Source organism: Lycium barbarum, chromosome 6, assembly GCF_019175385.1.
Source record: "Lycium barbarum isolate Lr01 chromosome 6, ASM1917538v2, whole genome shotgun sequence".
In the NCBI taxonomy this organism is placed as follows: domain Eukaryota; kingdom Viridiplantae; phylum Streptophyta; class Magnoliopsida; order Solanales; family Solanaceae; genus Lycium; species Lycium barbarum.
In genome coordinates this window covers 119,341,473-119,392,963 of record NC_083342.1, presented here as the reverse complement: position 1 = coordinate 119,392,963, position 51,491 = coordinate 119,341,473, and the positions used below count along the sequence as shown (strand labels likewise).

At 36.3% G+C, this 51,491-nt stretch overlaps 5 protein-coding genes across 7 annotated transcripts; 2 read left to right on the top strand and 3 right to left on the bottom strand.

The window, feature by feature from the left end:
* Positions 1 to 5,075: 5,075 nt before the first annotated feature.
* On the bottom strand, positions 5,076 to 7,913 carry LOC132645883 (coleoptile phototropism protein 1-like). The gene is made up of 4 exons (XM_060363129.1): positions 7,407 to 7,913; positions 7,241 to 7,310; positions 5,954 to 7,051; positions 5,076 to 5,854 (listed from the first exon to the last, which is right to left on the bottom strand). The coding sequence occupies exons 1-4, from the start codon at positions 7,529 to 7,531 to the stop codon at positions 5,480 to 5,482; spliced, it is 1,668 nt and encodes a 555-aa protein (XP_060219112.1). The 5' UTR covers positions 7,532 to 7,913; the 3' UTR covers positions 5,076 to 5,479.
* Positions 7,914 to 9,906: 1,993 nt separating this feature from the next.
* On the bottom strand, positions 9,907 to 15,332 carry LOC132645882 (alpha-crystallin domain-containing protein 22.3). Its single transcript, XM_060363128.1, has 4 exons — positions 15,110 to 15,332; positions 12,915 to 13,330; positions 10,527 to 10,799; positions 9,907 to 10,221 (listed from the first exon to the last, which is right to left on the bottom strand). Exons 1-3 carry the CDS (start codon positions 15,127 to 15,129, stop codon positions 10,555 to 10,557), a joined length of 681 nt encoding a protein of 226 aa, XP_060219111.1. The 5' UTR covers positions 15,130 to 15,332; the 3' UTR covers positions 9,907 to 10,221; positions 10,527 to 10,554.
* An 11,376-nt stretch (positions 15,333 to 26,708) lies between these two features.
* LOC132645880 (cation/calcium exchanger 5) lies at positions 26,709 to 31,774 on the top strand. The gene is made up of 2 exons (XM_060363124.1): positions 26,709 to 27,751; positions 30,558 to 31,774. Exons 1-2 carry the CDS (start codon positions 26,873 to 26,875, stop codon positions 31,320 to 31,322), a joined length of 1,644 nt encoding a protein of 547 aa, XP_060219107.1. The 5' UTR covers positions 26,709 to 26,872; the 3' UTR covers positions 31,323 to 31,774.
* A 148-nt stretch (positions 31,775 to 31,922) lies between these two features.
* Positions 31,923 to 35,663, bottom strand: LOC132645881 (increased DNA methylation 2). Of its 3 annotated transcripts, none has more exons than XM_060363126.1 (3): positions 34,800 to 35,663; positions 32,532 to 33,776; positions 31,923 to 32,281 (listed from the first exon to the last, which is right to left on the bottom strand). In XM_060363126.1, exons 2-3 carry the CDS (start codon positions 33,724 to 33,726, stop codon positions 32,016 to 32,018), a joined length of 1,461 nt encoding a protein of 486 aa, XP_060219109.1. In that variant the 5' UTR covers positions 33,727 to 33,776; positions 34,800 to 35,663; the 3' UTR covers positions 31,923 to 32,015. The 3 variants fall into 3 exon arrangements, with proteins under 3 accessions (XP_060219109.1, XP_060219110.1, XP_060219108.1); XM_060363127.1 differs by lacking the exon at positions 34,800 to 35,663 and adding an exon at positions 34,445 to 34,791; XM_060363125.1 differs by lacking the exon at positions 34,800 to 35,663 and having other exon boundaries at positions 32,532 to 34,433.
* A 206-nt stretch (positions 35,664 to 35,869) lies between these two features.
* LOC132645879 (signal peptidase complex subunit 3B) lies at positions 35,870 to 40,521 on the top strand. The gene is made up of 6 exons (XM_060363121.1): positions 35,870 to 36,069; positions 36,197 to 36,244; positions 38,540 to 38,602; positions 39,546 to 39,599; positions 40,056 to 40,142; positions 40,224 to 40,521. Exons 1-6 carry the CDS (start codon positions 35,944 to 35,946, stop codon positions 40,347 to 40,349), a joined length of 504 nt encoding a protein of 167 aa, XP_060219104.1. The 5' UTR covers positions 35,870 to 35,943; the 3' UTR covers positions 40,350 to 40,521.
* The last annotated feature ends 10,970 nt before the right edge of the window (positions 40,522 to 51,491 follow it).

The following is a 51,491-nucleotide window of genomic DNA, read 5'->3' as shown; positions in this document are numbered from 1 at the left end:
CAACAACCATCACAATAATCCTATTCCACACATGAGCAAGGATCAATATGCAGATCTGGTTCAGCAAGTGATTAAAGAAGTAAAGATGGGACAAACACGAAGTTCAAACAGTTCAAATGGTGGGTTCAATGCAGGAGCAATTGCTGGTACAATTCTAAAGTATTCAGGCACTTGCTTATCTGTTTTTAACACTTCCACCTGGATTATTGATTCGGGAGCATCAGAACACATGTGTTTTGATTCTAAATCCTTTATTTCTTTGTCTATCCTTCATGTTCCTATTAGTATCACATTACCTAATTCTTTTAGGATCATTGTTACTCATGCAGGAAATGTCTCTATTCTTCCTAAAATTACCTTAAAAAATGTCCTCCATGTCCCAGACTTCAAATATAACTTAATATCAGTTCATAAGTTATGCAATCAGTTTAGATGTGATATGTTGTTTACTCTTAGTGGCTGCATATTACAGGACCCTTTAATGAGGAACACTCAAGCTTTTTGTGAGGCAAAAGAAGGACTCTACTTGTTGCAGCCTATTCCTAAGTCTAAGTCTATTTCATATGACAGTGTAGTTTCATATCAAGAAGTAAGCAATTTCATTCCTCAGTCTAAGTCATTTTCTCTTCCAGTTTCAGCAAATATAGTTCCTAGCATAAATCTATGGCATGTAAGATTGGGACATGTCCCTTATTCAGTAATGAGAAAGTTTCCTTTTATCAATTTTCCTTCAAATTTCCAACATATTTGTGATGTGTGTCCTAAAGCCAGGCAGACTAGGCTACCCTTTCCCCTAGGTCAAATCCAGTCTAAAAGACACTTTGATCTGATTCATATTGACACATGGGGACCATATAAGACATGTACTCACAATGGATACAAATACTTTCTCACTATAGTAGATGATTTCAGTAGGGGAACTTGGACTTTCTTATTGAGTTCTAAGTGTAATGCTTTTCCTATTTTAAAGGATTTTCTGATCATGGTTGAAAGGCAATTCAATGCTAAGGTAAAATTTATAAGATCTGATAATGCCCTAGAATTGGGTAAAGGAACACAGGAAGCCTTTTTTCTCAAATGTCAAGGGATAATACACCAAACATCATGTGTAGGGACTCCACAGCAGAATGGAGTAGTTGAAAGAAAACATAGACACCTCCTGGAAATTGCCAGGGGTCTGATGTTTCAGTCTCACTTACCTAGTTCCTTTTGGGGAGAGTGTATATTGACTGCAACACATCTTATCAATAGGTTTCCTTCCAGGGTGTTGAGAGGAAAGACACCATATGAGGTTTTATTTGGAATTAGACCACAGTATGATAGCTTGAGGTGTTTTGGTTGTTTGTGCTATGCCTCAACCTTAGCACAACACAGAACAAAGTTTGATCCTAGGGCAGTAGCTTGTGTTTTCTTGGGGTATCCACAAGGACAAAAGGGGTACAAAGTAATGGATTTATCCACCAAAAGGGTTTTTGTCTCCAGAGATGTTAATTTGTTTGAGCAACAATTCCCTTTTGCATCTAATTTGAATTCTCCATCTACCATTTTTTCTATGCCACAACCTACTCCATCAAATTCAGACTCACCTCAACCTAGTTTATTCCCTTCTCCTACTTTACCTACTAGTCATCATTCCACTACTATACAACACACCCCACCATCATGTTCTATTGATCAGCCCTCCAATTCCACTGATGACACAGCTACCAATTCCACTCCAATTTCCAACACTCCAACTTCTATTCCTACTCTCATTGTGTCTAACAACCCACAAAATGAAGTCATCACTAGAACATCAGGGAGAGTTAGTCAAAGACCAGCATATCTAGATGACTATGTTTGCAATCATGTCATTTTGACTGATCTAACTACTGCCTGTTTCATTCACCCCAATCCTCCTACTGTTTTTTCCTTTGGATCTCTATCACTACATAACCAATAAGTTTTCCTTTCTCTATCCACTATTACTGAACCAAACTCTTTTGCACAAGCTTCTCAACATCCAGGATGGAGCAAAGCTATGCAAGAAGAGCTAGATGCTCTCAAGGTCAATCATACATGGGATATTGTTGAATTGCCCCCAGGCAAGAAACCACTACCTTGTAAATGGGTTTACAAGGTTAAACACAGATCAGATGGAACAATAGAAAGGTTAAAGGCAAGGTTAGTAGTGAGGGGGGATATCCAGCAGGAAGGTGTGGATTATACAGAGACATTTTCCCCAGTGGTAAAAATGACCACAATCAGATGTCTCTTAACTGTTGTTGTGAAAAAGGGATGGCAAGTACACCAACTTGATGTAAGCAATGCCTTTCTACATGGGGACCTGCAGGAAGAGGTTTACATGAAGTTTCCTGCAGGTATGGACTGTCCTAATCCTAAATTGGTTTGTTTATTGAAGAAGTCATTGTATGGTTTAAAACAAGCATCCAGACAATGGTATGCTAAGTTGGCTGGTGCTTTAGCTTTTAAAGGGTATTCTAGTTCTCTTAATGATTACTCACTATTTTTCAAGAAAAATGCCAATCTTATCTTCATCATAGCAGTCTATGTGGATGACATCTTGATTACAGGTAATGATCTTGTTGAAATACGACACATCACTAATTTTTTACACACATCTTTCAAGGTCAAACATTTAGGTGATATTCATTATTTCCTGGGTATGGAAATCTTAAGAGAAAAACAGGGGTTCATCATAAATCAGAGAAAGTTCACTCTGGACCTTTTACAAGAATTTGATTGTTCAGGTGCTACAGTTTCCTCTCCTCTTGACCCCTATTCCAAACTAAATGCACACGATGGTCCTTTGATATCCAATCCCACTTTATACAGGCACCTAGTGGGAAAACTCAACTATTTGACCCATACTAGACCTGACCTTAGTTTTGCAGTTCTGAGTCTTAGTCAATACATGCAACAACCACGAGAATCACATTTATTAGCTGCTACTAGAGTTTTGAAGTACTTGAAAAATGATCCAGGTCAAGGGATCCTCCTCTCCTCCGATTCATCTTTCGAATTACTTGCTTTCTGCGATGCCGATTGGGCATCTTGTACTGACTCTCGACGGCCAGTCAGTGGTTTTTTCATCACCCTTGGTGGAGCACCCATTTCCTGGAAATCAAAGAAACAAATTTCAGTATCATTATCATCTGCGGAGGCTGAATACCGTTCAATGCGTAGAGTGACAGCAGAAATTACCTGGTTAGTGAGGCTTCTATCAGATCTTGCCGCTCCTCTTAGCTTGCCGGTCACTGTTCAATCCGATAGCCAAGCGACTATCCATATTGCGAAAAACCCGGTCTTCCACGAAAGGACGAAACATGTTGAACTGGATTGTCATTTTGTAAGACAACAGTTCGTCTCCGGTCTCATTACTTTGTCCTTCGTCCCTTCAAAGCAGCAGATTGCGGATCTATTCACAAAACCCCTATCTGGAGCATCTCACCGATTTTTGCTAGACAAATTGGGGGTTGTTTCACTACCCTCCAATTTGAGGGGGGATAATGAAGATCCAACCATATCGAGTTTGAATGATGCGTCCATGGTTACAAATGGAAATAATCAAACAAAGAAGAAGAAGAAGAATGGAAAAGAAAGAGAAAAGGAAAGAAAAAGAATTTCAGACAATGACTACATGTCTTCCACTTGAGAAAGGAAAAGAAAAAGATGCCCAGACAAAAGTAGCATGCCTTGGCTTCCACTTCAACGTGTTCTACAACTTTAGACAAAAGTAACATATCTCCCACTTCAATGTATTTTATGTTGACTAAAGCATTGGATGCCACATGAAGCAACCACAGCATGCCTTCCTTCACGTGCTAGTCATGTGAAGGAATATTTTCTATTATACCAATGTACAAATCATAAGTAGACAAGTGTATAGGATTTTAATTTTTAGTATTTTTTTCTGAGCCTATTTTATTTACAATAACATGTATATATAGGAATGAACAGATTAATGAATACAAGGAAAAAATCATTAAAATCAGTCTCTTCTTTTAGTTATTGAGACCAAGAGTAATATCATATACCTTGGCTAAGTGTCAAATATTCCTGCAATATATACCCATTTTTTCCAAAAAAAAAAAAAGGGGGGGGGGGGGGGGGGGTCTCATCTCTCTAATTTGTTAATCTCTTTCTGAACTAGCTAATTAACAGTAATAGAGGATACTTCAGCAAATGTGTCTGCATTATATTTAAACACGAAGATTGTCTCTTTACGTTCCAAGCACATTGTATCACACTCTATGGGGTGAAGATAAATGATCCTGGTCAGCTTACTGAGGACATGATCCTAAATAGGAATGTGTGGAGATCGAGGATTAACGGTAAAAGGTTAGTAGATAGAATGTGTGGAGATCGAGGATTAAGGGTAAAAGGTTAGTAGATAGTTGTGTGTTCTCCTTATTAGTAGTGTTAGTAGTAATCACGTAGTTTAATGTCTTCGATGTGTATTACTATTTGTTGCACCATTTGCTTTTAATCTTGATATTTTGTTGTCGTATTTATCTTGATATCATGCTTCAAATTCTTTTTCTTTTCTTTTGAGTCGAGGGTCTATCGAAAACCGCCTCTCTATCCCACAAAGGTAGGGGTAAGGTCTGCAAACATCCTACCAGTCTCCCCAGACCTTACTCGTGGGACTAAACTAGGTATGTTGTTATTGTTGTTGTTGTCATTTTGACAGTGACAACAAATTAAAATTTCTTGCTCTTTTGCTTGGAACCTTGTGAGACAGAGTCAAAGTCGACGTTCGTGAATAGACTGTTGTGAGATAAATCTCATTCCATTTAAATTCTCTCTCAAGAAAATACTGAAAAATAAGTTTCTCACTAATGAGAATATCATGAAGTTTGGGATTCCATTTCCATCAAATACACTGAAACTTATCGCGCTCATTGGAAGAATCAGGAATTTACTGAAACTTATGGATTAAGTTGAAGTTAGTGACTGCTATAGGGTCTCCAATAAAGCAACAAATGCAGTGGCCTTGAGTTTACATTTAGGCCAATTATCATTTTATTGGTGGATGATGTAGTTACCAAGCAGTAATGGAACACATCAGGATGGACATGTTAAAAAATCTTTTATTGAACGATGTTGATATATATCTCTAATCTTAACTATAAACTTTTTGTAAGCTTAACTAATGTTTATCCAAGCTTCTTAATAAAAAGGGGAGAGGTCTTCCCAATCATTGATTAAAAGTCATTGCATAACACACTAATTATACTAAGCAGGTTCATTGTTCATTTTGTAAAGGGTTGAGGCTGTTTAACCCTCATGTAGGATTTGAGGAGGTAAAGCTACTATTGTCCCCTTTTCTTTGTCTTCATTTTTGGTTATTAATATACAGGTTATACGGGGGGATTAACCAAAAACACTTCGAAATATTGTAGGCTTCATTATCAGTGAAGATCACAACAATTAGAACCAAGGAACCCGATCCCTAGCAAACATGAAACATAACGAACTAACAAAAGACAGATTTCTTCGTTTGCCTTTGAAGCTTCATCCTAAGTTGCTGCAATTCACCAACTTGAGCCTTTAACATATCAACCTCTTGTTTCATCGCTTTCATTTCATTCTGGGAGGAATTCATCCAACTCTTGTCCAGACCGTTGCTGATTTTCATTATGGTTTCTGACATAGTTCTCTGGTAACTTGAACCATCTGAAGTTAGTAACCTTGTCATATTGACTTGTTCAAGAAGTAAAAATTGTGTCCTGATGTTATCTGGCAGCCTATCATTCTTCAAGGCATGTGTTCGCGCTTCGTGTGATAGCTTATGGTACTCCATTTTTCTGCATATGCTGCTTCTTTCTTCTTCTATTAGGTCAGGATGTTCCTGCAATAAGCAATTTCATTTCAATTTCCAAATACTTGAATAAAATGCTGAATCATTTTTTTTGAGATTGAAGGAGAAGAGCAAATGCATTACGCATACCTTGAGGTACATGTCTATCGACCTATATAGGTTGTCATCACAAAATCTTGCTTCTTTTGGCAATGCATTTACAAGAGAGGAAAAGCTTCTTGCTACAAGGTTCTCGTCCCTCGCTATGAGGGAGAGGTAGTCATCCACTAGCCTCCCGACAACACACATTCTTGACTCGGGATTATTTGGTGCAAGAGAGACATAAGCTTCTACCACTTGAACAACAATGTCCAAGTCGAAAAGAGTTGTACTGTTCCTGACTAGAAGGTCTTTAGCACTACATTTTTCCAGCATGAGAGCTATTCTTGTCTTGAGCTGGTCTTTTAATTTGGGATCAATGTTCATAATTAGCCCAATCTTGAAAAGATGAAGCAGAAAATTGCTGGAAACTGAGTCTTCCTCAGCAGGAAGCACCCTTATCAGACATTCAGTTGTCACTCTGTGTAGTTGGATGGCCAATTCTTGATCTTTCGATTTCTCTTGTGGAACTGTGATTTGAGAAATCCACTTCTTTGTCCAGTGAGCTATACATGACCCCACAAGCTCTGGCTTAATCTTTCTCTTTTTGATCATTGAAATTACTTCGATAAAATGATCTATCCGGAGGGATGAAAAATCCTTGAAAAACCAATTGCCACACAACTTCACCAACTTGGTTGTATCATCTGCCATGACATTCACCAACACTTCATTGTCTTCTATACTACTCACTCCAGTCTCTGAACAAGCTTTCCAAGAAATGGCTTCCGTGCAACGTTTGACAATGTGCAAATCTTTAGACCAAGATGAAACTGATTCACAGCTTTTCAAGATCCTAAATGTGTCTTTCCATGAAGAAAGGATTACACAGCTTAGGAATGCCTCTGCTTTAGAAATAAGATTTCCTTGGTGAAGATCATCATTCATTTCCAAAAAATGAGCAGCACAATACAGTGGGGCAATATTTGAAGCTGTAGCTTTGATCTTCAGTCCATAACAAAATCTCACTACTAATTCGAAGATTTTAGGCCCACCGGGAACTGTATCAATCTGAACTCTAGTATAGTTGCTCCCGTTCCTTTCAACTACCAATCTGTTAAGATATCCACTTCTTGAAACCATGGAGAGCTGAAAGATGAAAAGAATAACTTAAAAAAGTTCCACAGAGAGCATACTTGAATTTCATACCACAAAATTAGTCAAAAAATGGGAAATATCAATTACATAAAGAGCAGAAAGTTAAAACATGGAGTGATTTTGAACTTTATGTATTTCAGATTTTCCTCTCAATTAGAGAAATGGACAGTGTAGCTGTACCTTATGCAAGTGGAAGCTTTTGTCTCTAATTTCTACTATCAAATCACTTGGTATTTTTGTTTGGACAAACCTGCACCCGTGTTGTTACATTCATTAGCCACTGCAGAGGATTAAAATTTAAATCAGTATCACTTAAACACAAACAAAAAGAGGGATTTAACTCCACCAGTGCTTGTTTCTTCTTTCCACAGACTCTGCTACCATACTGCCACTGGCTGGATAAATCACACAGTGATTTCTCTTCTCCACAAATATTGATCCACCGTTTAGTGGGTTACTTTCTTTCACCATATCTTCAGCACCTACACTAGCCCTCTAATAATTTCATGTATTCTGAACTATGCATTTTATTCTTCTGTGCAGTATTATATAGTTCCATCACCATAATGTCCCTTTCATGCATTGAATTTAAAAGAGTGCTAATTACTTTACGAAGTAGCTAGGAACCACTCTTATTTTTAGTCCGTTAGAAAACAATCATTTTCTTCCCAAAAGAATGTGACACAACTTGAGTCCAAACACAATTCTGCACAATAAACATAGTGTCTGCACTAACATGAGATGAACAGTAACTATCAATGTCGTTTTCTACTTCTCTAATGACCTTTTTCCACCTAAACTTAACTTCCATCTAATAGATTTCGTTGTTACATCTACCTGGAAGGATAGAAGATATAAAGTTCAATTGTTAGGTTTAAAGGTCCAAGAGTATTATATTCCACAACACTTTGTCCCAACACTCAAGAGTGGCAGTGATGTAACTCAGCAAGGGCGTGAACCAGTGGTCAATCAGACGAGAACCATGGAAGGCTCAAATTCTAGCTGAGACAAAACATTTGATGATTTCTTCCCATCTATTCAAGCTTTCGAAAATAAAGTTAGCCGGTATCTATGCTAGTGAGAGATAGCTTCAAGCGTTCGTAAATAAAGTTACCCGGCATCTATGCTAGTGGGACGTAGCACGTACCGGTGAAGTTAGTCCAGGCGCGACAGGTTGGCTCGGACACTATGGTTATAAAAAAATGAGTGGCGATGATGTAGAAAGGTGGTGAAGTGTCCACATGCAAGTGGATGAGCCTGAATTGAATCTTTCATGTGCCTTAAAGTGACTAAAGATAGCAAAGTACAACTACCCTTTTTAATGGTCCAACTACTACTAGTCCCCAAAATACTAACCAACCACAAAAAAAAAAAAGTGCAGGACACAGCAGTTATGACTACATATCTCACACAGTAGGACAGAAACTGCAATGTGGCATTTTGCTGAAAGCGTTAGTACTATATATCGGTTGGTTTATGATATAGCATTAATTCTGTTTACTGGAATCTAGATGTTGAATTTATACTAATTGTATATATGAATAAGAAGAAGAATACTACTCCAATAAAGAATCGAATTATCACATTCAAAGGCCTTGATTTTTTTATTTCTTCAATTCGGACAACGAATGAATCAGACTATTCCACGTGGTCAGTCAAGTTCTTTGTTCTCCTTCATTGATGAGGTTTGATATTTATGTTGATGAGCATTATGAGTCATCCATGTTCAAAGGTAGTAACACTTTCTTCTTTGTTGGAATGTCAAATATCAATATGGAATGTGGAGCCATTCTTTACGTGACACATTAGATTAGTGTTTAGTACTGCGACAAATGTCTTTTCAGAAGAAGTATTCTCGAAGTTTCTGATTTTATTAAAATTTATAAGTTGGTATGTTAAAAAAGCATTTCTATCAAAATGGAAAAAGTAGGATTACGTGTGAGCGCAAGTCATTTTATCTTTACAAATATCCTAAACTCATTCAAGCTCACTAGATAATCAACTTTTCACTTTGTTATCAACCTATAGTGCCAAATATATTAGAGACATCACCAACGAGCCGGGCAATTTGCACGATTGTCCTTATTCGTCTTTAATTTTTATCTTTTACTAAAAACCTCTTGTTTCAAATTAAAACCTCTGCTCGGTCAAAAATAAAAAATAAAATCACAAGATATAATTTGAATTCGCAAGATAGAGTTTGCCTCAAACTCTACCTGATCAAGCAGAATTTAACTGCAAACTCTACTTCGCCTTCAGGCGTAAGACAAGTTTTACCTTAAGATAGAGTTTTACTTCCAGGCTTGCAAAACTCTACCTTAAGGTAGAGACCAAAAAAAAAAAAAGATCTACTCAATTGAAATTTTACAAAACCCTACTTCAAAGCCTAACTTTTGTTCGAATAAACCTAATTTTGCTACGAAACTCTGCCTTAAAAAATTCTTTTTTTTTTTTTCTTTTTTGATTGAGCCAAGATTCAAACCTCAAATCTCATGATATTAGGCGAAAGACAAAAATTAAAGACCAGCAATCTGAAAGGCAAAAATTAAAGACCAGTGCCTTTGAAGGGCAATCCACACAAAAAAATGCAACAAGCTATTCAGCACTTCGCACAATTACGCTAAATCACTACTTTTATAACTAATTAAATATTGATCTCATAAAACAACGCATTTTTCAAAAAATATTTTCTTTCGGAAACCATTTTCCTCCGTAGCAAAAACCACTATTTGATAATTTTTCATGACATTTTTTTCTAATAGGTTGCTCCTGGTGAGCATTCCGATTTGGTGCAAGCTGCGGGATATAAGAGTACCATAGCAAGCTAATTAAACAACAGCACAAAATACTAAATACTTGTCTTAAAATACAAAGACGAAATCCTTTCGTTTAAACAGGCATATGGGCTAGAGTGCTGAGACAAAGGTGAAAACGCATAAATAGCCAGATTTTGGGGAGTTGGAACCCAATCTTTCCGTTCTGTGAAGGTGGCCCAGTTCAGTTAGTCATGCCCCAAGTAAGTCTTACAATGGAAACAACAAGAGACATACACACAAAAGAACTAAAGCATGATGCAAAATAAGGCTTAAAGCTACCCAGAGGTCCTGAAAACAGCTGCAGCATTGCTCCTAGTCTTCTAAATTTGGCTTCTCTTCTACCATCTACAAGTGAAACAGAGAATTAGATTCAAGAAAAGAGACATTTATAGATAGTGAATTAGTGATTAATAATGTGGAATAATTATTTCAATTACAAAGCAATATGAAGCACAACATGAAACAATATTTTCAAAGACCAAAAATTATGCAGAATGATTGTTTGTAGATCAGGTAGCTAATGGCAAATTACATAATCAATTCTGATATAATGGTCAATATGATTAGCATTTGACATATATATAGTGATCTCATAGACACAACTTTCACATGCAACTCCAAACAGACTACTGGACTGAAGAGGAACTTACCAAGCTGAAAGATTTTGATCTAGATATGTCACTGTTGTCTTTTTTTCTTAACAACTCCTTCAAAAATCCCGTCAGATCCAAAAACACATTTTAAGTGTTGATGATCAATTGGACCTGGTAGCTGGAATGAAACAGAAAATTCTCCTGGTGGGCATAGGTTGTGAGTTTGCATCTTAAAAACCATATTGTCCCTGCAAACCATGTTCTCTCCGGTCACGATCACTCCTTTTATGACAATTCTACCATTAGGTCCAACATCACAGCGAAAGACCTCTGTAACCACACAAATAGGAAGATCTCTTAATCATCAATTGCATTCATATGAATGCAGTTCGACATTCATTGACCACATAAAAAGAACAGATTCAATGATGGTCTAAAATCAGTTAGAGGAAACATAGAAAACTCTTCTGTGGAGCCAAAACAAGAGCATCTCAATGTTATAAACAAAAACATGCATGCATCAAAAGAAGCAAACATAATATTGATGTGAGATAAAAAGAAAATATTTTTTTTGAGCAAGTATTGATGTGAGATAATAAAAGTTTCATACATGGAATATAACACATCCACATTAAGCTAAAAATACTGATGTATCACAAGCGTATAGAGATCAAAGATATGACAAGCTGGAGAGAAAATAAATCCCCAAACTAATCTCATTAGCAGACCCTGTCAGTCCTATGGTACTGACAAACACTCCAGTAGGGAAGCATTTCAAGGAGAGAGCCAGTTTATCAAGGTAGGCAAACTGAATCATTTCTTGAAGCAGCAGAATGACAAAAAATACGGTTCTATAGCTCATTGCACAGCTATACGGTTCTATAGCTCATTGCACAGCTAAGCCTTTGACCTTTGTATTCATTTGCCAAATATTGTTCAGTTCCGCTCAAATTCGGTTTTGTAAAAACCTTCGTGGAAGAAGAAGAAACGAAACTCTTGATGCTGAGATCTATATGTGTTTTTTGGATACCACTCATTACTTCATATATAGATTTTATATTCAAGTTTCAGTATGAAATAAAGGTTGGCATTTTGAGAAAAAGTAGGGAAAAGGCATAAATGCCCCCTTGAACTATAGTTGGATTTTCAGTTATGCACTTTATCTTTGAATAGGTCCTGTTACCCCCCTTGAACAATTTTTGAATGGAATTAATTCCACCTCACTAACTGAGTTGTCAACGAAGTTAACTGCACATCCTTAAGGCATGTGAGAAGTGAATTTAGATCCCCAAAACTGCTTTTTGTTGGCCATGTGGAGTCAAAATGAGCTTATGTTTGACCCTCCTTGCATAAACTTCATCTTCTCCAACTGTTTAGCAGCCATTTTCAATACTTTGAAGCTGTAACTTCATAAAAGTGGTTCTGAAACTGAACTTTGTTTGAAGAGGTAATATCACTTTAGTGTAAATTGTAGTCTTTCGTATACTCTACCCTCCCCAGACCCCACTTGTGGGATTATACTAGGTACGTTGCTGTTGTTGTAAATTGTATTCTTCATTATATGGGTTTTACATTTTAAAGCTAGGCTTCTAATTTAATTTCTTTCCCAAATCTGTGTAGGGTAAAACGTGAAAATGGGAAGGGTTTCACCCGAGGAATTTTCCGGTGGTCTGAAGGTTTCTCGATGAGTGGTTAGAAGCTCAGGTTGTTCGACGGGTCTTGCTGGTTTAAGCAATTTTTCAGAAAAGATTTCTGGAAGACCAACTAGTGACTTAAGAGACAGAAAAGGAAGAGAGCATCATTGGAGGCATTTTCAGATAATCGTCGCTAGCTCTTGCCCAGTTCATTGCTCTTATTAATAGAAGAGCTTGTGTTTTTCTTTGGGTTTGAAATTCAATAGTGTCAGATGAAGAAATATCAATAAGATATTCCAGCGATGAAAAATATTGATGCAGGGACCTGTATCACCAAAAATGGTGAAAATTTTAAAAGCAGAAAGAGACTTAATGAGAAATGCTGGAAAATTTTCGAAGAGGGGAAAGAGACGAAGGACCTGTATTTATTTTTCCAGGTCATCGAGCGTGTGTGCAACAAATCACTAAATGGGTGGTATTAATTCCATTGCAAAATTGTTGAGGGGGGTAATAGGACCCCCTCAAAGCTAAAGCGTCTAACTGGAAATTCGACTATAATTCAGGGAGATATTTATGCATTTCGCAAAAAAGTAAACTACACTTTTTATCCAAGTAAGGTGGAAAATGACAGCATATTTGTCAGCACGGTATTTATGCAATGTATCAACCAGTTATATTCATATACAGAACATATGGCCACAGATAATAGGGACACTTGATGCATTAAAATAAAAAAGATGATCTGATAAGAGTTATAAAAAGATTTGGTAATTTGCTACTTAAGAAAATCTTACTCATGCACAGCACTTACTTTCGTCCCTTGCGACACCAGGGAGTGAAACACGAAATACATAGTCATCCTCAGATTCATGAATATCAACTGATCCAATAAGTTGTCCAAACTTTCCCAACAAAGCCGATCCAGTAAGAGCAACCCCACCCTTAGCACGATTTATGAGATTATCCCACTCCTCTTTGGCTGGACAAGCAGTGAAAAAAACCATCGCAGGCTGATGAGTGATGATATGCGTGGACGATGAAGCTGTATCGACTTCAACGGGAACTGAACCAGCATTAATATCTGGTGATGCTGAAGCAGGATAATTGTCCGGTAGAGGAGGGCCAGTGTATGGAACACAACTAATGGGGGTCGCCAAAAGCGGTTCAGGATGCAGCGGAATCGAACCATTATTTTCGCCATAATTCGGCAAGGGGGTGTGAGATGCTCTGGAATGCACGAGTAAAATGCAACATTAGTTTCAGTTACGATAATTACTAGTAATAAAGAAATACCCAACTTTCCATATAAAGATTTCTTTCTCCAGAAATACCCAACTTTCCATATGAAGATTTCTTTCTCCATAGGACCTAAAACCAATGTAATATAAGAGCTTCACTGGAGTAAGCAAGTACAGTTCACATATGCACAAGTAGGAAATGATTTCTTTAAATATTAAGAAAAACATCACTTCACAAGAAATCATAACCACGCATTAAATGGTCACCAAATCATTCATACATATTTTGCATAAGAAAAGCTTCATCATCCATAGAGTAAGAAGTTATTTTAATCTGGATGGAAAAAGGTGCCCAACAGTTTATCAGAGATTTACTTCACATGAAATTCTAATAACTTTGCTTTTCCTCGAAAGGGTGGCACCAGCCAGCTAGGACACTCCCTGTTTTCTCCTTTAAAGAGAAGTCAAGACACGGATGGGCATTAAAAACAGATATCGAATTGTGCATATTTGCAAATGAGAAGTAGCGTGACAATTAGGGATGACTCCTCACCATAACTGAAATTGCATGGAGGCTATGTTGCTCGGACTTGGGTGCGGGTACCCAATACGAATGTAGATCTAGAGGTCGGATTCTTCATGACATAAATTTTAGGATTCAGGGTTGTGGATCCGATGTGGATATGGGTGCTGGAATACGGCCAATAAATGTATATTACGACATATAAAGTAAATATTTCGATTAATTAAAGTTATTTAACTAAAACTAATAAAATTTAATTATTTGTAAAACTCTAATATTTTATTCATAAGATATCTCGCGTTATAGCAAAGCATTCTCATACTTTATATACACACACACACACACACACACAGAGACACACACTTCCCAGATAACCTATACTTCTCGGTCATAGATGTAGTCAAAACGCCCAAGGTAAGTTGACCAAATCCGGTGTGGATCCCAGACCCATGTCGTGTCGACACGGGTACGGCAGGAATTTTGAAGAGTCCGAGCAACTTAGCTTGGAGGTGAATGAAAATAAAAAAGAGACAAACTTCAATTATCTCCAACAATAGTTTTCTATATACACAAAGGCACTATCCAACGTCAAATCATGTTCTATTTAATAAAACGTCTGTTTTCGCGCCAGTGTCATCTAGGGTTAAGAAATTTATTTAGAAAATGTACCTTTCGTCCTAGGAAATTTCACTATGAACAACTGATTCTAGGCAAGCAGACAATTCATTTTGGTACTCTTTCCCAATGCAGTAAAATACACAGAACAAACCCCAGAAAGGACCAACAAACACTGAATCAGCCATACATGCTTCAATAGTTTTCACTAATAAAATGTCATCTCAAGAAAACTCTTCTATACATCTTAACAGCACAAATATTCCACCCATAGCACGCAACTATTGACAAGATTTCATCTTTCCAGCATTTCTTTTGTTATAAAAAAAAAAGGTTATCAAAAAAGATTTCATATTTCCAGCGTACCCTTTAATGAGCTTACAAAGATCAAAAAAGATTTCATCTTTCCAACTGTATTTACAAGATTTTAAGAAAAAAAGTTGGTTACTTTCTGCACTAGGAAAGTGCCCAGAAACCTCAAAAATATGAACATCAACACCTGAGTTTGGTCTATTCACAAAGCAACTAATTTGGGGTTTCTTTTTTCACCATCTTATGTAAAATAAAAGCTAAACTCAACAGTTTTGCTATATATGAATGAAAAAATGTAGATGTGATCGTTAAAAGTACCTCCAATGAGGATCCATCATAGAGCTGCCAGAAAAAAGATGGAAAATTCAACTGTAGAACTCTGAAAATCTTTGGGATATCAGGTAACAATGAGGGAGCGGCAAAACCCCAAAGATGGAAATTTATTTGAATTTGCTTTCTTGAAAGTGTTGAGTGTGCTTTGTGTGTTTTAGGGGTTTTTAAGTGTGTTGAAGACCCCTTGCTGACCTGGTTATTTCTTCAGGCGTTAGTTCTTAAAAGTTGCCTAGAAACGTCTCTATTATTTAGGATGTTTTGAATTTCTTTTTATATATTTCAACATTTAAAACTTTTTTTTTTTTAATCATTGAACTAGTGATCTTTCACTGTGTTCCAAGGATAAAACTAAATAATGTTTTGCTTATAAAATCTTTTTTCACGTGGTTCTGATCTTTTTTCGATTGCTTTACAAAGGGAAAGGTATAATGCACTCGGGCTAAGTTATGAAAAGGATTTCCTTACTTTTCATTCATAGTAGTCTTAAGCGTCTGTTCACGGAGGTTGTTGTAATTTTCGTAGTTGCAAGAATTTTGAACGATTGGGTTGGTGTTCAGTGTACCGATTGCCTAGCCTATGCTTTGCATGAACATCTCAATGTCCAAGATGAAAAGAACGAGGGGAAGATAAAAAGAACGAGGGGAAGAATCAACGAGGCGAGTGTTCTCGAAAAGAAAATCGTGATGATGATGAAAAAAGTGTGAGGAGAATTCGAAACTCGAGATGTTAGATGGTGCAAAATCAATGGGCATAGGAGCTGCTACAATTGCTTCAGGGGAACTGTTATCGGTATTGGAAACGTCCTTAGTTCCTCGATTCATTCTGTCAATTCAAACTTTTAACAAACAACAAAAGAAAAAAAAAAACTAAACAATAAGCAAATATACTAAGTTCTTGTTATTTTAGAATATTGCTTAATCCAGATTTATCTCTGTCAAGAATCCTGAAAAGTAAGTATTTTCAAACGTTTCTTTTTACATGCGGCAACAGCTTCATCGCCAATTTGGATTTGAAAAAGTATAGTTGGGGGTCGGAAATTGGTAGAATAATGATGGAGAGTTACTAATGGTGAGGAAGTTCATATTTGGAAAGACCCTTGGATCCCTAATTCCACTGGGTTTAAATCTCATAGAACTATTGCTCCTGAAATTTTAAATTTAAAAGTGCTTGATCTAATAAATGTAGAATTTCAAACTTGGGAGGTGAACGAATTGAATAGCCTTTTTTGTTTGAATGTTGTTAATGCTATTTTGATTATTCCTTTATCTATTACGGGCTTTAGGGATAAACTAATTTGACACTTTACGAAATCAGGTACTTTGACTTATGAGGTGTAAAAAATTAAGCAAGCAAGGGGATACTAGTGGTAATATTGTTCAACCTGGTCGTCATGTTTTTCTAAAGCCTTTCGGGATTTTCTTTAGTCAATGAAGAAAAATGAAAATACACATTTTTATGTAAGTGTGTGCTTAATACCTTATCGGTAAACAATATATTAGAAAAAGAATGTATCATGTGAGTAGTGTTTGTTGGAGACATGGTTTAGAAAATGAGACTGTGAAACACATGCTTTTAAGTGTCATGACTCTCAAATGATTTGGAAAATAAGTCTTATTAATTGAAACGTTCTTTACAATATTTATTGACTTCTCTTTTATGGTGGAATGACTCTTTATGATGGAATGTCAAGATTAATATGGCAAAAAATATTCTAATTTTACTGGTGTTCTGATTCTGACAGTAATGATAATGTGGCATATGTGGAAGTCTAGTAATGTTTGGTGTTTTAATAATGAATTAACTGATTCTCCAAATATAGTGATAAAAGCATTATTTCAGTATAATGAATTTCTTGAAATAATGCTTGTTGAGTCCTCAAATGATAGTTTACGAGAGAATTGTGAATATTAAGTAATAGTGGCCAAAGATGAGGCTTGTTTATTTGTTGATACATGGTTACAAGTTGAATCGAAGAGGGCAAGCATCGGTTTGATTGCTATGGATAGCAAGAGTTTTACTTCATGCCCATGGATCCCTGATTCAATTCGTTGGGAAGTCTATAACTGCTGAAGCATTTGTAATTAAAAAAGTTGTAGAAAAAGCGATATAAAAATAGATGGAGAAAACATTATATCCTCTCTGATGCGAAAGGTGTAGTGGATATATTGAAGAAAAATATGAAGGCTACTTGAGAAGTGAGTGTAGCTTTTGAAGATATTTGGAACATGTCAATATCTACATCATATTGTGCTTGTTCATATTCCTAGACGGTTTAATGTTATTGCTCATAACTTAGCCAAGTTTTCAATTTCTTTGTTGCATGGAATTTCTTGGAAAAAAATATTCTCTAGTTGGATTGTGAATGATGTTGTACGCAGTGGCGGAGCTAGGAATTTTTGTCAAGAGTATTCGAATTCATATAATCTATATATTAAGGGTGTTCAATATATAATACATGTCTGTAATACGTAATAATTGACATGTCTATTCGGTATAATTTTTCGGCGAAGGATGCTCGATTGAACACCCTTGCCGGGTTGTGGCTCTGCCATTGGTTGTACGCTTCTTTGGACATACCATGCCCTTAATGAATTAATAGATGAAGGTTTCTGCTTGAAAAAAAATAGTGTTCTTATTATGGTCTAGTCTCAATTTTGCCCCTTTTTTCCGATCTATATTGCCAATTCATGATTGATATGAACTAGTTAGGCTAAAGAAAAGTCTCTATTACAAAAAGTAAATATTCCTCTCTTAAAAGGTAATATTAACAATTTCATATTTATGGTGTGTCACACCCCATTTTAACCGGGTTGAAGCGGGAGTATGACGTATTGGTGATTCCTATTTGTTTGTTTTAAGGGAGTCGCCACCTAATTAATTTAATGGTGAATTAGGACACCTAGAGATTAACTAAGGTAAAGTTAAAACTAAACCTCCGTTAATAGTCTGCTTAACCAGTGTGATTCTAGGTAAGGGCTCAATATTATCCTAAAGGGAAGGGGTTAGGCATCCTTTAGAATCCGTTAACTTACGGTTATCCGACCAACTTAGGTTGATTAATTAAGGCTAGGGATGCAAATATAATATTTAAAGTTAAAGAAAATAGCTTATAAATACTACTGAAATTTTAAAAAAATATAAACTATTGCTTGATATAAGATTTAGAGAAAATATAATAATTTATATAAAGGAAGATTTCAAACGTCATTTTGAATAAAACTTATAAAATTGCTAAAAAGATTTAAATAATAATGCTTCTTAAAATAAGATTTGCATAGAATATACAAATAGAAGAAGACGTAGGTTTGTACAGTATTTTAATAAATATTTGAAACAAACCAAACGGAGAGATATTAATAATTCTTTTCTGTGATTTTAAGAGCATGAACAAATATAAAATAACTAATGTGAATCTTAAGTAAACTCATATTATATCAATACACTTATATTATATCAATACGGTGTTATAGAAATGCTTGGACTTATTTTTTCTTTAGAAGAAAATTATGATAAAAAAAAAGAACATAAATTTCCCTCCTTTTTATTAATTTTTTATTAATTCTGTTTAGCTAAAATGATGTGCGATTGATTCCAAATTTTGAAGAGTTATTTATAAACGTAATACTTGATTTTATATTTTTACATACTAATGACATTTTGAAGGTTTAGATAAGAAGAACATAATTTCTTTCATTTAAATATATATATATATATATATATATAATCATTTTTTATTTTTTTGCAAATAGATCTTTAAATAAATAAATATTAAACACTATAAATGGTTTTAACATGAAAAGAAAAAGAAAGAGTAAAATTTATAGAATTGTTTGTTTGTCTTTCTTGAACTAATTACCCTTTACTAAAACTAACCCGTTAAGTTATTAGAGTTCATCTAAGTTAAGAAAGCAAAACAAAGTAAAAGGGGTTAGTCGAATAATACAAACTAAATACATAAAGTAAAATAAGATAAAAAGGATGGAAATTAAATGGATCAGCCCGTTTTAGGGACTGCGGCGGCTGTTTTTCGTTTTTCGTTCGCTATTGGGCCTTGGCCCAAAAAGTCTTCTATTTTGTTGCGGGTTGGCTGGACACAAGAGACAGTCGTGTTGGGCTTTTAGCCCAACCAAATGTGGAGGAAAAGTGAGTCCCTCGAACTCGTATGTGATGATCATGCATAAGACGAAAGGAAAAGAATTAGTATGCAACCAACGAAATGGTGAAACATGTAAAAAATATACACCAAAAATAAGTCGGTTAGGTGATATATAATAGGCATATTTCATGTATACGCAATTCAGCCGCTACATATTTACGATATATAAACAGGGCAACAAACAAACTGAATCAAACTATATGGCACCTATTGTGCACCACATGTATGAGAGTTCGGATACGTGCGACAACTGATATATGTAGAGTGTTCAGAGTATACTTGGTATATCTGCAAGAGTATACGCTGATATGCGACCCTTGTATACACTTGGTGTACACCAAGGTTCATATATTATGTATACCTCGAGATATATTATACCACAAACAGAAAATCAGATTAGAGAGTATACGAAGATAAGTCAACGTGAGTGTTTGGAGCATCAGTATAACCAATCAGACAGCGGGCATCAAAGATTAATTTCTGATAACTAAATGAGTAGCCATTTATCAGGAATGCATATGAGATTTCAAACCAATTTTTCAGATAAGGGAGTTGAAAGCTGCAGACAAAACAAGCAGAAGCCAAACTGAACTCAAAATACCCTTTCACATTTTACCATTCTACAGACCATTAAAAGCCTCCGCAAATTAAGAAGTAAGTTTTAAAACTACAACTATAGTAAGGAATTAACTGGAAACTAATCTTTCCCTTTAAAGAAAACAGACTATAGGCCTGAGTGCAAATTCAACTTATTTCGAAGGAAAAGAAGAAAGAAAAGGAAACACAGAATCTATCTTTGATTCAAAAAGATATAAAATTGATTCTATACCCAAAAGAGAATAAACCAAATACGTAGTTGTCGTCTTCCTAAAGCAGTTTTAGAAGGCAAAAAGGCCTGTTTTCATCACTACCTATTTTCAATCCAATATACGAATTCAGGCAGCGTAGTACTTTGAATACACTGAGCTACTTTGGGCTCTTCCAAATAAATATTCAACCTCACGGCCACATTTCTTATCAACTATCTCGGGTAAACACACACATGGGCAGCTTCATTTCTTAATCAACAGGCAAATACAAGACAAAGAAACGTACATTCGTCTAATCCTAATATTTGATGTTCAATCCAAATGCATATTAACATCTGCCTTTGTCCAAAAAAAAGCTGACATTTGATCTTACTAAAACATGCTTTACACAATTTAACAGAGTACCTTACACATATGTGAACGACCTACAAACACATAAAGAATATAAACCAGCTTGAAACACATAAGGCAATGGCCACACACAGCCTTAAGATTGCTAATAATATTCAAACGATATACTGAGGATCAAATTACCCATCGGAGAGTGAAATGTACCAAACTCAAACTAAACAAAATAAAAACTGAACCAAACTAATCTAAGCAGAACTAGAATGACATCTATCAGTATTATCACATTGCCTCAACCCATGAAAATGTAAGCACATGAAAGCAGATGATACCAAACAGAGGCTGATATAAGCACAACATCGATCAAACATGATTATTCAACATACCGAATCTCTACTAAACAAGGCCTAGGCTACCAAATAAGCAGGAATTAAATACCCTCAGGCATGATTAAATTCGGCCAATAAGAAGAACACAACCAACTTTCACATATGCAATCCTAATTTAAACTACCGAACAACATAATTATACTAACAAACTTCGACATGCCCAAATCAAACACCTGACGATTCTTACTCCTTAACTAATACTGAAACTGAACAAATACATGACGACATGGGAAACTAACTCCTACAAATATCACATAAAAAAAATGAACTTCAAAGAAGAGGGGAAATTGCTGACCTTCTTCGGGTGCAACGAAGTGGGTGTGGGGTTTCGATATCACTCGAACACTACAAACTCCGATCTCGAATTTATTCGGGCTCGAAAACGGTTGCTGGAAATGAAAGAGGACCAGAATATTCCTCTATTTCGAATCCATATCAAAACAAGATTAAAACTTATGAAGACTTAGTAATTTTTAGACGGGAATTTGAAGCGATTAAAAGAAACTCAAAACTTTAGGGGATTTCTGCCGCTAAACAAAATTGTTCTTGGGGAATTTTATAAATCAAAGATCTCGTTCCTGGGAGGTTCTTCCCGATCCAAAAAAAATCCCCCCTTTTCGATTCAACCCTACCACCATTTATAGGTCTTTTGACCTTTGTATTGAAGAAAGAAAGAGGAAACGGGGACAGCGTCGAAGTGGGGGCAACAGTGGCGTGGGGAACAGGAAGGCGTGGGAGTAACGTGGTGAAGTGGAGTGACAGAAGGTAACGTGGGGGAGATGGGAGACGAAGGGAGCAGAGGGAAGTGGGGTGTCAGGGGTGTAGTGGAGGCGTGGGAGAGAGAGTGATGGGGTGGCGATGGGGAGGTGGAGAGGTATGGGTGCGAACAGTGAAGTGGGGTGACAGATGTGGTGGAGTTGGAGAAAGAAATAGCGGTATGGGTGTAGTGGGGTGTGATGGCGGTGATGGAAGAGCGGTGGAGAGGGGAAGCGGCGGTGGAGGAAGGGAGAGAGAGGAGGTGATGAGGCGGAAGAAGAAAAATGAGGGGAAACCCTAAAAGGTTCCCCTTATTTTGAGTAAAACGAGTCAGACCCGGTCCATTTGTGGACTGTGTCAATTTTTTAGACCGGGTATTAAGAGAATAGGCTAATAAATTAAAACACGAATTATTCTAAAAATTGAGATAAGAGATATGGACTAGTCCAAAAATATTTAGGAGTTAATCGGACTTTGATTTGGGGTCCGGTAAGTCAAAATACGGACTGAGTGCAAGAAATAGTTTGACTTCTAAATTTGAATAAGAGACCTATTTTAATAATGAATATACCGAGGGTGATAAAATATTACTTAATACCAAAAAATGTGTGATTATTAGACTCGGGTAATAAAATCATATGGTGTTATAATAGCCGTGTAATAATATATGTTATTTTTCTTTGAAAATCCGCACTAAATAAATACTATTATTTAATTATGCAAAGATAGATGCGTAAGCTGGTAAAATGCCGAAATGATAAGAATTGTGAATTATAATAATATTAATAAATAATAATAATAATAATAATTATTATTATTATTATAATAGAATAATAAAGTGTCGGTATTGATAAGAGGCTAATAATTATAGTAAACATAATGTATATTTTTTATTTTTCCCAAAAATATTAGAAGCTTAAAATAGGTATTTTGGCAGAGAGGCGGGACAAAATTGGGTGTCAACATGGTGAATAATAGATATTCTAGTTGGGTTACGTCTACTATTTTCATGTCTCAAGAATAAAAAGAAGCCTTAAAAATAAAGGGCAACTTATACAAATAACTACATTTTAAGAGTCCTTAACAAATAGTAGCTAACTTTTACTTATTTACATTTCGTAGCTACATTTAGGCAATTCGCGTGTATTTGAATACATTGTTTAGTTGTATCTAATCTTATCTAATGTCACGTGTATTTGACTGTATTTAAATATATGCAACCTTAATTTCTCTGAATATATGTATATTCAAAATGATTGTATTCCATTGCATGTAAATACACGACGGAGCTGTGTATTCTAGTGTAATATATATTGGTATATCCTTTTGTTTTGGTTGAATTTGAATGTACTCGAGCTCCGATCAGCAAGGTTGCCACAGGCGTCGCAAAGTTGAATATATTCGACTGTATTTGAATGTATTTACACTCAGAAACTCTTTTATTTGAATGTACTTACATTCAAATAAATGAAGAATACATTCAAATGCTTTTAAAAATACATTGTATTTACTAAAAAAAAATTAAGATACATTGTATTCATACCGATCTGTGACAACTTAACCGGAGATCATACAAATGCGACCTTGTTGAATAATGTATACATTAAGAAAATGAAGAATATACTCAAAGAATAAGTTTTATATAAATACACTGAAAATTTTGTGATTTCGTATATAAAGAATACTTTGTATTAAATCCCGTAATGGATTGATTGAAACTTCGTGATTTCAGATCTGGCGCGGTGAAGGGGGTAGTGGTTTGATACTAGGTGGTGATGGCACTGCTTTGACGGTGGTGATTTGCGAAGACGGGGGAGGGCGGTGATGTGTGGAGATGATAGAAGGGAAGAGAGAGAGAGAGAGAGAGAGAGAGAGAGAGAGAGAGAGAGAGAGAGAGAGAGAGAGAGAGAGAGGTGGCTATTTGGTCAGGCTCCGGTAGAGCTTCGCCTGAGAAGATGACCAGCGGCAACTTCTCTGCCTCTACTGCTCGCTTTTTCTTCTTCTGTTTTTGTTGTCTCCGTCCGTCTCTCTCTTCTGTGACAGCGAAGAACCAGAAGGAGGAGGGAAATGGAGTGGTTGATGGCGGCTAGCCGAGAGATAAGAAAGAGGGAAAATGAGAGAGAGACGGTTGAGGGAAAAGATTGATACAGTGTAATAATTCTATGTATTTGGTATAGATATGATGCGTAAGTTGAAAATTCATTATAGTTATTAAAAGTAACTAAATTAAAAGGTAATTATTATCCATAAATAATTCTAAGAGTTAGTTATGATTGGTAAATTTTTCAAAAATAAATGGTTGATTTGTTCGTGATAAAAAACGAATCTCTAATTAGTTTCTCAATTAATCAACACTACTTGAAGCAAAACTCTTTGATATTTCTCAAACTATTTATTTTTCAAATTTGTGATCTGTAATTCCTATTCATGGCCGGCTCTAAGGTAAAGTTAACAAAACAGGTGCTAATTGGGGGCCCCATTTTTAGTAATAGCAGGTTTATAAGTTTTGGGCAATTCGCAGGATTGCCCTCCCTCTGGGATAGTCTTTAGTTTTTGCCTCTCAAAATGTTGGTCTTTAATTTTTACCCTTCGCGTTGTAATCCTGAGCTTCTCATAAAAATCATGAGGTTCTGGGTTCGAACCCCCGCTCAGGCATAAATTTAAAAAAATTCGCAAAGCAAGGCTTGGGTCGCGTGTATGCCGGACCCGGCTTACACTTCTTAAGCAATAACTAAAGTTATGCTGGACCCGACATAACTATAAGTTCCGCCTTATAAGGTAAAGTTTATGTCTTAAGGAGAAGTTCCGCCTTAGGGGCATACTTTTAGTTATGCCTTAACTAAAAGTCTGCCCCATAAGGCATAACTAAAAGTATGCCCCATAAGACGGAACTTTTCCTTAAGGCATAACTAAAAGTTTACCTTATAAGGCAAAGTTATGCCATATGGGGCATACATTTAGTTATGCCTTAACTAAAAGTCTTCCCCATAAGGCATAACTAAACTATGTCTTAACGAAAAGTCTACCCATAAGGCATAAGTATGCCTGGTCCGGCATAACTTTGGTTATTCCTTAACAAATGTACGCCGGGTCTGGCATACACGCGACTCAAGCCTTACGTTGCGATTTTTTTTTAAAAATTTATGCTTGAGCGGGGTTCGAACCCAGAACCTCCGGTATAAGGTCATTTTTCAAGCGAAGGGCAAAACTTAAAGACCACAAATATAAGGGGCAACATTTAAAGACCACCCCAAAAGAAGGGCAGTTTGCGCAATTTTTTGAAAAGTTTTCTCTAAGAAAATATTAAGTACTTTTAATAGAAAAGTAATTTTTTTTTTAAATAAAAGATAATTTTTTTACTGTGATTTTTTCGATTGTGAATAGCGTGTTCATTCTAATTCTTAAATCATTGCCATAAACATGCAGGAAAAGTCATAATTAAAGTATTAACGTAATATTATTTTAAACTCCATCGATAAGAGATGCTTATATTGAAATTAGTATAACTTAGTGAAGAACCAAAAACTAAAAGTAAAGCCAATTGTATAGCAACATGAACTTGAAAATTTTGAGTTTTTATTAGGTATGGCTATTTGGTACAAGATATTATTTTTTTGTTAATTCAGTTAGCAAAACTTTACCATAAAAAAATTGAAGCGTATGGATTTCTTTTTTATTTTCTGTATGGTGGTAACAAATTGAGATCATTAGATGACAAGAATTTTAAAATATTTCCTTAACCTTGAATGTTTTATAAAACACAGTAATCACTCACTCACCCCGATATTGACGGTCTAGATTTAATTTTTGAATTAGAAATGCCAATGGAAATCGTACAAGTAGATAATAATCTACTCGATATACTAGATCAAATAAAAAGACTTGTTTTTTTCAAATGCTTATATTTCTTATAGAATAATTTTAATAATTCTCTAATAGTTGCCTCAACGGAAACATGTTTTTCAAAATTAGAATTGATAAAATCTTACCTAAGTTCAATAATGTCTCATAAGTATTAATTGGTTTGAGTATATTACTAATTGAAAAAGAATTATTAGAATGAATTGATTATAAAAAGAATATTAATATATTTGCATCTCCAGAAACTAGAAGAATAGAATTTAAATCAAAATATATTAAAGCTTTTCTTTTCTTTTAATTTAAGGCCTCATTAAATTATGGCTTTAGGCCCCTAATGTGCTTGAGCCGCCCCTGTTCATATTTTTCAACCATTCACGAGGAAAGTTCATGTTTGCTTAAACGTTGTTTACAAGGTTTCGAAATAATAAATTATCTCACCCGCTTAATTTTCAATGGATGAAATTATTTACATAATATTTTTTTTTTGGTGAGAAAAATATAGACATTTATTGAATTAGTCTAGGTAAATATAAACTTGACAAATATTATTATTTTGAAATTTTAGTGGCTGAAGTTATTTATAGGATTTTTCTTCGGGGGAAAGATCAAGCATGCCCCCTTCAAATCAAAATTTTTACCCGCTCATATCTCCATTACTTTCGTACCCCAGAAAAAATTAAAAATATTTACCCAAGATGTCCCAGTTATGATACCAGCATGGTATATAAATTATACTGAGATAATATCATGGAAGATGCTTCAGTAGTTCAGTCCTTTTCTTAGTACTCCATAATACCATCTTGGTATATAAATATACTGAGATAATATCATGGAAGATGCTTCAGTCCTTCTCTTTGCCTTCATGATATCATCATGATATATAAATATACTGAGATGGTATTATGGATGATCATGTTTATTTATTAAAAAAGAAACACTTTTCTCAGGAAAAAACCCTATATATATATAAATGTACTGAGACGGTATTATGAAAGACTGTTTCAATCATTCTCTTAATCCTCCATGATACTATAGTGATATATAAAGATACTGTGATGATAGCACGGTGGAAAGAATTTGGCGGAAAGATATGTCGGATAAATATTTCTAGCTGGCGGGAATAGAAGTGAAAATAGTTTGAGAAGGGCCATGAATAGATAAATATTTTATATTTTAGGGGTATTTGGTGATGTTACCACTTTTTCTTTTGGGTAAAGATAACATTAGCAAGAAAATTAAATGAAAACTCATGTAAGTATTTTAATGCAATCCCTAAACGGATCTAGTGACCAACTGATCCCACAGGCAGTGCAGTTAACTATACTCCATTCCATAAACACGAAAACGCGTTAATACTCTCATCAAAGTGACACAAAAAACCAGTGTTGAAAAAGCGCGATCTTCAACTCCAATAATATTCTGGAATGGCATGGCCTTCAATTTTTCCTGTTTCAACACCATTGTAACTTCACTGATTCTCATCATCACTATCCTTTTTTTCTTCATAGTCATCCCACTTCCCCAATATTCCCCAAATCCAATTCTCAAATCTCCACACAGGTCCATTCTTGAAGAAAAATCCAATCTTTTTGTGTGCTTGCCTAGCAATATCACTGACTCTAATGGAATCTTTAACTACTTTTCCATACACTATTGTCTCTTCCAAGAAAACCCATTTTTCTCCATCCCCTTTTTTGCCTTATGTGTGTTTCTACAATTCTATATCCTCATCAAGACTGCCCAAGATTACTTTTCTGTTGTGGTTACTAAGCTTTCTACACATCTTAGGTTGTCACCTTCAATGGGTGCAGTGACCCTTTTGGCTTTAGGTAATGGTGCACCTGATGTTTTTGCATCTGTGGCTGCAGTTAGGGGAGGTCAAGCAAGGACTGGTTTTGGTGCTATTCTTTCAGCAGGGACATTTGTTTCTGCTTTTGTGGTTGGATTTGTGGCGATTTACGCGGCGCCTTTTGCTGTTGATCCTGCTCCTTTTGTGAGGGATGTGATGTTTTATTTGACTGCTGCCTTGTTTCTTTTTTATGTCTACTTAAGTGCTGAGATTTTCCTCTGGCAAGCTATTGGTTTCGTCGCGTTTTATCTCTTTTTCGTTGGATTTGTGTTTTGGATGGACTTGGGGATGGGTGGTGTGAAAGATAAGGGTGGTAAGTTTGGAGGTGAGGTGAGTTTGGTTAGAAGTGATGAAGTTCATATAGGGATTGTTGAGTTGGATTCCGAAAAAGGCAAAGTTTTGGGTACTGTGGAAAATGGAAAGAAGCAAACTACAGGTTCCTGGCAAGTATTTGGAAAGGTATGTCCTAATTCTTGCTTGTTATGGTAATGCAAGTTTAGTGAATTATTCATCTTAGCTTGTAATTGTATTGACATTTGATAGATGATTTATTCAGCATCTTGAAACAAAGTTAGGGGGTTAAAATTTCTTAATTTTGTGGTCTGTGTCTTTGTCTATAATTATCAACAAACCAATTCATATGCATTTCTTTAAGAAGGGCAAGACTGAACATTTGATGGACCAAAAAGACAAAAATAATAAAATGAGGAACTGATGCAAGAGATAAAGGGCTAAAAGGTTTGTCGTCATTCCTCTTGTGTAGGAAACGATTTGGTTCTGTTGTGCATTACTGTGAAAATTTGTAACCCAATTAAATTATCAAGATCAAACTGCAACCTTGAACTAGCTCCAAAGCCTTGACAGAGGAAATGTTTCGTGGGTTAGAGTCTTTTATTATACATAAACAACCTATCCTGTTATATAGCAATAAGAAAATATCGGTACTGTATGTTGATTTATGTTAGTACTTTACAGACTTATGGTATATGCTATCATCTAGAATTTTGAAGCACATTTGATACATAGTGCGGATGATTGCTGAAAATTGGCCCCACATTCGGTGCCAAAAGTTAGATTTGCTCCTTGAAGGATTCTCTTTGGTAACTGTCAATGCTGAATGTGGGTTGTCTTACCGTCATGGTGTTGACAAAACGATGGTGCAAAGCTAATTTATTAGGCACGCTTCTAGCACCCTCAAAAGTAAACCATCTGGGAACGGTAGCATTTTCAGGTTCAGAATAATTGAGTGGGTAAATTCATCAATAACTGTATCCAAGGTAGTGGCAACTTATTTTCAGGTTCATAATAAGTGAAAATTAGTACTCCAATTAGTTTAGGAAATGTTTACTTAATGATGAGGGTAAAAATGGTAAAAGTTAATTAATTCTCTCTTGTTTTGCTAAAGTGGACAAGTGAAAAGGAAAATCTATCTTTAGTATACCGGACAAGTAAAAGGGAATGGGGGGAGTCCTAGATACTTGAATGGTAGATTGGAGGTTTTTGGGGTGTAAAGCTTTTCCTTATTAGTAATCTCATGCTGAGAATGTATGAAACGTGATTTTTTTCTTGCTGATGCATACAACATATCCTCGAAGAGTTGGGCATCTGGTGCTTAAATTTCCTTTGACATGCTTTATTTTGTTCAGTTGATAGTAGAGTGGATCTGTTTAAGTACTATGAGAAAGTTGAAGAAAGTACCAAAAATTCATTTTGGGGTTTTACTTTTAGTAGTTCAAGCAATTCCTCTTTATTGGTCCTTGAGAGAATGACCCACCTTTCTCCTTCTCACCTTTCCGATATGTAGTTTGGTCCTGGTTTGATGTGCATCACTTGAATAATGATGAGTACATGTTCACTGTACCATTTCCCTTTTACTTGCTTTTATGGTATAAATTCCTTTAATCAAGTTTGACTGAAAGACAATCTATAGGGTTAGCATCAATAGTCATTAGTGATTAACTTCTCTAAACTGACAAACAAAATGATATTTGACTTTTGACTTATCACAGCAAGTAAGTCTATATCAAGGATTTAGTATTTGACATCAATCTATTTGGAGTGCACTTACTTCCTCAGTCAGAACTGCTTAATGAAAAAGATACATAAAATAAGCTTAAAAGATGTAAGATAAGCTTAGTTATATTTAACAATAAAATGAGCACCTATAGGCTTATCAATGATGGAACCACTCTTATACTGCTACTAAACTCACCCCCTTGTCACATAAAGGGTGAAGTCCCCAAAGTGACACTGGCCACTACATAGAGAGATGGACGTCAAATGTGCAATGATCTATCATGCTTTTCGAGTGCAAGTAAGGAATTGAATAACGGGCAAGCAACTGACAAACAGAAGAGCGTGCCTAAGAAGTTGGATTGCACTCCTCTGGAAGTTTTTCTTATATTAAGCCATAAGAATTAGGATGACCATACCCGCAAGGGTGGCTCAGTTGATTGAGCATGGGGCTTTCATAATGGAGGTCTCAGGTTCGAAATCCCCTGCCTACGACAGCAGGGGATTGGTCTTCTGGGTCGAGCTCGTCGCACGGGGCTTGTCTAGTGCGGGTTACCTCTCCTGTGTGATTTGCGAGCTATTGCACAAGAGCTGGGTTTACCCTGTGCGCACCTGAAGCTGAAGGGTAGCGGCTGCGGGTTCCCATGTCATCAAAAAAAAAAAAAAGAATTAGGATGACCATAACTTTTCTCATGGCTCATAAGTGATAAATGTAATATTCTACATACCAAGGATCTTTTTCTAAAATGAATGAGTTTAATGTGAAAATACATTCTCAGCTTTCTACTTACACCATGGAACTCTAGTATTGCTGTGATTTGAAGCCTTTTAGGAACTTCTTGAGATCCCTGTGCATACTGGCTAATTTATCTGCAAGCATGCCTATTTTAGGTGCAGATATTTGAGCATCTAGGTTCTAACTAGTTGTTTCTCATGGGCAGTTCTATTCAAGGAGATTTTTTCCCCAATTGGTTTGGAGGTATCATGCAGAGTGCTTGGTTGTCTCTGTTAACTTCTGTATGTCAACAATCTTTTTAAAGAAACGTTTTTAGAGAAACTAGTTGCTTCTGCTTCTTCTTGCAATTCATGTTGTTGATTCTTGATTGGATCATTCATGAAGAATCCACCGGACACACACGAAATTCTTTTTCCTATTTTATGAGTTTTGATGGTGTTCATAGCATCTCAGTTTTGTAGTAAGCAGATATTATAATAACTTCATTTTGACATTTTAACTTTTCTTTATTGGCAGGTCTCACTAATCTGGGAAACTCCTGTTTCAATGGTCCTTAGGCTCACTATACCACAGACTGCACCTTCTGAATGGAGTAGATTCTATCTATCTGCCAACATTGCTCTTTGCCCCCTCCTACTTCTGTTTTCCTGCAAATCTTTCGTGCCACTAAATCATCCAATCTCTTTCCTAATCTCAGACACCCATTTTCCTCTTTGGTTCATTGTACTTTGTGCTAGTTGTACTTTGGCTATTCTTCATTACATTGTTGAAAAGGAGGCCCCTAAAACTGAGCAAATGCCTGCAGTTGTTATAGCATTTGTGATGAGTGTATTTTGGATCTCCACAGTTGCTGGGGAACTCCTCAACTGTCTTGCAGTTCTAGGAGTGCTCCTAAAGCTGCCTGCTGCCTTTCTTGGTTTAACGGTGCTTGCATGGGGAAACTCAGTTGGTGATCTTGTTGCTGACGTGGCTGTTGCAAGGGCTGGCCAGCCGGCCATGGCCATGGCTGGATGTTTTGCTGGGCCGATGTTCAACATGCTTTTCGGGCTTGGAACTGCTTTGGTTATGCAGACAGCAAATGTATATCCGAAAGCTTATGAGCTTCATCTCCACGTCAGTATCGTGGTTGCTTTTATTTTCTTGCTATTGAGCTTGATGGGATCTCTGCTGTTAGTGACTTGGAATAGATTCCGGGTCCCAAGATTCTGGGGATTCTGCCTAGTAGCACTTTACGTTGTTTTTATGGTAATAAGCCTGGTCATTGCCAAGTTCTCTGCCTGAGTTTTGGAGAGACAGAAGTGTTGAAGAGACGCCACATGTAACACGTTGAGCAAGAACAGTCGATTGTCCGGAACTTGTGGAAGCAGCTAAACTCTTGAAGATGAAGCAGCTGGCAGTTATTAGCAGTGCTACGACAAAATTTGGGAAATGGAACATTCATTCACAAAACCAACCAGTTGGAGATGCTATTGATTCCCATGCAACTATGCAAGAATATAGCAATTCATTTTTTTTCAGTTCATTGTTGAGCGAGTACAGTAAGTTGGAACGCATTAGGATACATACTCGTGTATCCAATAGAAAATTTCTGGTGAAGTTTCATGTAAGCCAGTTTTTTCTTGTGAAATTGAATAGAATTCTAGAGAAAAATGTTTAGCGAGGACAGAATGAACTTTTAGTCTCTTGCACTTCTCATAAATAAGTACTTCATCCACGGGATGTTTACCCCTTTAGTCATGCAGAACTATGTCAATCATATCATATTCTTCAAAGCTTTTTTCGTTTGTTGGAGACTGAGTTTGAATAAAAAATAATCCTTAAAGAACTATGTTGTGGGGAGGGGTTGAGTAGCCTGAGGGCAAAGATCAAAATTTGTACATGTGGTCACACTCACACCATGTAGTTACAACTATGGACATAAACAAGCGTCAGAATTTGTACATGTACTAACCGTCTAATCTAATGAACAAGACATTAATGTACCCTATTCCATTTAGATTGTCCTTCTGCTTTCAATACAATTCCCTCAAGAATTCCATCAGTGCCAAAATTACCAGAAAATTCTTGAGGGTCAACTGGTCCTGGCAACTTGAAAGAGATGGTGAAATGTCCTGTTGGACATAGGTTCTGAGTTTGCATCTCGAATACTTGAGAGTATTTGCGGACCGTCCTGTCACCAGTTGTTGTCATTCCCCTAATCAATACTTTACCATCACTCTCCACTTCACAAGTAAATTCTCCTGCATTAACCATAAATTTTGAACAAATTAGTGATGAGAAATGAGGTAACCAACGATAGAGAAATCAGAAGCATCAGAAGAGTGCAGTACAATCAAGAAAGAACCAATCAGCAGAACAGTGATGAGAATCAGATGAAGTGCTGCCATATTGTAAAAGGATTTTGCAAATCAACCATATTGAAGAAACCGTAAATGGGACCTATTGCAAATTCAGAAGTTAGAAATGTTTAATATCTTAATCATAGCTTACTTTCATCTCTCTGTACTCCAGGAAGTGATACACGGAACAAGTAAGAGTCCTCGCTTTCTCCTACATCCAAGAGCCCGAGAACGGGTCCTATCTTACCCTTTGCTGCACTCCCACTCACTGCAAATCCACTTTTACTAGCAGCAACAATTTTACTTATCTCCTCCTTAGAAGGGCAAGAAGGAAGGAAGACAATATTAAGCTCTAATTCCTCAGAGTTGGTGTGCTTTGATGATGGACCAATAGAACCTTCTGCCAGAGGATTGGCATCCTTAAATAGACTACCAAAAGGAGTACTACCAAATTTTGTAGAGCTATCTGGTGATGCATTGGTAAACAGGCCGACACCATCATTCTTCAAGAGACCACTAAAAAGTGTAGTGTCAAATTGTCCATTGCGATCAGATGGCATATTACTAAATGACCCTCCACAAGCATCTTTCAAGAGACTACTAAAAGGTCTAGTGTCAAACTGTCCGTTGGTATCAGGTGGCATACCATTAAATGGTTCATCACAAGCATCCTTCAAAAGACTAGTTAACGATGTATTGTCAAATTGTTCAGTGTCTAGTGGTACATCATTAAATGGTAGGGTACTAGCAGCTAATGATGCATAATGGAGGACATCATCAGGCTCGGACATCTCCTTTTTCCCAGCATTATTTAGAGCTTCATTATGAACATCGGTTTGTGACTTTGTGCAATCTTTGTCCATGATAAGATGTTCTAGACCAGTGAGCTCCTTGAACCTCTTAATGCTGTCTGGTTCAATAGAACTAGTATCAGGGTCATTGATGAATACAATGTTTGCAACAACATTATACACATCACAGCATAAATGAGGATGAAGGTTGGGAGGAAATAGATCACAAAACCGAGGATAAGCTGCAGCTTCTCCGCGGTAAAGAGTTGGAAGCCTTCCATGAAAGAACTGGTGCAGCCATGGTTGAGCCAGGACGACAGAGGGATCTGCCTTTCTCAATGCACGATAGTAAACCCTTTCTACTTCTACGGTTCTTAGGCATGAACCAGCTAGTTGATTGGAAGTGTACGGAGGCAGCCCTAGACCTTTTCTTTGCAAAACAGATTTTTTGGGGTATTCTCGCCGGAGATCTGGTCCAAAGTAGGTTCCGATGATGAAGTAGAGGAGGAAAAACTGATCATCTGTTGGCACCAATCCAATGAAGTTGTTCTTCATGTTTGATGGAAAGAGTAAGAATACTGTGAATTTATCCCTCAGCCACTGATCTGTTTCAGATGTAATGAAGCAGAGAAAATAGCGCATCATAAGGCGATAACATACCCTTTAGTTCAAAGCATGATTGAAACATATAACAAATGAAGACAATAGTTGACAGCTCATGAAATAGAATACTTAAATGAGAAGAGTAGAACCAAGTTTATATAGCATTATGGGATTTCAGCAGGCACAGTCATAAAGAATGTCTCACAACTATAGGCATGGAAACAGGATGCGAGCAGAGGCAGATCCAGGATTTGAAGCTTGTGGGTTCCCAGCTAGCAGTGTCTGGTGTTACTGGATTCTTAGCTCAAATTTCTTATATATTTGAAGGGTTTCACATTATAAATACAAGGTTCGTATAAAAGTTGTGGGTTCCCGCGAACCCACACCCAATGGTGTGGATCCGCCCCTGGATGCGAGGAGAAGTTCTCTTAAAACATAAAAGTAAGAAAAAGGGGAGCCTTTTAAGAATGTGCATCAGAGCATACTTGCATTTTCCGTAAATGTAGATTAAAATTTGTCAACTATCTTGTATTTTCTAAATAAATAGATCTCTTTAGAGGAATTTCATGAGCGAAGAAGTTTAGGCTGCCTTCTCTAGTTAGTCAGTTTCAATTGACAATAATTCAACTCTAGGATAGGAAATAAACTATAGAATTAGTGGCTTGTTCACCTTCACAAGCATCTTAAGGTGATTCGACCCCTCTCAATTGAGCGGTGAAGGAAGCTGGAAACTCTTTGCTTAGTAGAAAAAAATTCTCATTTAGTATGAAATAATCATTAAAGTGACATCATCTAAGGAAAAAAGAAACTAAGTCAGTAGCTTCAAAAATAATCAGAGAAAGTGACAAAACAAACACCCATTCAACTGTTTAATTAGGGGTACTATTAGACAAGAAACACTTCATTGATGTGCAATTTTGCATGTCCTAAATGTAGAATACAACTCTGTTTTTTTCTTGGTCTGTCAAAATGAGAAAAAGATTGTATGAGTTGTGAAACAAGAAGTTGAAGTGTAGAAAGTGTACCAATGAGTTCTCCTTCTCCAGAGTGAAAGTTGAGGTGCTGTTAGTGAGTTAGAGCCATAAAGAAACCAAGGAATTTTTAGCCAGCGGTTGTCCCATGTAGCGCCACGCGTCCTTTAGTCTACTATTTGGTTATGCAAAAACTATACTCGGTGAAATGATAATATCAGAGTTGTTATACAGTTTCTGATAGTATAAAAAATATTATACGGTAAATAATAGTAATAAATAAATTGTTATACGATAAAATAAAAAAATTGCCTACTTTAACAATGTTTTAACTTTAGATATTCTTCTTCTAATACATATTATATTTTAATTTAATATATAAGCTGTCTACGTCACACCTCTTGGGGCGTGACTCTTTTCGTCCCTGCTAACACCAGATGTTTTGTACACCACTGTCCTTTTTATTCTACCGCACATATTTGGATTCTCGCATAAGTTATATGTACCATTAATAGTTTTAACGAAATTTAATTCCACCATAAAACTCTATAAGTTACGAGGAGGGTAAAGTGGTGAATTAGCTATGCAGAAATTATATTAGTATAGAATTTATATAAAAAATTAAACGATGTATTAGTAAATCCCGAATTATATCGGGTTGAATACTCTTATTAACTCCGCATGAGTGAGTTTTCACACATTATCAAGTTTAACTTTGCACAACGCTAATCCCACATACACTATTTAATTTATAATATATCTTCGAAATACGTGATTTGGAGAGCGAGGATTCACATAATCCATCACAAGTTTTCTTGGAATGGAAGTGTGATAATTGTTATTACTAAATATCCTTTTCCCTAAATGGGATCCAATATTGTCCCAAAAAGGATTAAAAATAAGGGAATAGGGCTAAAATTACCCCTGAACTTTGAAAAATGGTTTATCCATACCTTACAGGCCAATTATTTTGTAGTAGTACCATAATAAACAGAAGAAAAAAGAAGGGATAAAAATAATGCACAAGTAGGTAAATACATAATTTTCAGACCAAAAAAAGAAGGTAAAAAATATGATTTGACTCGAAGTCTTAAGCCTTCACTCAGTCTCTTTCGCATTTAAAAGCCCCCCTTTTATCCCATACTGCACTTTCTCGTAAGACCCGAAATTGAAGAAAAAATCAATTAAGGTAGCAAAAATGCATTCATTTGGGTACAGAGCGAATGCTTTGTTAACATTGGCAATCACAATACTGGCTTTTATGTGTGCTTTTGCTTCTTTATCTGACAATTTCAATTCTCTCACTCCTACCGCTGAAGTTCAAGTACACCCCTAACACCCTACCTTAAATTTTTTATTTATTTTCTTTTGGTATCTTTGTGAGTTATGATTAGATCTGTTGATTTTGTAAATGACCCATGTGTCTGATCACTTTTTTTTTTTTTGTATAGGTTTTGAATATCAATTGGTTCCAGAAGAAACCTGATGGGGATGATGAGGTATTTTCTTTGCTGATTTATATGTAATTGTAGAGTTTGAGTGAGGGTTTTTTTGTGGGTTTTTAGTTTCTGGTTGAATTGGGCGAAGATTTAAGCCTTTTAACTTTAAATTTGGTATCTGAGATTGGGAATTGGGGCAAAAATTGTGGGGGGTTGACTTTTCTTTTTCTTGTTCCTATCAATGTATCCTTGCTTCATGAATATGGGCACTGTTGGATTCTTGGAGTAATCAGATGTGATTCTGTGTAATCTATATGCATTCTCGGTTACATTAGTCTGTGCTTTCTCATTTGACAATGAAAAAATTCTAGAGATTTTCTGTTTTCAGGTAATATAACATATAAAAATGTTCAATTTCAAAAATAAATAATAAATAACACGTAAAATTGTGTAGACTGCATTTAGTTTTCCTAACTTGAATTACTTACTGATCCCTTGAGCCTTGTTTGACCATCAGTCGACTAGCCAAAGCTGTTTGTAGCAAACATCTGACAAGAGTGGTGTGAGCCTTTCATTCTGAGTAGGGATGGACTATGAATTTGGGTTACTTTTCTTGAATCTCTTGAAGCCCTCTAGTTTTAGAAGCCTGAAAGAAGGGATGACGGGGAACTTCTTATTCAATGTAGTTTAAAGATTGTTGCCTCCTCTGCTTGAAGAAGCGTTGGAGATCTCCGTTTGCTTTTCTATAGTGCCCCCTAGTTTCATTCTAACATGCATTGTGTTTGTCCTTTTCAGTTTTGTTTGTTGTCTTTTACCCATCTTGTTTCTTTGTATCATCAGTTCCTTATCTTCTTCTCGTGAGACCCCCATAAAGTACTTTAAATCTTATCAAATTCCTAAACTTGTGCATGTTATGAGCATCCTGGCTGCCTTTCTTCAATGTAATGGCTTGCAAGTTTACATCCACTAGTTGCATTCTGTGCTAAAATCTGATTCTTACCCTTTCTCTCTCTATCCCCCCCCCCCCCCCCCCCCCAAAAAAAAAAAAAAAAAAAACCTTCCCCCTTTCATCACTGAGTTCAACACACCCCTTCAGGATTAGTTTCTTCGTAGAGCGTTACTCCTTACATCATTGCAGATTGTTTCTGCCACCAATTCCTTTCATTGTTTTCAGGTGTGGTTTTCGTTCTTTCTTCTCCTTACAACAACTCTTGAAGGCCAAAAAAAATTCTATCATTTGCTCTTCTGACCATACCTGGTATGGGTAGCAATTTGTTGGGATTATCTTCTTTCTCCAAAGTGTTCTCTGTATCTTTTATTACCTTGATTAATTATGCAATCCATCATCGTCCTTTGTGCAGGTTTTTCATTTGCATCCCGGAATACTCCCATATTTCCAACTGACTTTGGACCAAGTCAATAGTTTGAAAGAGTGGGATATAACCCTCTTCCTTAGGTTGAGACACCTCTGTGATCTGGCTCAATACTTCGAATCTGTAGCCTGGTCCAAAATCCTATTACTCATTAGGCCTTCAAATTGATAGGTTTTGCTTTCTCCTGAGCCGTCGTTTTTATTTGAATGGATTATCATAGTTTGAAAGGACGAAGTTGCATCTAAATCTATGCTTGCTGGCTCCTACTGTAGTCTTGAATTTGAAGCCCAATTGTCACCCAACTGTTGTCTATGTACTGCTTCTTACACCATCCACTCAAAGAATCTTTTAATAGTTTGTCCAAGATCATTCCTGTCCATAATTAATTCTAACCTCATTTCCCATATTCTAAGTGTTTGACATTCCTATGAAAACCACATAGAAATTACATGTATACTTTGTGGCTCAGCTTTATTGATCCATGTGACTTTCTTCTACTTTAGCATATACTTGTTTGACTTTATCTTGTCTCAGCAATAAATCCCTGACAGCACCCCCACCCTTACCCATTTCTAGCAGAGAGCACAGATGTTACTTTGATTATCCTTTGCATTTAGTTCTAATGTTGTCCCCTCGATGTTGCTGAGAATTGTCAGTGTATCGACTAGTTCCTGCCAAACTAAACTGAAAACCCATTCTTATTGGAAAAAGAACGTGAAGTATGAGCTGCCTGGACAATCTCATGTTTGTTTAGATGTGTTAAATGTTAATCATTGATATATCATCAAAAAACATGCTAGCATATGATATTGTATGTGTCCTAAGATATCAGTTTATTTTCTTTATCTTGTGATCTACATGAACTTGGTAGCTGGTCTCGTGTTAAGCTTCCTAGTTAACATTGTTGATTAAGTGGTTCTATGAACTTCTTAATTTTTGAAAGAAGTTTGACTATATCATGTATACTTTTCCTTTTGTGCAGGTCAGTTTGACCTTGAACATATCAGCAGATTTACAGTCATTGTTCACGTGGAATACTAAGCAGGTTTACTGTCTACTTTATTTGCACCATAATTTAGATTTCTCTCTTTCAATCCCTATTACTTGGGTCTGATTTTCTCGTATGTAGAGTAAATATGAAGGTGTGGATGTATCAGTGTGTATACATCTTATGTTCCACTAAGCCAATCTCTAGGACATAATACATGTGCACTTTTCATAACTGGTCTAAAACACTGTGTTTGATAGGGTGGAGAGGAGAGGTGGTCATATCAGATGTTGATGCCACAGCTAACACTCTGGATTTTATGTTGTGGAAATTGGAAAATAGAATGTAACATAGAAATTACCAGGATATTGGTGACCTATATACAGCAGTGTCAGATAGTAAAATGTATGCCTTCTTGCACAACTTGATGAAGTTTGGCTTAGAAGTCCAATGACTTCTTGCTGTATTCCTCTTTCGCTGTTTATTTTCAGGGAAAATTAACTGAATGACCTTACAAAGATTTCTGTTGCACTGCTTGTGAGAACACTGGTTTATTCAGTTCCTTCCTTTTATTTTCTTTGGGAACTAAATTTACATTTGGAGGACACGATTTAGAGTGTCTTACAGCTTCACAATACCATATACTGAAATTTTATCAACCATGAACTTAGCATGTGTAAGTATATTGCTCGGACTCTTCAAAGATGTTGTCGGGTGTGTATTAGATCTTCCAAAAGTAGTGCATTTTTGGAGGGTCTGAGCAACATAGTGTGTAACAAGAGGGGGGAATATTAAAAAAGAACAAGACTACGTGTTCTGGGCTTCTGGTGTCACAAGTGATTTTTCATGATGTGCAATAAGTTTCCTAGATGTTCGAATTAAAAATTTTGTGGTTTTAACTTCAAAGTCTGTAAAAGATATTTTTGCATTGATCGGCCAGATTGCCTCTACACAGTTACTTTGAGCAAGCGTGCAATTCTAATTATTTGAAAATTTGCAGGTGTTTGTATTTTTGGCAGCTGAGTATGAAACTCCAAAGAATGCCCTAAATCAGGTCTATCTTTCATTGGTTTAGAATTGCATATATGATTAATACATTCCTTGTCTTGTATTTATTATTTAGATCTTATATGAGGTTTGTGTCATTGTTCAATAAATGTATTGCAACTGAAAGTAAGTCTTAGCAGTATGTATCGACATATCAGTCCTTTGCTTCTCCTTCTAAAAAGAAATGTCGTCCTGTACTTGGTCAGTGATAGAATTTTCCTTTTTTTAAGTACGAGTATATGCTTAGTGATACTTCTTGGCACTGTCTTCTCCTCTTACTTCGAGGAGCAGGCGGTAGATGTCCCAAGGATACTTCAAGCCGTTAATCTTTAGGGACCTGCTTTAGTATTTGTTTTGTATCTTGTTTTTCCACCAGAATTGTCAAAAAAAAAAAAATCTTGTTTTTCTACCAGATGAGAGTTTGGTTTGATTCCTTCTGCTGAGCTGTTTGCTTTTCTAACAGATATCTTTGTGGGATGGTATTATCCCCACTAAGGAACATGCAAAATTTTTGATTCACACCACAAACAAGTATCGGTTTGTTGATCAGGTTAGTTTCTGAAGCATTTTCCGTTATTCTGTTTTCGTGATCTTCTCATGGTTTTCACAAGTACCTTATTCCTTGTTGTAGGGAAGCAACCTCCGTGGTAAAGGTTTTAATCTAACATTGCACTGGCACGTCATGCCAAAGACTGGGAAAATGTCTGCAAACAAACTTGTGATGACTGGTTACCGCTTGCCAGAGTCATACAGATGATGGACTTTTTTTCTCTGAGCAATTTATCTGTAACTTTAGCCTCCACTGATAGGAAGGGGAAAATGTGCTTAAACGAGATGATGAGATGAACAGGATAATTTTGTCCCGGATAATGTCACAGAATTGATATTTATTGGCCTCAAATTCACAAACTGGAACTTTAGACCTTTGATATCACCGGTTCTTTTATGATTGTTATGCTTGACTAAAACTACTATTATTTCCTTTCTTCTCCAGACAGGAGATCTGTAGTAGACATTTGGACAATATTTAACTCGAAATTGAAAAAAAAGCATTTGAAGCTTAAACTTGTGGAAGAAGATAGTAGATTTAACAGGCGAATTTATGTTGGAGGCCCCAGTACACATATATAGGGTCCGCCACTTTTGTAATCCAAAAAAAATAAAAATTGGAAACTAACCCATTAAAAAAAAAAAAAAAAAAAGGAACCCAACTAGGCTTTACGCACAGATTCTGTGCGTGAAACCCGTCCCTAAACTCTCGCTCCAACCTTTATTCTTTGGAAATCAAACTCAAAATTAAAATGTTTTGCGTACTTTGACCGAAGATTAGTCACGTTTCAAAACACCGGAATATAAATATTTTATATGGAACTATTTTATTTAATGTACAATAATATCGGCTCATTACATCAAGTATACATATACATTTAGATCGTCGTTTTAGGGGTTGTAAAGTGCTCCGAAGTACGTTTGAAAACTTGTTATATTTAGGTTTAAGTGTCATATTTTATAGGGTTTTGATTAATCTCTTTTGTTTTACTCCCAAAGTTATGAAAGTACTTTTTTGGTTCAAGACGAGAGGTTCATAATAATTGAAAAATATTTCATTCCATTAGCAATGAAATACATTAAATTACAATAGACTAGAAAAAAAAAAATCAAGTTTTAGACACTCTTCTACTTCCAGATGTGCTGCCACCACGGGAGTTTTGTCCACATGAACGCTTATCATGCCCAAATTGCTTACATGTCAAGCACTTGCGAGAGTAAGTTTTTTTGCTAACATCCATTTGATTATGATAACGGGTTAGCTTGTTTTTTCCCAATTTACGGATATGGTTCTTGTTCGCAATCATAGAAAACGGTGCGGCTGGCCAATAAGCTTGATCACCAAGGGGACGGAATTGGCCAAAATATGCTTTAAGGTATTTTATGACCTTATATTCCTCCGCCACATAATCAGTTACATTTCTGGCCATTCTCTCAAAGCACTTGACTGCATGAGAACATGGCATGTGGTACATTTGCCACTTACCACAAGTGAATGATTGTGTACGCTCAGTAACGATATGTTTGTTTCCTCCTTTGCCGTCGCAATAACTCGTTCTAACTTCATACACTCTTTGAACGACGTCATACTCGGTCATTTGGTGACCCTCTGCCTTTCTTCTATGGTGCTCCATCTTTTTATAGGGCTTTGGCATTCATGTTCTCTCGTCGGCTAATATAGCTCTTGCCTGCCTTGTCCTATCCGCAAATCGCTCCACGACCTGCCTGAAAGTTAGTCTTACCATTGTGGTAACAGGTAGTCCTCGAGTAGATTTGAGGAGTCCATTGAAAGACTCTGAGCTGTTCGTTGTGAGCATGCCCCATCTCCTTCCTCCATCAGCAAGCGTCCATTTTTCAACTTCTAATTTCATCAACCAAACATAAGCCTCTTCCCTCACTTCCTTTAGCAGCTCCATTTTTGCAGCCCATTTTCTTTGTTGATGCTACATCGCAGCCCCCCACATCAATTTGTTTACAGTGCCATTTCCAAACTTTGTTTGCAAATTAGCCTTTAAATGCCTTAAGCAATATCGATGGTAAGCATGTGGAGGCTGCCACTCTTCCAGAGTACGCATATTATGCAATATGCCTTTATGACTATCCGATAGGACACATATGCCCTGACGACCCTTAATAACATGAGTTTGTAGATGAGTCAAGAACATCCCCCATGTCTTGTTGCTCTCATTGGCGGCAATTATGAAAGCAAGAGGGAATACTGACTCATTGGCATCCATACCTACTGCAATTAGGAGCTTAATGTCATATCGGCCATATACATGGATTCCATCTATCGATATCACATTCCGGCAGTGAGCAAAACCATCAATACTTGGTTTGAATGCCCAAAAGACGAAGTCGAAAATTCTGCCCTCTAAAAGCTGCCACTGTACAACAGTGCCAGGATTAACATGTTGTAGAGACGCCATATACCCCGGAAACGCCTGAAAAGAGGATTCCCAAGTTCCAAAGATCATTTCAAAAGCACGTCTACGCCCAAGAAATCTCTTTCTCCTGCTTATGATTTTACCATATTTTGAGTCGACCATGCTAATACAAGTTTTGATAGGCATCCTGCATAAGTTTAAACAAACAACATTTAACAATGATATTTTAAGTGCTATAAGATTTATAATGTAAACGGTCAGATAAATTACCTTGGAGTTTCCTCAATGTGTTTAAGTAACACATGAGCAATCATGTTTATATCTAGATTAAAATGATCTGCTCGACTTTGTCCCATATTACAAGTGTGCTTCGGGTGGAATTTGTGATTTCCCACAGACCATCCGGCTTAGCAATTCCCCGAAGCAACCACCGACAGTCTTGAGTATGTCGCTTACAAATCAGCCACCATACCGATTTGTTTGAGTCATCAACCTTAAACTCCCTCATATCCTTTATACAATACATTCTGACAGCCCGTTGCAACATCTTTTTTTATGTGAACTGCATTCCCTTTGCAATGACGCATTCATCAGTCATGAGATTTTTTGGTTCAATCCACGTTTTTTGGTGACTTTGATAATCATCTCTTGTGAAGACAAATGCATCCTCACGACCTTGGAGACTGTCAAGATATGAAATATAGTCAGCATGCCATTGTATTGAGCTATCAGGAATTGGGTTTTCGGCCATCGGAGGTGGTACGTGGTGGTGAGTTGGTTGTGGTTGCTTTTGGAGACTACAATGCGTATCTTCTTCACCCCCTTCACTATCTTCATCATCGGTTACCTCTGCATTATTAGCTGGTTCATCGCTATCACTCTGTGATGTATCAACATAACTTGGACAATCAGCGCCATCTAAGAAAGGCCTCCTCTTACACGATAAAAAGCATATGTTAAATTCCAAATTCACAAATATATATATATATATATATATATATATATATATATTAATTATTTAGCATCTAGGTGATTAACCTACACATGTTAATTATGAGCATGGTGTGGAGAATGATCAACTCCACCAAACTGAGAGGACTGCCTTTCATCCACAGTTGGTACCACTAGCGAGTTTTGATAATAATCAGCTGCACCGAACTGAGAATTATTATAATAATCAGCTCCACTGAACTGAGAATTATTATAATAATCAGCTCCACTGAACTGAGAGTTCTGATAATAATGAGTTGCTCCACTAAATTAAGATGACTACCCCATATTACTCGTATCAGGTCTATAACCCCTACAAAGATTTAAAAATGGTTATTTACCAATACATACAATAAACACGTGCTACTGCACAAAATAATAATATAAGAATGCATATTTACCAAGTTTGATTTAATTGTTGGGTAAGATTTTCCAGCGGCACCTGACCACTCAAAATACCCCCGTAAGAACTAAAATCTCCATACGTGTTAGCTTGACTGGGCTGTTCTTGCAGGACCTCTCTGGGTATCTTTTCAACATACATCTCCAGAACATTAAAGGCGACTAAATGTTTTAATTCTTCTGGCGCATTCAAATAATCTCTTAAAGAATCATCATCATTGATATAATGCCTACCATAAAGCACTATACCATTGGAAACTGATTGTGGATATCTGCTTGTTATAGAGATTTCATACTCATCTGTACTAACCTTCATTTTTTCATATATGTAAGTGACTAGTGATTCATAAGACATTTCAAGTGGACATTTAACATGAACGTTTGGTCTTTTATTGTAACGAACTGTACTATTGTCATCAAGGATAATACCATCCCAATGTATTGAAACCTTGACTGGTGGAATATCTTGAGCTATTTTTTGTATGACTTAAGATAGGTTTTTTTGAATGACTCAAGAGACTTAAACTTATGAAATGGATGAGTTTTTACCTCGTCCAACATTCTTCTTAAATAGATTCATATTCACCCCTATTGCGCACAAGAACATTGCGTAATATGAATTTAATTCAAATAAACGGTAAAAAATGCAACATTGTGTTGTCAAATCGGTCCTTTAGATGTCATAAAAAAAAAGCTGAAATTGACATGCATGATGTATTGTCAAATCATGTCCTATTGCGCACAAGAACATTGCGTAATATGAATTTAATTCAAATAAACGGTAAAAAATGCAGCATTGTATTGTCAAATCATGTCCTATTGCGCACAAGAACATTGCGTAATATGAATTTAATTCAAATAAACGGTAAAAAATGCAGCATTGTATTGTCAAATCATGTCCTATTGCGCACAAGAACATTGCGTAATATGAATTTAATTCAAATAAACGGTCAAAAATGCAGCATTGTATTGTCAAATCGGTCCTTTAGGTGTCATAAAAAAACTGAAATTGGCATGCATGATGTGTTGTCAAATCATGTCCTATTGCGCACAAGAACATTGCGTAATATGAATTTAATTCAAATAAACGGTCAAAAATGCAGCATTGTATTGTCAAATCGGTCCTTTAGGTGTCATAAAAAAACTGAAATTGGCATGCATCATGTGTTGTCAAATCATATCCTACTGCGCACGAGAACATTGCGTAATATGAATTTAATTCAAATAAACGGTCAAAAATGCAGCATTGTGTTGTCAAACCGGTCCTTTAGGTATCATAAAAAAAGCTGAAATTGGCATGCATGATGTGTTGTCAAATCATGTCCTATTGCGCACAAGAACATTGTGTAATATGAATTTAATTCAAATAAACGGTCAAAAATGCAGCATTGTGTTGTCAAATCGGTCCTTTAGGTGTCATAAAAAAATTAAAATTGACATGCATGATGTGTTGTCAAATCATGTCCTATTGCGCATAAGAACATTGCGTAATATGAATTTAATTCAAATAAACGATCAAAAAATGCAGTACTATATATAACATGATTGACAAACAACTAGTATTCACTTTAAAACGAGTTATCATGACATTCTACAACCAATTTGGAAATCTTGATTCTATTACATGTTTTACCCCAGCAAAAATATTTGAAGCAATGGGTAGGACATGGGAACTAGATGATGATGATTTTCATTACTCAAATAACCCTAACAAAAGATTCAATTAAGAATACAATAAAAGAATGAGAGAGGAGTGGAATTAGCGTGTTAGGGAGGTTGAAGCACTGGAGCAAAAGTTAGCTTTACTAGGGCTTAAATGCCTAAAAAAACGTGATATGTCAATGCCTCGCGGAACTCCACAAGAGTTTAATTTTGCTATTAATCGTTTTCGCGAAGAGAACAATCGGATATGATGAAAATACGTTACCATAGGGTAGAACATGGTATACATGGTAGCACAAGATTTAGATCCAAGTGGGATTCGGACTGTGAAATGTCCGATGAAGATTAATATTTTTCTTATAATAAGGTAAGTAGGTAAGGTCATAAAGAACCCCCCCCCCCCCCCCCCCGAGGGTACTTGGGGGTTTGCAACTATATAAGTAGCCCTTTCTTTTGTTATTAGACTACACCATATTCAATGTCGAGTAGTAGAAACTCAGCTTGGTCTTTACTCCTTCCAAAAGAACCAAATAGCAGTGATGATGAGAGTTCAAATCATAGCAGTTTTTCGAGTGATACTAGTGATTTCAAACTAGACGAGCTAAATCCGCACCTTCTTGTAGAGCGTAATGATGATTTCTGCAGTGTGAAATATTCAGATCCGCGAGAATATTATTGCGGTTTACGCCGAGAATGGTCACATCGGATTGCCGAATCAAAACGTCTTGTTCGTGACTTGGAAAATCTCAACGCTCCAATCCCAACAAGGTACTCACTAACCATGCCTCGAGTAGGTCCAACAACTTGCGAGATGGCCGTACAAAGGATTAGAAAAGAAAACAACAGAATGGTGGCAAGACGTTGTAGATTTTACATGCTAAAGTTGGCTGAAGAACAAGCATCATCAACTGGTAGAGAACTAATATCTCCTGAAAAAAGATATGTGTTAAGAGACCGCCAATATCGTTCTGAGGACGATATTGAGGACTTCTATTCTGATGACGATTAGGGTCTATTTAGGCTCACTGTCTTAGATTATGGGTCATTTAAGTTTCAGATTAAGGCTGTTAATTTGTACTTTTATTTTATGATGAAGTCATAAATTTGAATTAGTTTGGCATGTTTTTAATTCTTCAATGTTAATTGTTAAAGTCTATTATTAATTGACAATTTCACAAATAAACACAAATAAATTAGTACATAAAGGGTGCGGATTACATTATAGGGGAAAAGGTACAACTAGTAAAAAATATAATCCATAGAAATATTAAACTTAATAATCAAAATACATATAAATAATGTGTCACGACCCAACCCTGTAGGCCGTGACTAGTGCCCGATCTGGGCACCCGAACCCATCTATCAAATATTATCTCAAATTCTATCAACTCATTCTAGTATATGGCGGAAGCCGACAAGGCTTTATTTCAAATTTATGTAATTTCCAGAAAAATTTCGGCAGAGTTTCCTTTGTTTTACGGACTATCCAATATACCCTGCACGCAGAAAATACCAACAAAAGCCACACAGGGCTAACCAAGCAATATATAAACATATGCGGACCGGCCGCCTCGGCGTATAGGATCGCCCAAACAACATATGCGGACCGGCCGCCTCGGCGTATGGGATCGCCCAAACGACATGTACATACATCCATACAGAAAGACCCTAACCCACAAACATGTCCACAGACCTCTAAACAGACCGACAGAATCATATGACGGGACAGGGCCCCGCCGTACCCATGAACGAATATATACAAATGCACTAATAAAAAATATATATATACCAAAAGTATAAGCTCCGGAAAGAGAGGAGCACTCCGAATAGCAGAAAGGGTGTCCTAAACAGGTGGATCACCAGGCTGTGCGTCCGTACCTGCGGGCATGAAACGCAGCCCCCGGAGAAGGGGGTCAGTACGAAATATGTACTGAGTATGCAAAGAAGAAGGTACAGAAATAAATCTGAACAATAATCGAATCAGATATATAGAAAATAATACATATAAAAAAAATATCAAAATGTTTATTTCCAAAGTATAAATTATGCACAGGGCACAGGAAAATGTGGTCGCCCGCCTGTCGATGGCGCCACAACACAGCATAACACCAGAAAGTTTCAAATCTCCGAATCCCCGTCACACATCACAACACAGCATAACGCCAAACATAAGTGGAACCCGGCCCTCGAGCGAGGAGCACGCTGAACCATAAACACAGCATAACACCGGAATGTATCAAAAAGCGCACGACAACAGAACCGGCCCGGGAACCGGCGAACGATATCATAGTAGGCACGAGCGGACTAGTGAGGAATCATATGCATAAAATCATTATTATAAATCCGAAGGATAAGTAAAATAGTCATATTCGAAATCGGAATGATAATTATCACTTTTTGATTCAAAGTTGTCGAATTTACATAAAGGGCGTCGCAAGACCCACGGACGAGTATAGACCCGAACTGAGCCCGCCTATGAAAAACATACCCATTATACATCAAGCAAACTCCTACGAAAATTTCAAAGCAATCCGAGCTTTTCTGAGGAAATTATGAGCGTTTGAAGTTTTGGAATCGCTAAAGAATGAACTTTAAAACAAAAATCAGCTTTCATGTAATCTTTACAAATTATGGATTCCAAGAACATAAGGATCAATGTTTTGCCATGACAAGGCAAGGATGCCAAAGAACAAATGCGATTCATAAACATGCTCGGATTGTGAGAATAGAGTTTCCTCGAGGCTTATATCATAGCCTATTTTAACTAAGGCATGCCGAAGAAGGAAGATTACTTTACATACCTCAAACGCTCTCCAATACGATCCAAACTCAAGCTAAATCCAACCTATGATTCGGGCTGCCCACGATCTATAAACAAGCCATAAAATGCCAAACATTAGCTAAAGACTTTTTGGGCATTAAATTCTAATTTCGCCCTTAATACTACAGAAATTCGGGCAGCATTTCCCCTGTAAATAGGCTACCCCGAGAATTTAACTCGCTCAAAATCAACAACAACAACCACAATAACCAACCTAGTAACATTGACAACCAATCCGAAAAGCAAAATAATAATGGTAGCTCTCTTTTACGCCATTCGACAACTTCCCAATTATTCAATTCCATGGCTTACTTTAAAGCCACAATATCGTTCGTACATTTGATTATTAACCCAAACCCATACTAACAACATTCAAGAACATTCTAAACAATTCACATAATAATTCCAACAACCCACAATTTTTTTTTGCGTCACAATCCACAATATAACGATGTCATTTTCATAAAATGTACAATTCATGTCAAATGCACGACCAGCCTCAAAACAGCCCGCAACAATTCACCATATCACTTTGGGACATTAAACTTTCAATTCTAAACTAGAAGTCATCACAACAACCATTAAAACGCTAAGCGACATTAGTGTGTTCTTTGGCATATAGCATGACCCATATTCATCTATCACTACACATATACATATATTGATGATTCTTAGCCATCCTACACACTACAACAATTTAACATGCTACAAGGAATTTATTCAACAACCCAATCACAATACCCATTTACACGGCTAGCACACCCATCACACAACCCACTTCCAATCATACTATATTTCATGATTTCCAACCACTATAAGATACTACAACATGAATATAACCTTCATAACACAAGAACATAATGAATGCTTACCTTCCTTCTTCAACTTTCCAATAGCCTAGTGTCACACCCCATTTTAACCGGAGTCAAAATTAAGAGTATGACGTATTGGTGATTCCTATTTTGTTTTGTTTTAAGGAGTCGCCACCTAATTAATTTAACGGTGAATTAGGACACCTAGAGGTTAACTAAGGCAAAGTTAAAACTAAACCTCAATTAATAGTCTGCTTAACCAGTGTGATTCTAGGTAAGGGCTCTATATTATCCTAAAGGGAAGGTGTTAGGCATCCTTTAGAATCCGTTAACTACGGTTATCCGACCAAACTTAGGTTAATTAATTAAGATGAAATGCAGTGCTTAAATATTAGAAAATGACTAAAAATATTGCTAAAGTTTTAAAAGAAAATAATGTTAGTTAAAATAAGATTTACAGAAAATATAATAATTTGTATAAAAGAGACTTTAAATGCCATTTTTTGAAAATACGATTTATGAATGTTGTTAAGGTTTTAGACGAAAGTATAATAGTGTTGTTTAAAATAATACTCGTAGAAAACATAATAACGTACGTAAAAGAAGATTCTAAAAAAATTAAATGAGACTTAAAAATATTGATGAAGCCTTAAATGAAAGATAGTATTTTAATAAGATTTATAGAAAATATGATAATTTGCATGAAATAAATATGGCAATATAGAGAAATCTAGACTTATTTTTATAAATAGAATGTAAAAGGAAGTGAGTTTTCTTTCTCTTTCATTAACTTTATTTAACTAAATTATGCATAATTCTTGAAAATGTGTTCACAAAATATACTTGAATTTATATTTACATATATCTGAAAATATATCGCATTATAATGTGAGTTCTAGAAAGTTGTTTGTAGGGTGAATTATAGAGCAAGAACGGACATAGAATATACATTTTTTTATGTTATAAAGACATGCTTTTGAAAATCAATAACAATGAACCTTATGGAATTAATTAGTTTTTCCTTAAATTAACTACCCATTATTAAATTAAAACCCACTAATTTGCTAAAGTTTATCTAAATTAACAAACAAAAGTGTTAGTCATACAACACAACTTAAATGCTCAAAATAAAATAGAAGGGGAAATAAGTTAAATGGGCTCAGCCCATTTTAGGACTGCTGTGACCAGGCTGTTGTTGGGCTTTGGCCCAGTCATTTTTTGTGGACTGCTGCGGCTAGAGGCTGGACAAGGGATGGATCATGTTGGACTTTTAGCCCATCGTCAAATGCGGAGGAAAACGAGTCTTCGGACTCATATGCGATAGTCATGCATAAAAAAAAATGAGGATTAGTATGCGATCAACGAATAATGTTAACCGAATGAGATATGAACTCAAAACAATTCAACGGATTACGTATATGCTAAGCATACCTCATGTATACATATTCATAGGGATGTATAGAAGGCTAATATTGAAAAGTTTTCGCCCTCATCTTCCCGATGTCGCACAAATTCCAAAGGTTTCTAGAACCTTAAGCATGGCTGACTATCGGAGGAGGCTAAACCCATCCCTATGTTTGCCTTACCTAATGTATCATCTATTTATAAAAAAAATTCAGCGATATCTCAAATGAAGTACCAGCCTCTATTCTTTTGCAAAAGTAGCAGTCGTTCTAAACCAGCAACTTAAGTGTAGTATCAATTTCTTTAGGGAAAAAAAAAATCCAACAGCCTTAAGATGCAGCAACTGCTGCATCAATTATAACATTTTTCTTTGCCTTAGAAGATGCTGCAACACAAACAACCTTTTCTCAAGCATAGCAATAGCAAACGACAACAGTAACTTCAGTGATACAGTATTTCAATATTCTTCTCAAACTGCAGTGAAGTAGCAGCCCACAAACAATAGAATAGAATTCTCAGAGGCAGTAGGCATCAATGGTTCAACTCGAAATATGGCAGTGGCTCAGTCTTAGAGACAGTAGCAACAGTGGCCAGAAACTTCAACTGAACTAAGAGTTGTACAAATATAGAGGTATCCGAATTTGGCCATATGAGTGTTACGGATTTGGGGGCTAGGCAAGTTATGCAAAGAGGTCATTCATACAACAAATACATTCGCAACCCATCCTATGAACATGTAACTGAAACCTGCCACGAACTTAACACTGTGTGGAGAAAGCAATACTAACTAGGACAAAATCAAAATCAAAACATCTGGTGAATCAGACCAATTTCTTGACATGCGAGATTTTATTTTAGACGTGTTTAGATTA

What these genes read in the sequence shown, in the direction of transcription:
- LOC132645883 (XM_060363129.1), bottom strand. Translation starts at nt 7,531, where the DNA reads ATGGTGAAAGAAAGTAACCCACTAAACGGTGGATCAATATTTGTGGAG. An exon ending in GAAAGAAGAAACAAGCACTG is followed by an intron (nt 7,311 to 7,406) that starts GTGGAGTTAAAT and finishes ACACGGGTGCAG; the next exon opens with GTTTGTCCAAACAAAAATAC. An exon ending in AAAGCTTCCACTTGCATAAG is followed by an intron (nt 7,052 to 7,240) that starts GTACAGCTACAC and finishes TTCATCTTTCAG; the next exon opens with CTCTCCATGGTTTCAAGAAG.
- LOC132645880 (XM_060363124.1), top strand. Translation starts at nt 26,873, where the DNA reads ATGGCCTTCAATTTTTCCTGTTTCAACACCATTGTAACTTCACTGATT. An exon ending in CCTGGCAAGTATTTGGAAAG is followed by an intron (nt 27,752 to 30,557) that starts GTATGTCCTAAT and finishes CTTTATTGGCAG; the next exon opens with GTCTCACTAATCTGGGAAAC.
- LOC132645881 (XM_060363125.1), bottom strand. Translation starts at nt 33,816, where the DNA reads ATGATGCGCTATTTTCTCTGCTTCATTACATCTGAAACAGATCAGTGG. An exon ending in TGGAGTACAGAGAGATGAAA is followed by an intron (nt 32,282 to 32,531) that starts GTAAGCTATGAT and finishes TGGTTAATGCAG; the next exon opens with GAGAATTTACTTGTGAAGTG.
- LOC132645879 (XM_060363121.1), top strand. Translation starts at nt 35,944, where the DNA reads ATGCATTCATTTGGGTACAGAGCGAATGCTTTGTTAACATTGGCAATC. An exon ending in TCACGTGGAATACTAAGCAG is followed by an intron (nt 38,603 to 39,545) that starts GTTTACTGTCTA and finishes GAAAATTTGCAG; the next exon opens with GTGTTTGTATTTTTGGCAGC. An exon ending in AGTATCGGTTTGTTGATCAG is followed by an intron (nt 40,143 to 40,223) that starts GTTAGTTTCTGA and finishes TCCTTGTTGTAG; the next exon opens with GGAAGCAACCTCCGTGGTAA.
- LOC132645882 (XM_060363128.1), bottom strand. Translation starts at nt 15,129, where the DNA reads ATGATGGATCCTCATTGGAG. An exon ending in ATGATGGATCCTCATTGGAG is followed by an intron (nt 13,331 to 15,109) that starts GTACTTTTAACG and finishes CGTGCATTCCAG; the next exon opens with AGCATCTCACACCCCCTTGC. An exon ending in TGGTGTCGCAAGGGACGAAA is followed by an intron (nt 10,800 to 12,914) that starts GTAAGTGCTGTG and finishes GTGTGGTTACAG; the next exon opens with AGGTCTTTCGCTGTGATGTT.